The following is a 71,426-nucleotide window of genomic DNA, read 5'->3' as shown; positions in this document are numbered from 1 at the left end:
TTATGGCAGTGAAACCATTCGGCTTGATATTCTAATGGTGGAGACATGGAATTACGCATTTCTCAAAATCCATAGAACTGCACAAGACGAAGAGTGAAACCTGGTGTAAACTATGGACCTTGGTTAAGAGTAATGTATTTATATTGGTTCATCAATTGTAGCAAAGTATCACACTAAGACAAGACATAATTGAGGGAGCCCTGGCAGCACAGTGGTTAAGTGCTCGGCTGCTAACCGAAAGGTCAGCGGTTCGAACCCACCAGCTGCTCCGCAGGAGAAAGATGTGGCACTCTGCTTCCGTAAAGATTACCCACAGCCTTGGAAACCCTCTGGGGCAGTTCTACTCTGTCCTTTAGGGTTGCCACGAGCCGGAATCAATTTGGCAGCAACGGGTTATATTGATTCATCCATTGTAACAAATGTACCATGCTAAGACAAAATATAATACGTGAAACACTGTGCAGGTTTGGGAGGGGGTGTACATGGGAACTCTATTTTCTACTCGATTTTTCTGTAACCCCAAAACTTCTCTGAAAATAAAGTCTATAAATTTTAAAAAATTACTGTCATTACACAAAATATATTTTATGAAAAGGGGGTGATGGATCTGGCATGGTTGAGAATCCCAGCATCAGGGAGATTCAGAAGTGGGGAAAATCTCTCACATCCCCATCCTCAGGCCGACTCGCTGCACAATTTATACAGTGGCCACAAGAGGCCAGCAGCAGCCTATTTTAAGTAGGACGTCTGGGAAGTCGTGGTTTGTTGGGTGTTAATAAAAATTAAAAAATTTTTTTTTTTTTTTTTTTTTTAAATAGCCCCATTATATTCAGCAGTAGAGCTGGGATTTGGGCCGTGGTCTCTTTGGCTTCTGATTTCACTTTGTTGGTTCCTCTGGGTTTCTCTTTGGCTTCTGATTTCACCTTGTTGGTTCCTCAACACTACGAGTTGAATCGTATTCAAATATCTTTTTTTAAAGTGTGCCCTGTCTCCAGTAGGGCAGCAGCCATAGCTCCAGGTCTGTTATTCTCAGGCTTGTTTGATTGCCAGGGCTGATATGGAGTAGCTGGAGACGGCACCAAAGAGTTGTGGTTCTCTAGGTGCCCTTCGAAGGCCTCCCAGGCTTGGAGTACCCAATATATTGGCCTTCCACCTTGCCTGTGTTAACAACTCCCTAGAAGCCTGGACAACTTTCCAAGACTTCTGGTGTCTTATCATTAAATATACCCCTGCAACCCAACCTCATTAATCCCTCGAGAATGCCCCTTCTTGTTTTCCCAAGGACCCTGCTTACTTTAAAGTAACGGATGGTAGATGTTTCACCTAAAATTTATTTTTCCCAAGACCTATATCTCTCGGATTTTGTGTATTCCATGTGATTGGTTCTTCTGTACTACTGTATAATCTTCAAAAAACCCACTTTACAGTCTTGCTTTTATCACAAGATTGTGAGTGGCATATGAACAAAAAATCACTTTGCAATACTTGAAGCAGTTTCTCTAGAACTAACTGCCCATTTGCAAACGTCTCTCCCTTTCTCTCTCACTCTTAACGAATAGTTGATCTCTTTAATTGCCGAAGTCTTATTGTTTTTAACACCTGGAATCCCACCGTCCACCGTTACGGAGCAAGGCACAATTCCATTAGGCAGTCTTTCCGTGGCAAATTCCACGCAGCAGGAGGGAAGAGGGGAAGGAGAAGAGTACTCTCCTCTCTTCAGTGCAATTCTCAGAACTGCACATACTACTTCACTCACGTTCTGTTGGCCAGAATGAGTCACATGACCACACCAGCTGCAAAGAAGGATGGGAAATGTAGCCATGGGCCAAGCTAAAAATCTGAGCTGGTAACTAAGGAACAAGAGAACATACCTCCAAAAAAAACCAAACCCGTTGCCGCTGAGTCTATTTGGGGTCATAGCGACCCTATAGGACAGAGTAGAACAGCCCCATAGGGTTTCCAAGGAATGGCTGGTGGATTTGAACTGCTGACCTTTTGGTTAGCAGTCAAATGCTTAACCACTGCACTACCAGGGCCCCTGTGACCCAAATTATGTTACAAGGCAGAGGTCCACAGGGGACCTTGAAACTTAGGCCCAGGGTGTTGGGCTGTACCTGTTTACATCCCTCTGCCCTAGGTCCTGGAGTCATGTGACTCCAACTGTGGGCGGGGGGGGAGGCGGGCAGCTGTAGAGCCTAGCCACGGCGTCTGAGTGTTGATTACTGTTACTGCAGTAACAGTGGGCATTTTGTAGCTAAGCTCATCATCAGCTCAGAAAGGAGACTCATCAGTGGTTAGAAAGCAGGGTTTGTCTGCTCGTTGTCAAGGACAGGCATAGACTCAGAGGCCAACAATTGCTTGACACTGTGAAAAGCATCCTCAAGATAAAGAGTCCAGGGCCACAGACTGCCTTTTCTCAGGAAGCAGTGAATTGGCTGGTGACAGCCTGCGTGTTTTTTTTTTTTTTTTTTAACTTTTAAAAACATTATTATTATTATTATTTTACTGTAGAGTAACATGCATATAGAAAAGTACACAAATCAGAAATGTACAGCTCAATAATTTTCACAAAAGTGAACACACCCAAACAGCCAGCACCCAGATGACGAAACAGAACATTACCAGAACCCCAGAGCTTCTTCATGCCCCTTCCAGTTACACTGCCCCGCCTCCCTCCCACACAAGGGAAATAAATGACTGGCCTCCAGCTAGTATTTTTAAATCTTCCCAGGTGATTCCAAAGTACAGTCAATGTTGAGAATCACTGCATTTATAACAATGGTTCTCACACTTGGCTGTACATTTGAATCAACTGAGAATGACTGCCTTTTGAGGTAGACGATATGATGACTAAGATACCTAAAATGGCAGTATAACTCAGTGGAGAAACTTGGGAGCCAGATAGACCTGTCACTTACTAGCTGTTGTGACTTTGAACGTGTTCCTCTCCAAGCCTCAACTGTGAAAGGTGAATATTATCACATACCCTACAGAGGTGAGGCTGAGAGATGGAGTATGCAATCTCCAGGCACATGTATGGCAGTTATTATTATAATTTTTAGTAAAAGCAAACAGGCTCCAGAAGATAAAGCCCTCGCTCTCTTTAAATAGAAGGATCCAACTTGGGGATAGTAGATATAGGTTGTATTGATAAGCTAGGGTCTTCTAGAAAGCACTGGAAAATTCCAGGGGCAGCCTAGACACGAAGTCAAAGCTGAGGAATGGCGGCTACTGGCTAGGACAGCTGCAATAGCACAAGGGTCTGGAGCTGTAGATGAACTTGGGCAGACCCAGCTTTGGTAAAGCCAATCCTTCTCCTTCAGCAAGAACCGCAAGAAGCTGACTAGCTTTGCCTTTGGCTCTGAGAGCTGCTTATGGAGAAGGAAGCAACCTTGGCCAATCACACATTATATGTCAGGCACTGTACTAAACATTCAACCTAGTGAAGTGAGCACTGTCAACCATTTAAGAGCTGAGGCGCATGAGGCCTAGAGGCTGCAGCACCCACCTTACTCACTGACCCCTGGTGGTCTTCATGAGGCTGGGACCTGCTCTCTGTTGGGCTGCATACACTAATGACCTGGGGACACCTGGTTTGGCTGAATGCTCATCTTCATATGACTTTTTAAGCTGCTGACTACTTTACCTTTTTTGTACTTAATTACAAAACAAAAGAGATACTATACATTGTAGAATATACAGAAAATACAGATAAACAAAAGGAAAAATCAGTTGTCATCCCAGCCTACAGAGATGAGAACTATCAATGTTTTGGCACATTTTGTTCATATATATCAATCTGTGTACATGTGTTGTGTTTACACGTAAAATTTACCAAAAAGGAGTCATACTGTACATCCTATGAGATAATCTGCTTTTCTTCAGTGAACAATATATGGTAGCAATCTTTCTATGTCCTTAAATGTTCTTCTACAACAGTGGTTCTCTGTCCCAGCTCTGCATTAGAGTCCCCTGGGAAACGTAAAAAATATTGACACCTGGGTCCCACCTCCAGAGTCATATTTAATTGATCTGGGGTGGGGCTGGGCTTTGGAGTTTTTTTTGAAACTCTCTAGGTGGTCCCAATGTGCAGCCAAGGTTGAGAGTCACTGTGCTACAGTATCATTTTTCAATAGTAACCTTGCACTCCTTTTGCTGAAGGGACGCACTGTACTTTGATCAATCCCCTTTTCGTGGATATTTAGGTTGGTTCCAGTTTTTCATTATTATAAACCAGGGTTTGGCAAACTTTTTCTGTAAACAGCTGGATAGTAGCATATATTTTAGGCTTTGTGGGCCATAAGGTCTCTGTTGCAACTATTTAACTCTGCCACTACAGTGCAAAAGTAGCCACAGACAATGCACAAATGAATGGGCGTGGCTGTGTTCCAATAAAACTTTATTTACAAAAAACAGGTGGTGGCCAGATTTGACCAGTGGGCCACAGTTTGTGGATCCCTTGTTATAAACAATATTACAGTATGTCTCTCGGAAGCTAAATCTTCTAGTATGAAATGATTATTTTCTTGGGACAGTGGTTTTATACTGTTTTTGTTTGTTTTTTTTAGCAGTAGGATCCTTTTTCAAATGAAACTTTATATAGAACTCATACAAACAACAGGTAATAGGTGCATTTAGTTAGCTAGATACATTTTTTTAGAAAGTCAATTAAGGGTTGTAGATAATTGCTGTAGTTTTTTTTTTTTTGGGGGGGGGCCAGCCTCAGCACCTGTGACATTCAAATCAAAGCTTTGCAGAACCAACAAAGCATCTCCATGGAACCCTAATATCCCACAAGAAACACAGTTTGAAAACCATTGCAATATGATAAAATCCTGGAAATGGAATTGCTGGGGCAAAGGGTCTGAACCTTTTAACGGCAGGTTATGTACACTGTCAAATAGCCCTGCAGAAAGAGAGAAAAAAGAGAGACACGTTTCTAGCATTCAAATGAATGTGAACATCTTCCTGTCGTCTAGGTGGACTTGGACACAGGTTCCTGGTGTGGTATGAACTATTTCTCTCATTTGTTTCTTCCCTGACAACAACTGGTGGGAGGCCCTCCAAGATTCTCACGTTACACACGTTCAACATAGTTTTCAACATCGATAATTAAGATCCTTTTATTCTTGGTTCAAGAACTTTGGCAAGGAGGCTTGTGGAATGGTATCAGCTGAATTAGATAGGACACTTGTGTGTAAGTGACAAAAAGTCAGCTCAAGGTAGCTTAAGCCATAAAGGGGGATTTAATGGTTTATGTCCTCAAACCATAGGAGGGTTCAAGGTTCTAAGACGTGGGACTTTCTATCTCTTTTGGTTTGGCTTCTCCCCATGTGGGGCTTCATTCTTTCCCATTGCAGATGAATTTCTTCATATATTGGGTAACATGATAGGCCTTACAGCCTTGTCATTGGACAGAAAAGAAGATCTTCTTCACCAGCTCCACTTGGAAATTCCCAGAGAAGATTTCAAATTGGCCCATCTTGGATCGTGTTTCAGTTGGTAATTTACTTTTTTTTTTTTTTTAACAAACTAGCCGAAGACTTAGTGGCTTAAAACGACCACCATTTAATTATTTCTCAAGATTCTGTGGGTTGTTTGAGCTTAGCTCCAGAATTCTGCTGGTCTTGTCTGGAGTCATTCATGTGATTGGGTCTGGGATGTCCAAGATGGTTTTACTCAAATGTTTGGCACTTTGGCTGGGATGGCTGGAGGCTGGAACCTTGGTCTTTCCATGGACTCTCTCTGAATAGCTAGCTTGGGCTTCTTTTTCTGGTTGCTAGATCCTAGAAGTCAGTGTTTCAAGAGAACAAGCCCAATGTACAAACACTTATCAAGACTCTGCTTGCATTACACTTGTTTTTGTCCCACTGGCCAAAGAAAGTCACATGGCTAAGCCTAGACTCAGTGTGTAAGGGACTAGACAAGGGTGTGAATACCTGAAGGCATGGTTCGTTGGTGAGCACCAAATAACAGTCTATATCACAGGTCACATGCCCATCCCTGGGCCAGTCACTAGGGTCAGGCAGAGAGGCACTAAGATCATCCCAGCCCTGATCACGTGTCCCCTTATATCACCTGCTGGGGGGGGGGTATGGGTGCCATGACTGGCAGCTCCCACCATAACTGATTGGAATCGGGGAGGACTCCTCCCACAAAAGAAGGCAGACGGTGTTTAGGACTGACAAAATAATAAATACCCACTTCCTTGGGGCAAGATGTCCTTACAATTCTGAATACAACTTAGCTGGAGTCAATTCCCACCTTCTGCCCACGGCCCCCACTGGAACCTGTTCAATGGAGGCAGTCCCCAGCCAGTTGTCCTGACCTTCTCAATGTCCTGACCTACTGGCTACTTCCAGCTTTCATGGACTCTGACACAGGTGACAGGAGTCACTACATGTCCTGCCCTTCACTATGACGAAGTCTGAATAGCACTCCTGCTCAAAAGGCCCTTCACCTTATAGAATTTGCACTCTGAACCCTGAATACGCCAGCAGAGTATGGAATAATTTTCTGACTCCAGCAGGTTTGGCATAGCTACACTGTTAGGGAAGCCAAGTGATAAGTGTCCAAGTGTTCGTTACCTATGTTCTGTTGACACTGTGGCAAGAGTCCCTCCCTTGGTACCCACAACATCCTATGTCTTCCTCTATCTGCATTTTTCATATTGGCTTGTAATGATTTTGTTTCTCTATGAGTCTCCCTCACTAGACTGAACTCCTTGAGGGCAGGGATAGTCTTTCACCACTATTTCCCATCACTTAGCAGTGGGCCTGGCACATAGTAGGTGCTCGGTATATATTCAGCGAATGGGTGAACTAGCGGATCTAAACCTCTATCTCCAGCTCCGGTCTTCCTCTTCTAAGTTCCCAATAGACCTCCTGCCTTCCTGACATTCCCATGGGCATGTCCCATGGACACCCCAGACTCTTTGTACCCAACCCTGAGCTCCTCTTCTTCACCCTAGATTTTCTACTACTCTCACATTCCCAATCCCAATGAAGCCAAAGGGTTGGGTGCCATCCCTCATGTCCAAGCAGTCCCTGGGTTGACCGCACTTCTGCCAGAATTTCCAATCTTCCCCATCTCCTCCTCCTGCCTTTCTTAGATCCTCATCGCTACCTTTCGCCTGGCCAATTGTAGTAGCTCCCGAACTGGCCTCATGGATGCCAGTCCAGTCTACCATCCACAAGGGTGATCATTTTCCTTTATTTAAAAAAAAAAAAAATTATTTTTCTTCTGATTATAAAAGTTATACACATTCACTATCAAATTTTTGGAAAATACAGAAACAAGTTTTAAAAACCCAAACCAAACCAGCTACCGTTGATTTGATTCCAACTTATGGAAACCCCATGTGTACAGAGAAGAAATGTACTCCATAGGATTTTCAAGGCTGTGACCATTCAGAAGCAGATGGTTAGGCCCTTCTTCCAAGGTACCTCTGGGTGGGTTTTAGCAGCCAATGTTTCAGTTAAGCACTTAACTGTTTGCATCACCCAGAAAAAAAAAAAAACAAAACCCAGGGACTCCTTTAAACACCCAAGCCCAAGCCTGTTACTGTGGAGTTGATTCCGACTCATAGTGCCCCTATAGGACAGAGTAGAACTGCTCCATAGAGTTTCCAAGGAGAACCTGGTGGATTCAAACCGCTGACCCTTTGGTTAGCAGCAGCTGTAGCACTTAACCACTATGCCACCAGAGTTTCCTTTAAACACCCAGAGGAATGTAAATGCCAGATTGATCCTGCATCTCCCCTCCCACCACCCCAGCTTGGATAAAGTCCTGTGTATGCTGGTACCTGCCAACCTCTTTAGCCTTCTCTTCCAACACTCCTCCTTGCTGCCCCCCCAGCCCTGGTTCCCCACCACTATGGGCTAGAGATCAAGCCATTGCAGGTGCTGTTTCCTCCATGGGGCTGCCCTTCTTGTTCTTCCCACCTGAGCTCTCCTACTCACCTTTTCAGCCTCAGCTCTCCCTGTCATTGTTCCCCCTGCACATCATATGCACCTGAACATGACCAGACTCACTGTGCCCAGGACAGTGGGAACCGGAAGCAGACCCACGTGGGATACAATCAGGTTCTACCATTTGGCCATAAAGCAGCACTGATGTTACTTCTTGCCTCTCCACAGTCTCAAATATTCCCCACAGCGTCTCAGCTAAACAGGGAACCACCACACCTGAGTGCCGTCATTACGGGTTGGCATCTTGCTACAGTCCCCCGATGTGATGACTGGCAGTGAGGCTGGTGCACAAATGGGCAACACAGAAGGATCTTTCTCTTCCTTCTTCCTTCCTCCAGGCTTGTTCTTTCTACTCGGGAAGCCAGATGCTTTGGAGTTTAATTATATGCTGCAGTTGGAAGCACAGAATGTCAGGGCTGGAAAGGAAAGACCTTATTATAAATAATAGCTACCAGCATTTATTGAGCACTTATTCTGTGCCAGGCAGTGTGCCAGGCCCGCTTCCAAGCATTACCTCATTTAACCTTCCCAACAATTCTAGGCGGCGGCAGATGCCATTAGTATCCCTGTTCTAGGGGGAAGGAAACTGAGGGAGAGTTAGATCACAAGGCATTTCCCAAACTGTGCTGAGTGGTACATAGTGGCATAAAATATTAGTCGATGTTTAGAAAAAGAGGATTCCATTGTCAAAGGGTGCATGCTACATCCTGGATGTTGTTGTTGGTAGGTGCTGTCAATTCTAACTCATGGCACCAGGTCTTTTCTCCCATGGAGCTGATGGGCGGATTCAAACTGATAACCTTTTGGTTAGCAGCCAGCGCTTAACTGTTGCGCCCAGGGCTCCTTACATCCTGTATACTCCCTGGGAAATTCACACTGAGTATCAACATACTGAAGCCCTGAGAAGTCTTATATTAAAGAAACCTGTTTAAGTCAGTGTCTTCCCTTCCACGGCAGACCTGACAGAACTACTGATCCAGGGAGCACAGTCTGGGGAATGCAGATATTAACAAACCCCATTTTACAGATGAGGTAATGGAGGCCCGGGTGGTGCTTCAGGGGCAAACCAAGCCAGGCCCTGGCCCCATGCTCTCTGCACCCCCAAAGGAACCACACAGCAGAGGTAGTCAAATTATGGCCTACCTGGCCCCCTCCTCCTTGTTTGTGTAAATAAAGTTTTATTGAAGACTATCTGATCCAGCTCCCTTGATTTACAGATGAGGCAATCAAGGCCCAGGGAAGATGGCTGAGTTGTCCAAGGTCACTCAGCCAATTAGGGGCACAGGCAGAAATAGATCCCAGATTTCCCCGATCCAGGCATTTTTGGCAGCACACATTAGACAGGTGGCAGGGGTTGGGGTATGCAGCTTCGTGATTCCTGTCTCTGTTCTCCATTGTGGGGCTCCTGACATAGGCATGGCCCCCTTCTACTTCTGCAGACACGCCCAAGGCATTTCTACTGCTTTGGGTAAACCACTTGGGCCTGAACTGCCTGGGGCCTCCCTCTGCCCTACAGCCCGTGTGGGTAGACAGAGCAGAGGCCAGCTCCGTGGTCTCAGTTAGGGAGCAAAGGCTGAACAGGGCAATCAGCGTTTAATTCTGTACCAGATGCAGTAAAACATCATTATCTCCCCATCGGCCAATTTGAAACGTGAGCTCATTTGGACAGGAACTGGGCAGAAATAACCTTTGCCCGTTCCAGGAACAGTTTGCCAAACCAATGAATAGTGTAAACAGGATCCTAGGGGGGCTCTTTGAAACCACTTCAGAGAATAAATTATGTTCAAGGGCTCTTGGGGCTCCCTGAAGTATGCTGACATACAAGCCATCTATTTATATTTTCCAGGGCTGGGGGTACTGTTGAATATACAAATAAAATCACTCTTGTCATTCCATTCAAGTGGTTCAGGGCCCAAGAACACTTTATTAACCTGGTGTGAAATGTGAAAAATTTTAAATATCTGCAGATTTAAACTTTTTAGTTCAGATAGGCCCAACCCCCAAGCGGTACTAATCAGGGAGGATTATTACACTCTGAATGGGGTGGTGGGGTGCTCTTACAGACCCTGCCTGGCCAAGGCATGCCAGAGAGCTAAAGTTCCTCTAGAAACAGCTGCAGGGCATGAACGGTGGCCTCTGGGTGGAGGCACTTCCTGGGGCAGCCAGACTGCCCAGATGGCCCTTCCAGAGCCGGGAGATACAGACTGTCGCTGAGGTAGAGGGTAAAAATAGTCTCGTGTGTGTGGGTGGCAGCTGGGCCTGGAGGAACCGGCTTCCTTGTCACTAGAGCAGGAGAAGGCAGCCCGGTCTACAGGTACCTCCGGAGGTGCCTAAGCCCCTCACAAACCCTCAGCGCCAGGCCTTTTCCTAACAACGTAGCACCCCTGTCCCTTGCCATGTGCAGGAAAGAGCTTAGATTTTGTTGCCAGGCAGCTAATGGCTTGAATCCTGGCTCTGTTAATTACCAGCTCTGTGTCTCTGGGCAAGATATGTCTCCTTCCTGAGCCTCCTTTTTCTCACCTGTCAAATGGCGCTAGTGAGTTCTCTCTACAAGGCTTGCTGTGAAGATTATAACAATGATTGCTAACAGGTCTTCCTCTGCAAACTCACTCTTTGGTCCCTCTCCTTTCCACCAGTGGCTCACCTTTAAGAACATTCCTCGAGAGTGGTTCTGGGGGAAGCCAGCTGCCATGTTGTGAGGACACTGAGGCAGGCCTGTTGACAGGGCCACATGGCAAGGAACTGAGGTCTCCTGCTAATAGCTAACCTGGAACTGAGGCCTCCAGACAACAGCCATGTGAGGGAGTCATCTTGGAAGCCAGTCCTCCACCCCCAGTGAAGCCTTCAGATGACTGCAGCCCTGGCCAACACCTTGACTGCAACCTCATGAGATAGCCTGAGCCAAAACCACCAAGCTAAGCTGCTCCCAAATTCCTGACCCTCAGAAACTGTGTGAGATAATGTTTGTTTGAAGTTTGTTAAAATTGGGAGTAATTTGTTATGCAGCAATAGGTAACTAATATACTTACCTTTCAGGTTATCCCAGGAATTAAGAGTTAATGCATATCACAATATAGTTCTTAGAGTTTATGTTCTACTTTCCAGTATGGCGAATGGTGTCTGGGATCTTAAAAGCTTATGAGCCGCCATCTAAGACACAACTATTGGTGTCTATTTGTCTGGAACAATAGAGAAAGAAGGAAACTCAAGAATCAGAGAAGGAACCGGAAACTACAGGACTCATTGTCTCCATTAACCACTGCTTTCCCTACCTCGAGTCCAGAAGAACTAGATGGTGCTTGGACAACTTCCACTACCAAACATTCTGAGGGGCAGGGACACAATAGATGGATCCCGACAGAAAGGGAGAAAAATGTGAAACAAAACTTCAAATTCTTAAAGACTCCAGGCTTACTGGACCTATTGAGGCTGGAGAAGTCCCCGAGTCTATGGCCCTGAGTTACTCTTCAAACTTTGAATTGAAACTATCCCCTGATGTTACCTTTAAACTAAGTAATGGCCTAGCTAAAAAAGTAAAGATTGTCATCCTTGAGTATTGCATTCTTTAAAAAAAAAAAAATCTATATAAGACCAAATGGACAACAGCTATTTTAAAGCATAGATGAGACGGTTAGGGGGCAGAGAGTTTAAGTTAATGGGAGTAAACCAATAGAACAGAAATAATAAGAATGTTGACACAATGTGAATGTAACCAATGTCACTGCTCATTATGTCTAGAAACTGCTGAATGGGAATGAGTTTTGCTGTGCATGTTTTTCACCAAAAATAAGATATTAATTTAAAAAAGAGTTTATACACATCGAACAGCAACCAGACTTGCTGGAAACAGTGGTCCAGATGGGGCAGAGGAGACAAAACCCGGCAGGAGTGCCAACGTGGGTCCAGGCCATGCAGGGCCCCTACTCCTGACCTCTGGAAAGGAGTTCAAGTTCCCTCTGACCTTCCTCCCCCAAAAGTCAAAGACTTTCTCTTTTACCCAGGCATCTGGAGAAACCAGCTCAGGGATGACAGAAAACATGACGGAAGTAATTTAGAGGCAGCACTGGAACAGGTCAGATCAGGGTTCAAATTCTGGCTCTGATGATTAACTAGCTGACTGGTCTTGAGTAAGTCAGCTAATTGCTCCGAACCTCTGCGACAATCAGGCCCAAACACAAGGGCTGGTGTAAGAATTCAGTGAAGGAATGTATCTGATGCACCGAACCAACCACCTACCTCTTCACAACCTCTTGCAGCAGGTCCCTGTACCTCACCCTTACTCACCCCTTCTTCTTCCCAGCAGACGGCCTGACTTCACCTGGATGGAGTCAAGGGCATGGGCTCCAAGTTCAGGGTGAATCAAACGTCAAGAGTTGGTCTCAGGAGAAAGATGAGCAAATGACACAACCAAGCATTTCTCTAAAGAAATCAAAATGGCTAAAGGCAGAGGACAAAATGTCCAGACTGGCTACCCATGGTCTCACTGTTCTATCCTGGCTTTGAGCAATGGGCAGGGCAGGGAGGCCCCTGCCCAGAACACTCTGAGCGCCCTGGTGGCAAGCCAGCTTTCCTGGAATGGGGCAGGCAAGTCGGGCCTTTTCCCAGTCTGTTTTGTGTATGCATGCCTCCATTTCTTCATCTTTAAATTGATAATTGCTTACCAGGACAACACACACACATGAATTAATGTTCATCTAATGAGTATGTTGTGATACACAGGGTTTTCATTGGCTAATTTTTGGAAGTAGGTCACCAGGCCTTTCTTCCTAGTCTTAGTCTGGAAGCTCTGCCGAAACCTTTCCACCATGGGTGACCCTGTTGGTATTTGAAATACCAGCGACATAGCATCTAGCATCATAGCAACATGAAAGCCACGACAGCACAACAAACTGACAGGCTATGGACTCAAACATACTAGTGATCATGAAGATGGCACAGGACCAGGCAACATTTTGTTGTTAAACATAAGGTTGCCATGAATTGGAGCCAACTCAATGGCAACTATCAACAAGTGTGTGCAAATGGGAGTGGGGGGGATTGAAGATACTTGTAAGTTGGGAGCATCTCAGTCCCCTCACTCTGATTTGCCAAGCCCCTGTCCATTCACTTGTCTCCTCCTTCACCACCAACATTGAAATCCAAGCCTCCAGCCAGCATCTTTTGCCTGTACCACTGTGAGACCTCCTAAGGGCTTTCCTTCCTTTTCCAGAAGTCATCAAGTAATGCAAGTTAACACAAGGGTGAACCTCCTCCCCACCCCCACCCCCCACCCCCCACCCCCCGCCAAACTCCAGCAAAGATTTTTAAAATAATGACAATAATGAGGCTGCGGGGGGGGGGACCCCTCCCCCATATGCATCAGCAGAAGTGTACACTGGAACATCTGTGGAAGAAATTTTGGGAAGATGTACTTTTTAGTACTGTAGGTCCATTTTTCCAATACATAATCTAAACAAAAAATTACAATTTCTGCACAAAGATTTAGTTACAGGGCTTCTTATGGGCAATATTTTTGATGCTAAATAAATAAAATCACTACCACCACCACCAACTCTCCAACATCCAAAAACAGGGACCTTAGTCAAATAAATGGTGATAGCCCATACCTTGAAACACCATCCCTTCACACAAAATGATAAAGTAGACCAGTGTTTCTCAGAGTGTCCCCAGACCAGCAGCATTAGTTATCGCCTGGGAATCTGTTAGAAATGGACATTCGTGGGCCCAGCCCAGACTACTGATTTAGAAACCCTCGGTGGGGCCCAGCAATCTGGGTTTTAACAAGCCCTCCAGGTGATTATGATCCATGCTGTCTAAGAAGGCTTACAAGGGTTTCAATAAAGAGCAGAGATTTAAGGCAGACTTTTTTTTTCCAGAAGAACCTAACTGCTAAGAACACCAAAGTGCAGGGTGGGCGCCTAGGGGGAGATTTTCCAGTCCGGAAAGAACCGCGGCTGACCCGAGGGACAGGGTTCTATCCCTGATCTCCTGGCCCCTTGCAGCCCTCGGACCAGGGGTAGGCTGCGCTCCCCAAGGGGGCCTCCGCCCCCAGGGACACGGTGGGGCACGGCGGGGCGGGGCCGTTGCTAGGGGAGGGGCGGCCGGGAGAACGCGGAGCGCAGCCGGCAACCGCTGCGCGCGCTCAGCTTTCCGGCACCAGATCCCGCGCCGCCTGTTGCTTGCTCCTCCGGGCCGCCGCTTCCCGCCTAGTGCCCAGGGGTAGGCGGCCCGAGGGGGTTCCTGGGCGCAGCCAGCCTCCGCCTTCCTCTCCTCCCCGCGCACGAGCCGACGGGGCCGCCCGGAGCGTCCTCCTCGTGCGCCCGGGACCGCGCGCCGAGACCCGGGCCATGAACGCGACCTTCCTGAACCACAGCGGCCTGGAGGCGGCGGGCGGCGTGGGCGGCGGCGGGGCCGCCCTGGGGAACCGCAGCCACGGACTAGGCACGTGGCTGGGCTGCTGCCCCGGGGGCGTGCCACTGGCCACCAGCGACGGGGTCCCTGCCGGCCTGGCGCCCGACGAGCGCAGCCTGTGGGTGTCACGCGTGGCGCAGATCGCTGTGCTCTGCGTGCTGTCGCTCACCGTGGTCTTCGGCGTCTTCTTCCTGGGCTGCAACCTGCTCATCAAGTCGGAGAGCATGATCAACTTTCTGATGCAGGAGCGCCGGCCCTCCAAGGACGTGGGCGTCGCCATCCTCGGGCTGTACTGAGCACCATCCGGGCCCCCTCGCCAGTGTGGCTGGAAGGAGAAGAATGGAGAACAGGACCCTCGACCCCATCCCGGCCTCTGGCGCCGCCTCCAGGCAGGCAGCGCGAGGGGCAACGACGCGCCTCGGAGCGCTGGGACTCGTGGCGGCGCTGGAAGGGACTTCCACGCCCGGCTCGGTCCTGTGTGCGCTTCAGCGTTAGGGGGTAGGAGGGTGGCGGAGGGGGTTACTTAACGGTTTGTTAGAGAAGTTCGGGGCAGGGAGGGAGTGGGTGTGGGATGTAATTTGGGGCCGAGGTCGCCCGCGTGGGGGTTATAAATGTGTTGGTGCCTGTGGTGTGGGGGCGGGTTACAAGCAGGATGGGAGAGAGTTGAAGATTCCGAGCCGTTGAGCTTGTTGCCCTAGTTTTACGTTTCAAAAGAAATATTAAATAAAGCTGTAGCCGTCGGGCTTCCAGAGGGCTTCCCAGCCTCGTTTCTGTGGCGGGTGTGGGTGTTGGGTGGTGGGTGTCTGGGCGGGGTGATTGGGCGAGTGGGCGTGCGCCCTAGCGGCGAGCATTTTGAACCCGTCCGGGAAAATCCAGATCTCGCCTGGAGTCGCCGGGCTCCTGGCGGGCAGACGTCGTGGGCGGTCGGAGCCCCAAAGGGAGGGAAAAGCTGTCGTTTTCTTCGCCGACAGACTACCGCGGAGGCAGGTCCTGCAGGGCGGTCAGACAGCTGGAGGGATGAATTAAATCACTGGGAAATTGAAGTCAATTCCCGTGAAAGGAAGGGGAAAAACATCAGTGAGTTGAGCCAAAAAAGGGAAGACAGTGCAACTAATACATAAGGACAGTGAACAAATAAAATTAAATTTGCGGGCGAGGGGGGAAGGGAAAGGACTAGATCTAGTTTAAAATTACATTATAGGGCAAAGGCCCCATCGACGGGCTTGTCTTCGCACCAGCCTTGTGGCAGGTAGATGAGTAGACTCAAGAAGCCCCCGGCTGGTCCTGAGGGAGCGGTGTAAGTGTAAGCTCGCTCAGGCGCCTTTGTAGTAGAAAGGATCCGGGATGTTCAAACTGGAGAAAATGGCCTCCAAATGAAGCTGCCTTCAAGGGACTTGGAACCTCCCACTATGAGATGCCTCCTGTTGCCCAGAACCGGGGGCTCCAAGGACCGCCCTTAGAGAGTGTTACTGGCAGTGAGAACCTTGGCACTCTGCCACAGGAGTAGGGGGTGGGATCAGCTGTGTGCCAGTGTGAGGGGGGGCACCCAGGAGAGAGGGCTGGGCCTTGAGGCCTATGCATGCCCCCTTAGCCCTAATGCCAACTGCACTCAGGTGCCCTGGCTCTTGGAAGGTTTGAGGGATAGCTCTAATGGATTTCCCCCTCTCTTCTCCTCCTTACCATGGTGGAAGTGAAGAAGAATAGAAGAACATGGCTGAAGCCTTAACTGGCTTTGAGAAGAGAAGTGAAGGGAAACACATCTCCCATCTTTGGCACTAGTTCTATAGGGGGAGAGGGGGAGGAGAGAGCTCAACAAAAGCATAGACGGTCACTGACTATGGAGGATCCGGAATCTTCCTGGCTCCCAAGCCCTCCTGTGCTACCAGAACCATTACCATCAGGATGCGCCCCTTCCCACCTCTGTCCTATCTCAGACTTGGGAGCTGTTGTCCATTTGGACAGGACAGACCAGCAAAGGCCAGGGGGTCAGGGACTCCTTGTAAAGAGTCTGTGGGGCAAAACCTCCAATGTGGAGAATGTTCTTTCCATGGTTTCGTGTGACTTGAAGGCAGCTCCGGCCTGATTCTGGGAGAGCAGGCTTTAGTGATTTAGGCAACCTGGATATTTGGCTTCCTGTAGAGCAGCTGTCTCAAAACTGGGCCGATCCAACAGCCTCAAGAACACCAGTCAGACAGCAGCGGACATTCATGTAGAACTCAAATGACGGGCAAACGGGGATTTCCGGAGGAACAGCAGCTTAGATTCTGTTTCCTGGCTGGCTGGGTTACAGGGAACAGCACCGGCGCTTAGCTCTGATACGATGGGTCTGCTACTAATTGTGACCGGGGCAAGGGGAGGGTTACACAAGAGCTAAGTTTCTTGACTTGTTGCTGAAAAAGGAAAGCCTTAGTGGGGAAGCTTTGCCAGATTTGCTCACTGTTTAAATAGAAAAAAGACAGTGAAGACATGTCTGGGTACTTACATGTATGTCCTAGGTGCTCTACCCCCAACTCGTACACCTAGGTATACAAATACGCACACACGGGCACACATTCCCAGGCATACATGCGTGGGTACATGTTCACCCCTGCAAGTGAATGCAAAGTCAGGCTCCAGCCTCAAGGCTGGAGGAAGACAGCATGTGAGCGGGGTCCTGGGATCAGGTGGAAGGCAAGAGATCACATTTGTAACCCATCTTAGCTCTCCCTGGAGCTCTGAAGTCCTGCAGTCTGTTTACTGAGTTGCCTTATATAAATCCAGGGGGTGGGGTGAGAGCACTGAATTACATAAGAGCAGATAAGGCACAGCACTGGGGGAAGGGTGAGACTGGATCAGATTCCTGAACTTGGAGCATCTGGGTGGAAGATGGAGAAGGGGCCTGATTCTCAGGAGCCCTGCTCCCCCACCAACCTCCAGGCAGCTAGAACTCTTCCTACACGGCCCACCCAAGATGTAGGGCCAAATCACAGAGGGTCCTGGGTTCCAAAGAGAGAAGGTCTGAGACCTTGGTCTTTGAAATCTGGGCTGCTCTGCTTCCTAGCTGTATGACTTTGGGAAAGTAACTCAACCCCTCTGTGCCCCAGTTTCCTCATCTACAAAAATAGGAGCAATAGGACCCATAGCTCACATGAGATACGTGTAAAGTGACCAGCGCAGCATCTGGCATGCAGTAGACATGCGATGAAAGTGTTATGGTTACTGTTGTTTTTGTTTGCTGTATGAACCCTTTCCCAGTAAAATACTGTATATTTGTTCTCTGAAATGAGATCCTTAGAAAAATAGTAATTCATACATGCAAAGCATTTTGTTGTTTTCAATGGACTTTCATAAGCAAGCCCCCCCCCCCGCAAAAAAAACAAACCCATTGCTGTGCCGTCAATTCCGACTCATAGCAACCCTACAGGACACAGTAGAACTGCCCACGTAGAGCTTCCAAGGAATGCCTGGTGGGTTTGAACTGTCGATCTTTTCGGTTAGCAGCCGTAGCACTCAACCACTACACCAAGCAGGGTGGTGAATTAAGTGAATAAATATTTTAATGTATAAATACATCTCTGCCAGGAGATGTTCAAGGTCAGCAAAGGATGCAGTGAAGGTTCAGTCTGTGCTGGGTCAGCACAAAATGTAAGTAAATGGTCTTAGGTACATGGTAAATTGTCAAAGATGTGGCGAAATTTACGCGAAATTATGCACTACAGATTAGTAAGTAAACACAATTAAGCCCGTGCGTACCTTGTTTACAGCTAACCTGCCTCTGAACCTGCTGCTTCTCAGAGGTGACAGAGATGTGGGCAGGGGAGGGTGGGAAGGACCAGCGTCCACTGAGTTCATGTATGAGCCAAACGCTTTACAAACATGATCTTGTTATTTAATCATCACATGATCTTTATATGTTGAGGATTATCCCCATTTTACAGACAAGGAAATGGAAGCTTACACAGCCAGGAATGGCAGGTTTAGGATTTGATCCTGGTGTGTTGAACTTCACAGCCTGTGTCTTGTGCTCCACCTGACTGCCCATCACTAGGGTAGCTGGGGCCAGGGATGGGGTTGAGGGATGCAGAGTAAGAAAGAGCTGGCACTGGGAGTGGGCAAGGTGACCAGCTCGTCTCTCACAGTGGGCGAGGAGGTGGGGCTGGGGCTGAGCTGCCGTTACTCACACGTCCTTATAAACTTAGCTCCTCAGGGCAGGCCTGGAAATCCCCGCAGAGGGGCCCCCACCTCGCTGGCTCCCAACTATTCACCATCAAGGCTCTTTTATTATTTTCTCTCCCATGAATTATTCACTTTGTAAGGCATTGATCTACCATGTTCACTCCTCTTGGTAGAGAAAAATGGAATTTTTTGCCATCTACAATGGCTCCTCAGCACTTGGGCCATCCGGAAAGAGCCTCTTCACAGCTCGAAGCAGGAAAGCCTGAAGGTTCTGTGGGTATTTAGGGTCTCTGGGCATGGGCGAGTAGCTCTGGGCTCTCTGTGGGGTGTCCCATGGAGCCCTCTCATTGTGAAATAGGGGAAACTGAGACCCAGCAAGAGGGGGTGATGGACCCAACACTTGACCCAGTGACTACCTCCTTTCTAGCCATTCTCATTCCGTGGTCCACTGGCCTCTCTCCTACTGTAACCAGTCAGCCTCCCTGCCCTACTCTGAGTGGGCCTCACGGGAGGAAAAACAGGGGTTGTGCTTTGGCACCAGGACCAGGGAAGGAGTGAGATCAATTTTGAGTCTTGAGCAACTTCCAGCAGGGTAACCAGAGTGGTCCCTCATGGGAGCAGGGGGCAGGAAGCCTCAGACCACAGGAAGACTTTGGGCACTTGGCAAAGAGGGGAGAGAAAGATCCGAATCAGGAAGAGGGACCCAGAGAGGTGGAAGGCCAGAGGAAGGCCGGCATCACCTTCTCCTGGGAGGCCCCTGGCCGATGGGGTCCTCCGCCATGGCACAGTTTCACCCTGCACCGTGGTGCCCGGTACCAGGATGATGAAGTAGGCCTGTGGCAGCCGCGGTGAGGGCAGGTGTTGGCAATGATGTATCAGACCAAGGCTCCTCTTAAAACAATGATTTTCAGTGTTGGCAGCTCATTAGAATTACCTGGAGGAGTTTTTGAAGATTGTAATGGCTGGGTTGCACCCCAGACCAATTAAATCAGAATCTCTGGGGATGGAAACAGGCTTCAGAGTTAGAACTCCCTCCCCAGGTTCAGGGACTGCCAGGTGGTGCTAATTATAAGAGAGAGCCCCTGGTATTTCAGTCTTATGCAGTTCCAGGCTTTCTGTCTGTGTCCTGAAAACCCTTGTGATCATCTGCGTGGGAGTGCTCGGGTAGGAGGCAGGCAGAGGGAATGGAGCGAGTTCACATTTTAAGATTACACAGAACCAGCTATGTATCCAAGAGCGAGGTAATTAATTCTCTGAGCCTCACTTTTCTCATCCGTAAAATGGAGAACATAAAGCCCACCTGTTGTGCTGGCTGAGAAGATTCAGTGAGCCAATGATGGATGAGCTTGGCACAGAGCTCTGTGAACGGTAGGTATTGAGTGACAGGTTGCTAGTGTTATGATGATGCTCATTTCTCCCCAGCAGTGCCCACCGGGAGGGATGTCTGGGTGAAGGTTTCAGGATGGGAGGGTGGGAATGAGTCACATGTGTGCTGGGATGGGTTGAGGAGAGGGAAGGGGAGGCAGCCCTGAGAGCCGGGTGTGGGGGCCACTTTTTCCTAATGATTCAGAAAGAGGAGGGATGTTTTGTGTGGAAAGCTATAGGAAGAGGCTGCAGAAGACTCTCCACCCCCAAGCTGGGCCTCCTCCTGGGGCCCTGATTCCATAAGGGTATCGCCATCTTCCTAGCTCCCCAGCGGAAGACCTCACACCATGTCAGACTCTGTCCACTCCTTCACCAAGTCTGGCAGATTCCATATTCACAATGTCTGACCTCTTCTGTGTCCCTCTCTTCTTTAAGTCCTTGAGATTATTTTTTGGACTGTGCTAGAGCCCCTTAACTGGTCTCTGGGCACCTACCTGTCTTTTCCCTGATCCCTCCTTCACTGCTACCAAGGCAATTTGCCTAGAACACAGATGGCATCATGCTACTCCCCTCCTCGGTAACCTGCAATGGGTCTCTATTGTCTACAGAACTGTCCAAATGCTTGATCAGGCATTCAAGACCTTTTAGGGGCTATCCTAAACCTCTTTGCCAGCCTGTTTCCAGTATTTCTCTCTATGCTTCTGTGATCCAGCCCCCATGCTGTTCCCTGAAAATACTACAGAGTTCCACACCTCCATGTCTTCACTTCCGCTGCTCTCCTTCCACCAAATGCTCCTCCTCCCCTCCTCTGTCCTTTGAAAACTACTCATCCTCTAAGGTCAAGTTCAAGTGTAACCTCATTCAGAAAACAGAATTGTAATTGATTCTACTGTCATATTCCCACCACACAATCTTCATATGTCTGTATGAAAACAGCTAATGTTTACATGGAACCCTTCTATGTGTTAGGCTCTGTTCATGTATTAACTTTTCTAAAAGGTGGTTTCTATTATACTTATTTCACAGATGCCCAGCAAGGTTAAGAGACTTGCCTGAGGTTGCACAGCCAGTAAGTGGTGCAGCTGGGATCCAAGCCCAGGCAGACTAGTTTCTGAGCTCACGCTCCTAACCACCAGGCTATACAGTCTCTGTAGGTATCATATGCCTTTCTCTGCATCGTGCTGTGGTTACTAACGTCCATGTCTGTCTCCACCATTACACTACCATTGAGGACCAGAACTGTGTCTTCCTTGTGTTTTTGTCCTCTCTACCACCCAGCATGATGCTTCATTCAATGCAGGAATTCCACACACCTTTGTGGAACTGAAGACACAGTTCCTGCTTTCAAGGGGCTTCCCACACAGGAGGGGAGAAAAAGACATTTAATCAAATAAACAAAACACAAGGAAGAGGGTAAGCATTCCCTTCAGTCAGATGCAAATAGAATCCCCTGGGAATTATTCCCCTCTGAGGTGCTAACAAGCATACTGGCCATTTAGAGAGGCTCTTCCATGTGCCAGGGATGGTGTGAAGCACTTTTCATATTTTATCTCATAATTCTTTCAGATTTTTCTCATAACTGGTAGTTCATAATTCCTGCAGGGCAGATATTATTGTCATCTCCACTTAACAAACCAAGGCTCAAAGAGCTTAGGTCACTCATCCAAAACCATGGTTATTAATTGATGGAACCACAGTTCAAATTCAAGTCTGTCTGATTTCAGAAGGTATTTGGAAGGTGAGCAGCTGCTACAGTTCATGCTTACAATTAAAATTTTGAAATCAAACCATGCCTTGCTTTTTCTGTCTCATTGTTTGGGATGGTGGAGGAACTTTTTGTGAGTACTTGTCACTTTTCTTTGTTGCAGAACAATGGTGAACCCCCAGTCATGAAATACTACTCACACTAGTGTTGATGAAGATGAAAGAAATGATCTACCATCATCACTAGACAAACTGTAAGTTGACTGGTAAGTTTTCATTTACAAACACTGAATGAGAGAGAAAGAGATAGGTCAAGATAGTGAACTAGATACCCAATCCAGCCAGCTCTACATTATAATAAACATCAGGATAGATATGCAAAAAAATTCACAGCATTTCTGGAAAACAGAAGAGGTGCCCTCAGTGGACCAGAAACCGTGAGGCTTTCCTGCAAAATGATGGCAGATGAAGTCATGTTGAAGGGGGTATTCACAGCCCAAAGATCAGGGAAGCAAGGTCTGCCACAGAAAATGAGAACAGCTCCAAGGGACCCAAAGCTGGGTGCAGTGGACAAAGGGAACAGGAGGGGCACTTGTTGGGTGCCATAAAGGTTGTAGCCACAACGGTTGGCTTCCTCTCTTCTTGACCCAGCACATCTTGCCAGTAGAAGCAACTCTGAGGCCCTTCCATAGGCAGGACACTAGGGAGGATACAGAAATGGAGACATTAGTTGTGCTCATGATGAGCTTAGGATGCACAGGACTGCAGAGATAAGGAAAGGTTTGCAATGGCAGTGAGAAGGCAGAGCTGCCCCAAAGACCACTCTGGATCATTTCTTTGTGCCCTGGGCCCTGATCCTGCCTCACTATGCCCCTGACCACCCAAAACCCAAACCAAACCCATTGCCATGAAGTCGATTCCAACTCATAGTGACCCTATAGGACAGAGTAGAACTGCCCTGTAGAGTTTTCAAGGAGCGCCTGGTGGATTCAAACTGCCAACCTTTTGGTTAACAGCCATAGCTCTTAACCACTATGCCACCAGGGTTTCCCTCCTGACCACAGGCTTGGTTAATGAGATACTCTGCTTCTAAGAACGTGATTTTATATTAATTTTTCTGGGATGTACATATAAGCAGCCACATGAGTACTTACCAAAAGGGTGGAAAAGCTCCAATGAATTGCCATGGAGATGAAACCTGGAACAAAGCTTCCATGGTAACTAAGTTGTTTCTGAAAGACCGTATCACCTTGGGGAAGTAGGAAGCTCCTGCTAAGGACTTGCAGTTAGAGGCCAAATCACAAACCTTCCCATCAGGGCCAGGTGCTCTTTGCAGTCTCTTTTCCTCTTCTTCTCTTGCCATCCCCAAGGACTGTGGGGCTTTTATTCTGGAGACCTTGACTCAAGCTTTGACTTAGCCACTAATAAGCCATGGGGACCAGGTATCTGAGGGGCCTCAAGAGGTGTGATAAAGTAGGCAACCAGCCAGCCTCTCTGCCTCTGCACTGACTCACTCTGTGACCTTGGACAAGTCACTTCTTGTCTTTGACTCTGGGTTTCCTCCTGTTCAAATGAAGAGACAAGATTAGAGAGTCTCTAGGGTCATTGCACTTTTTTATTTGGTCTCAGGTGACAATAGGCCGTCAGAGCTGTCCGTGGTGCTGAACACTTGCTGTTGCACTTCTGGGCCATGTCCTGTTCCCAGAACTGGAGACTGCTGGACTTGGGTCACTTCCATGAGTAGTCTGGGTCTGTTTGCAGCTAGAGAGGAGAGTCCAGAGGGTTGTGGAGTTCAGAGAGCACTGGGGCAGGAATCTGGAGCTGTCTTCCTAGCCTGACTTTTGTCATTTGCTCATAGTGGGTTTTGATGAAGGCACACCTCCTCTGTGGACCTCTGTTTTCCCATGTGTGAGACTGAGGTGGGGGTAAGATGATCCCTAACACTTGATGGGCCCAGGAGAGTCCTGGAAGTTTGCCTGGCAGTAAAGTCTCAGCCAGTCGCCACCTGCCCTGAAACTTAGGCTTCTCCGGTGGGGACTGTGGGTGGTGAACAAGGCACATTTGTTTGTCAGGAAATGTGTTCTTCTGTCTGGAAGAAAAACCAGGCAGTGAGCAGATGTAACATTTACATTTTCTCAAATGACAACTGAGCACTGTAGATGATTAGGGCTTGCTATGAAATGTGTCAAAACTATCATAAAACCCCCAACTTATATCATCTGCCTACTTATCTGATCATCTTTTCAGAATCTGCTTCACTCCTCAGTGGCACAGGATGAAAAAGACAAGGAAGGAAAAGTTTAAAGGGAGTTCACACTAGGAGGGACACAGACATTGAGATTCACTCTGAAACATCTTGTATTTTTCACCCCTCAACTCCCTGACTGGGCTACACAATGAGATGGCTGGGAATGTGGAGTCCATGATCAAGAAGCCCTAGATTCAGGGCCTGTTTCTGCTTCTTATTAGCTGTATGAAATTCTTTGCAAAACTGTTTCTTCATTTGAACATGGGGGTTAATGACATATACCTCTTAGCAATGTTGAAAGGATTAAATAGTATCATTTATGAAAATAATTAGCAAACACACTATCTGGCACACTTTGAAAGTGATTGATTTGGTTATTTATAGCTACATAACAAACTACCCGTAAACTTTCTGGTTTAAAACAGTAACGATTTTCTTATCTTTCATGATTCTGTGGGTTGCCTGGGCTCATTGGGCAGTTCTTCTGCATGTGATGTTGGCTGGAGCTGCAGCCATCTATGAGTTGACTGGTGGGAGTGTCCAAGATGGATTACTCACAAGTCTGGTACCTTCGTGGGACAGCTGGAAGGCTGTGCTCAGCTGGGACAACTGGATTTCTTTCCTCTTTTGGTAGTCTCCTCTGCGTGGCTTCTCCACCTGATCTCAGGCAGGGCAGCTGGACTTAATACATGACAGCTTTCTTCCCAAAAGTACAAAAGCAGAAGTTTCCAGGACTTATGAGGCCTAGTCCTAGAATTGGCATATTTTCTTTTCTGTCAAATCACACTTTTTAAAGCAAGTCACAGGGCTGGTCTGCATTCATGGTGGGAGGAAACTACCCAAGGGCATGAATATTGAGGCATAGTTCATTGGTGGGGTGGGGGGACATCTTTGGAAACCAACTACTATATTGATCAATAAATGGTTTTTATTATTGGAATTCCAAGTATGTTCTACTCCCTTATCCCCTTTTTTAGAAATACCATCTCTGTTGAGTGGTTGAGTTTGCACAGAGGTACTGAACAAATATTTGTTGACTAAATAAATTAACTTGGAGTCATTGTGGTCACCACCCTAGCTATAGTACCCTAGGATAGCAGGTGTGTTTCTATTTCTTCCAGACCAACTCCTCGCGTGGCTTCTCCACCTGATCTCAGGCAGGGCAGCTGGACTTAATACATGACAGCTTTCTTCCCAAAAGTACAAAAGCAGAAGTTTCCAGGCCTTATGAGGCCTAGTCCTAGAATTGGCATATTTTCTTTTTTGTCAAATCACATTTCTGTCAAATCACTCAGGCCCAGGACAGGACTCTGCATGCAGTAGGTGTCAAATAAAGGCTGCACATTTTGAGGGGCATTAATATTTATACACCAGTTTTCTTTTGGTTAATATTTTCTTGGTGTGCCTTTTCTTCAATCCTTTCCTTCCAAGTTTTCTGTTTTTGTATTTTAGGTACATATGTAGTTATATTTTTAAAATAATATTTTTACTGGAGAGTTTCATCTGTTTTCATTTATTGTGATCACTGATGTATGTGGATTTATGTCTGCCACCTTAGTGGTTTGTCTTTATCACTTTTTATTTATTTGCTTCTTTCATGCTTTCTACTTTTTTTGGAAGTTGTGCATTTTATATCTGTTCTTTTAGTGATTACCCTTCAATTTTTAACTATACTTTTGACGAGAAAATCTGAAATTAATCAATAACTCTATCATCATCCTGCATAAAACAAGGACTAAAATTTGTAAACTCTGATTACCTCTTCCATCTACCAAGTTGTTTTTACCTAGTATTTTATTCCACTTGTGTTTTTTTAACTCTCTCAAATTAGTCATTATATCTTTATTTTTAATTGTAAATTTACATACAGTAAAATTCACTGTTTTTGGCGTACAGTTCTATGAATTTCGACAAATGCTTAGAGTCGTGTAATCACAAACACAGGCAAGATACAGAACAGTTCTATCACCTCAAAAAACCTCCCTTGTGCTGTCAGTTTGAAGTCAAACCCTCCCTTCCACCCTGAACCCCTAAGACCACTGATTTGTTCCCTATCCCTACAGTTTTTCTTTTCCAGAATGTCAAATAAATGGAATCAGACAATATGATTTTTCGAGCTGGCTTCTTTCACTTAGCTCAGTGCCTTTGCGGTTCATCCACGTGTATTGTTGCTGCATGTATCAGTAGTTTATTCCTTTTTTTGCTAAGAAATATTGGACTATATGGCTATATCACAGATTTTTTAAATTTAAATTTCATTTTTATCTATCTCCAGCGGAAGGCCATTTGTATTGTATCTAGTGATTGGCGATCATAAATATTCGTGTACAGTATTGTGTGTGTTTATACATAAGTTTCCATTTCTCTTGGGCAAATATTTAGAATTGGGATTGCTGGGTCATATAGAAAATATGTGTTAGCTCAATGAGAAACTGTCCAACTGTTTTCCACAGAGGCTGTTCCATTTTGCATTCCCATCAGCGCTGTATGAGTGTTTCAGTTGTTCCATACCCTCACCAGCACACTTGGTATTGTTAGTTTTGTTTGACTATGTTTTATTTTCTAGCCTTTCTACTAGGTGTGTAGTGGTATCTCTTGCATAGTTTTAATTTGCATTTCCCTAATAAATGATGATACTGAGCATCTTTTAATGTGCTTGTTTGCCATCCATATGTCTTCTTTGGTGAAGTGTCAAGATATTTTGCTTGTTTTTAAAATGGGATTGTTTTCTTATTGTTGAATTTTGAAAGTTCTTTATATATTTTAAATGCAAGTCTTTTGGCAGATATGTGATGTGTGAATATTATGTCCCAATCTATGGCAGTGAGGTCTGCCTGAGGGCCCAGCCAACCTTCCTCAGATGGGCTGTCTTTTGTATCTCTCTCTCTCTTCCTGCTCAGTACAGCATGTAGGACTTCAAACTGGTTTGTTCCAGTTCAAGTCCCTGCTGAGAATCTGCATTTCTAACAAGCTCCCTGCTGAGAATTTGCATTTTCACCCCAGATATACTGAATCAGAATCTAAGTTTTAATGAGATCCCCAGGTGATTCTTATGTATAACTTTCTGAGAACTTGTTAGAAATGCAAATTCTCAGTAGGGATTTGAACTGGGATGGACCAGTCTGAAGCCCTGCCAAAAAGGGAGGGAAAGAAGTCAATGGCAGGGGTGGAAAGAACGGCTTCTGAGAACTTCCAGCCCAGGGATGGGAGGACTTTCCATAGTTAGGAAGGCTGAAAGGGAAGGAAAGAGTTTTGGGGTAGAGAGTAGGATGGCAAAGGAGAGAGCCTGGAATAGGAAAAGTGCCCAAGAAATGCTCTAGCTCAATCTTTTCTAACCTCAGTTCGGGGTAAGGGAGTTGCTATCCATGGGAGTTGGTGGGAAAATTTTACTTTAAAAAGCTATTTAATTGCACGTTGCTAAGTGAAAAATGGCTAAAAGCCCATATACTATATGACTCCAAGTATATGACATCCTGAAAAAAGCAAAAGTACAGAGATTGTTTAATGTGTTAAAAAACAAAGATATCACCTTGAAGATTAAGGTGCACCTGACACAAGCCATGGTGTTTTCAATTGCCTCATATGCATGTGAAAGCTGGACAATGAATAAAGAAGACTGAAGAAGAATTGACGCTGTCGAATTATGATGTTCGCCAAGAATATTGAATATACCATGGACTACCAGAAGAACAAACAAATCTGTCTTGGAAGAAGTAGAGCCAGGATGCTTCTTAGAAGCAAGGATGGTGAGACTACATCTCACATATTTTGGACATGCTATCAGGAGGGACCCATCCCTGGAGAAGGACATCGTGCTTGGTAAAGTAGAGGGTCAGCAAAAAAGAGGAAGACCCTCAATGAGATGGATTGACACAGTGGCTGCAACAATGGGCTCAAGCATAACAATGATTGTAAGGATGGCGCAGGACTAGGCAGTGTTTCGTTCTGTTGTACATAGGGTCGCTATGAGTCAGAACCAACTCGACAGCACCTAACAACAACAACAACAGAGACAGTAAAAAGATCAGTGGTTGCCAGGGGCTCAGGGGGAGGAGGAGGAAAGAATAGGTGGAGTACACTGTAATGGTAGACACATGAGGCTAAGCCTTTGTCAAAACCCACAGAACTGCGCAAGGCAAAGAGTCCACCCTATAGACTTCAATTAATAATAATATGTCAATACTGGTTCATCAGTTATAACAGATGTGCCACAATAATGAAGATATTAATCATAGAGGAAACTGTAAACCTAAAACTGCTTTTAAAAATAAAGTCTATTAATTAAAAAAAAAAAGTTAAAAAATAGCAATTGATTGTGCTGGGTGACCTCTACCCTGTAAAGCAAGGGACAAACGCTTGGCTAAAAGGTTTATAAAACTCATAATAAGCTCCCAAGAGTGGGTTTCTTCCAAATGCAGGTGAGACCCTGTAGAACACTTTTCTTTGGTCCAGGGACAGAGTCAAAAATGCCTTTTTTCTTAGTCTGCAAAAGAAAAACTACAGACTGCTCCTTTCTCCAGAGTTTTTAATGCAGCCTGAGCTGCAGAACCTGAAAAAAATGCCAGTGGCTCTTAGGCATTAACAGGCAAAGAGACATGAACTTGGAAGCGGGGTGGGCGTTTAGGCTTTTGAAAAAGGACAGCGAAATAGTTTTCCTTTTGAGCCAAATATCTTAAAAAAAAAAAAGTTGGAGTTTGCCCACTTTGCTGGGGGGACCTGCCTCTGAGGTGGCTCTATCAGGCAGTCTGTCCATCTGTCTGCTGATAGGAAGCAGATGAAGCTTTGCTGCTAAGCTGCTCTACTGCCCCCCGCCCCACTCATGCCACCATGCCACCACCTTCCCTGGTCCCTCTCCTTGTCCATCCCCTGGGTCCTCACATGAATTTCTGACACTGACTCTCATTTCTCCTAGAAAATGTCCCTGCCTGTTGAGGAGCCTTAGGTACAGGTCATTTTGTCAAGCTGTCCTGCGTGGCCACCCAGAGACCTCTTGTCTTTGCGTGGGACTTCACTTTGGTCAAGGAGTTTCTGGTGGCACAAATGATTAAGTGTTGGGCTACTAACCCAAAAGTTGATGGTTCAAACCCACCCAGTGTGCCTTGGAAGAAAGGCCTGGCAACCTGCTTCTGAAAGGTCACAGCCATGAAAACCCTATGGAGCACAGTTCTACTCTGACACACGCCATGATTCGGAATTATTATTACTCTTTATTTTGGTCAAAGCAACTTCCCATTCCTTTTGCCAGCTCACTCAGCTTTGTAATAGTTCTTCCAGGCAGGCTGTGCATTTCACTCTGGGGGAAACTGAGGGCTCAAACGATAAGTCTGAGTGGGAGAGAAGGCTAGACTTTAGTTCTCCCAACCCATGGAGAGATGTTTACGGATTGGACTCTGTCTACAGGCTGACTAGGACTTCCCAGATGCTTGGAATTCCCAGGAAGTTGGGTCTATCCTCCTTCCCCATGCCAAGACCTCCAAAGACCAGGAGGACTCTCCGATACCAAAAGTGGGTGGTGGGAGGGTGAACACCCCAGTGGCCCAGCCCTTACCCCTGAGTCTAGCACATTTCCCTGGAGAGTTCCACACCCAGGCCTCAGAGTAGCTCATCTTTAAGGTTTCTTCCACCTCCAGCTTCCCACAGCTCTTGACTTAGCCAGCCTCTGAGACAACTTGGTTCCTGCCGTCAGCACTTCCTTCAACTTTAAGAATAAAAGGAAGTCATCATCTGAGCTTCCACACACTTCTCCCACCCCCAGAGTCTTCTTTGCTGGCTCCTGTTGTTGCGACTGTCAGGAGTGGATTTTTTGGGTAATTGTTGCCATGGAGACCCTGTCTTGAGTTATTGTGCAAATGTGTCCCATTTTTCGCCTTATTTGGTGTGTGATATGGATGCCTGTTAAAGGCAGAAGTTGAAGCCTCTTTACCATTCTCCTTTGTCCTCCAAGGTAGTCTTCCTGGGCAAAAGCTTCTTGGCAGCCTGCTCCCCAGGCCAGTCTCCTCTGAGGCCCCCTGGCCAGTCACTGCCAATGGAAAGAAAGTCCTGGACAGCTGAGGACAAGGAGACCTGCTTTCCACTGGTTATGGGTGGGATGGCCAAGAGTCAATGACATTTGGCAACAACTGACCCCCAAGCAGCAGCCCAGACTCCTGGTGCCATCAGCCCCTTGATGGAGCACTGAGCCAGAGCTCCCAGGAGCTTCCTCCAAGATGCAAAGCCCATCTAAAGGGTGAGGGGCACTCACTCAGATCCCCAGTTCTGCTCTGCCTCCAGAACCACCACCACACACATTGATCCCTGTGGCAGAATCCTGGGTTAGTGCATTGCCCCTTCCCCCTCAACCCTCATCCTCCCATGTGCATCAGTTGTCTTTAGCACTATTTTTGTATGTCTCTCTCCTGTCCAAGATCTGGTGCATCTCCCCATTGCTTTTTATACCAAAGATAGGCTTAACCTGCACTCAAGGGCTTCCATCACATCCAGTCTCTCACCCCCTTCCCTCTCCTCTCTGTTCTCTGGAGTTCTGATTCAGCTCTCTGCAGGCAGCTCACCCATCTCACACATGCTGGCCTTAATCAGGATATCTTTCCTTCCTAACTGGGTTTCCAGGACCCTTTTGGGAAACTGTCATCTCCTTCAAGGCCTTACATTAGCATCCTATTGCAACAACTGCTTATTATGTAGCTGCTGTTGAAAGGCTTTAGGCTTGGAACAGAGAGGATACAAAGCCAGGATCAGCATGTTGAGTAGAGCAGGACTGTGGTGTCCTGTTCTGCCAACCCTGCCAGCTACACAGGCTGCTCCAGGGGTTCCCATCTAAGAGGAGCCCTAAGAAAGTAAACCAATGGCTGCACCCTTGACATTCTCTGACAAGCTGCCCAGTAATGGGATCCATCATTAGATGACAGTCAAGGAAGAAAAGAAATAAGAAAAGCTTGTAGGACAAAATTCTGGCCTCATGTGGGAGGGACTTTCTGGTTACTTGTCTGTGCAGGAGGGGATAGGATCTGAGTTAGGATACTGCAAAAGTTGTTGAATAATTAGTCTTGTTAGTTGCTGTTGAGGTAGCTCTGACTTATGGTGACCTTATGTGCCATCTTCTTGATGTCTGAGTCCATCGTTGTGGCTCTTGCGTCAAGCCATCTCAGTGAGGGTTTCACTTGTTTTTGCTGACAACATGAGGTTCTTTTCTAGCAATTTATCTGTCCTGATGACATGTCCAAAGTGAGCGAGCTGAAGTCTCACCATTCTTGTTTCTAAAGAGCATTCTGGCTGTATTTCTTCTAAGACCGATTTGTTTGTTCTTTTGGCAGTACATGAGCTAATCGTATGGACTGTTGATTAGCTTTTCACTGAAATGTTAAGAGGGACCCTTTTGCTAAATGCTCACTATTTCCTCTCCTCCTCCAACTCCCCGGCAATACAGGGTTAGAGTTCAGACCGTAGTTTCTTGTCTAGCTGATAAGGCTGCATGAGACACTGAGAGAACATTCTAGATTTTACAGTTCCTAGTCTGATGTGGGGAGAGGCAGTATCTCCAATTCCCAATTGAATGGGGGAGATAGAGCCCTTGCCCTCAGGAGGTTGCTTGTCTGAGGTGAAGACACAGCCCCTGTCCTAGGGAGATCTCCATCAATTGCTGGGAGAGGAGAAACCAGGGGATGCTCTCAGTCATTTGAGGAGGGTAGTGAGACACACGCAACTATACTCAAATGACACATTTAACCAAGTATCGTTGGACCAAAGTGTTAACAAAGGCAAGTAATCACAATGGTAGGAAGGATGATGAAGTTAAGACTTGGTCTGGAAGGCTACCTGGAGGAGGTGAGTGCTGAATGAATGGTTTGGTGAGAGAAGGGATTCCAAGCCATGCATGGCCTGGCCTGAGGTGTCCATAGAGAATTGACGAGTTTGTTCCTTAATAAGTCTAGCCCAGGAATCAAGTCCTTACAAAATCTTGTTTGACTCTAATTGATATAATTCTTTGGGCTCAAAGACTTCTTGAATTAGTATTTACTGCATGTCAGCTTTGCATCCAGCATCTTATTATATGGGGTAACTGGAATAAAAAATATGGGGTAACTTGGGATGCAGAGAACAAAAACGTGGTTTTTGTCCTGTGGAGGGTTTTATTCAGGACTCTTTCACTGCAAGAGACAGAAACCCAATGCAAACCTGCTTAAGTAGAAAAGGAATTAATTGGTTCCCCAAATTGTGAAGTCTTGAGGTTGATCCTGGCTTCAGGCATGGCTCAATCAAGGGGCTTAACTGATGTTGTCATGGCGTGCACTTTCTCCCTCTCTCACCATCTCTTGACATGCTTCCTCTGGAGGGGTTCAGGTAGCTTCTGCATGCAGCTGGAAAAAGCGCATCCATGTTAAGATGTCTTGATCTCACAGAAGAAGTCATCAGGATTATGTCTAAAGGGGCATGCCAGCTGAATCTCTTCTTTTTGAAACCCTTTCCGAGAAGTCCCTCCCAGCAACTTCTACCCACATCTCATTGGCCAGAACCTGGTGACACAAACCACTCCTAGTTACAAGAAAGTGAAAAGGCAAGTCTTTTTAAGTGGGCTTCCTGATAGATCGATGAAATTGGGACTGTGTTAGTAAGACCAAGGGGAGAATGGATATTGGGCAGCTTAATGGCAGTGTCTACAACCATCCCAGGGAAGATTCTGATTGGCTCTGCACGGTCATGTGGTCACCCCGACCCACTCACTATGGCCTACTGGTAGAGTTCTCTCATTGACTGGGTCTGATTCAGGTGCTTACCCCTGTTGGAAGAGGCAGCCCTAGCTGAATCCCACAAAATGGGTTTTCCACAGGAAGGAAAGATTGTATTACCAGCACAAGGGGGTAAGGGCTTATACCCTAAAGGAGGGGGTGCTGAACAGATAAGCAACAAATGTCTATTACAAGAATTTCTCAGTATAAGGAGAAAACATACCAAAAAATAGCTCCAGGAATCTCCCCCTCTCCCTGATGCAATATATATAAATTCATGTTGCAGGAACCAAATATAGCCATGCTGAGAGGATGCTGAGAAAAATGGTTTAGAAAGGAAGACTTCCTGGTGGGAGTGAACTTGGAGCTGGGTTGCGAAGGCAGCGATGGCTAGAAAGAAGGAGCAGGGAGGCAAAAGCCCAGAGGCGAAAAGCAACGCGTAGAGGTAGCAGGGCTGGCTGGCAGAGTGAGGGAAGATGAGGACACTTCAGCCCTGAGTTTTTCTCACCCTAGGGCCGTGGAGGCTGTTTTTCCTCCCCCAGTGTACAGGCCCCAGGCAGCTAGGGGTTTCTTTTCCCCTTGGGTCAGCAGCTGGTTTTGGGGTGATCTTTATTAGCATCATCGGCGGAGGTGGGGGGCTGGGTATAGAAGAATGGGGCAGATCCCCAGAGGAGAGGTGGGAGGTGGCTTGATCTTGTCCCTCCCAGGAGCCTCCATCTGTCAGCTCCTCAGTTCATCTTCAAACCTGGGATCTGGAGCCTGGGGCTGGTGTGATGGCAGGCAGGCAAGGAGCCCAGACTCAGCCAGCAGGTTGGGAATCTTTAAGGAGGAAAATGATGGGTAAGGTGCTTACTGTTGCCATGGAAACTGACTCTAGGTGGATGAGACATGGTCAAATGGTTAAACCATGGGGAGAATGCCACCCACCATCATGCTTCACTGTGGGTGGGAAGCAGGCACCTCTAGAACCCGTTGTTCCAGCCACACTCCTGGGCCCTATGCATCTCTGTCTGCCTTCTGGTAGGGACATCACAACCTGGCAATGTGTGTGTGGTATATGTCAGTGTCTGAAGGGTCTGGGGAGATTCGCAAAACCAAAAGAGCCTTTGACATGGCTCCTGTCACCCCACGTTTGCTGTGCCTAGCAGGGATATAGCACAGTGCCAGGCCATGGGCCTGTAGCTGGGGTGAGGGCCACGGACTAGGGCTTAGGATGGTGGCATGGTGCGAATGCAGGGGGCAACAGGGTGAAATGACAGGAGCATTGGATTGGAAGGAGGTGCCCTGACTGATTCCAGATCTGTCCTCATCAACCAGCTGTTTGACCCTTGGCAAGTCACTCTTCCCCAGAAGGTTGGCTCTGCTTTTCCTCCACTCTGTAATTGGGGACCTGACAACTTTGATCTCAGCACCCCCATGTTAGCCCACTGACCTACCCCACCTGGGCTCACCTCAGGTTACTGTGCGGGGCTCCAGGCAGGCATTTGCCATCGGGGCCACCTTGCCCCTGAGCTCAGGGGTCTCTAAGCACAGAAGGACGTTCCTGAAGCTCCTGACTGCCCCCAGTTGCCCTCGCATGCTCCCAGAGATGGGCTTAATGAGCTGCCTGTTGCAATTACTCTTCCATTTCCAATAGGTGCTATTTTAATTGGGTTTTTCCTGGGACAAGAGGGCAGAAAAAAGCAATTTGCAGAGTTGGTTTCTGGCTCCTGGTGATGAGTACACACGGATTCAGTTCCCTCTCCCTTCTTCACTTCCTGGCTTTCTCTTCCCCCTCCCCCCTCTTCCATCCCCTCCTGCCCTTTCACGCCTCTCTTCTGCCTCCATCCCTGCCTCCTCAGCCAGCCCTGTGCTTCTCACCCTACAAGGGGCCACCTCCTCCATAAACGCAGACATTGATTTCTCTTTCCTGCCTTCCCAGCCCTGGTCTCAGTCCATACCCTGAGTGGCCAGCATTTAGGACAACTTTGTGAGGTTTAGTAAGCTGTTTGGTTCTCTTCCCATCTGAGATCCTCCACCCACCCCCGGCACATTGCCTTTTTGCTTCTACCTGCCCTCTGAGAAAACTGCCCTTAAAACTGGTCTCTTCTCTCCGGAGCACTGGCATGGTCACCTGAGGTGCTTTAACTACAGGACTGAAGCTCCAATGATGGGTACCAGGCCTGGGCAGAGGGTGGTCCTAGTGGAGGGGGGAGGACAGAAGGGGAGGAAGTCAGAGCAGAAGCCTGCAGAGAGGCTGATAGTGGGAGGGACAGAGGAGAGGAGCAGGCCATAGAGAGGCATGGGAGGGAAGGGAGGCCATCAGTGAGCCTCGGCCCCTGACCCTGCTCTAGGGGAAGAGCACAGCATTGATGCCAATTTATTACTCCATTCTTCTTCATTGTGGCCACCCCCACCCCCATCTTTCTGAACAAGAAGCTGCACATGCTCCACAGCCTGGGACAGCCTGGGCAACGCTGCTCCCCTGCCTGAGGAGGAAACTGAGGCATGAATATCAGAGGAGGAGCAGGGCTCAGGAGAGGAAAGGCCTTAAGCAGCAGACAGGTCACTCAGGTGGGCAATGTTAAGCTGAGTGAAGATTCTAGGCGTCTGGCCTTAGACAACAAAGGAGGAGCCTGTTGACTAGGTGGTCAGTCTATCCGAAAAATAAGAATTATAATATCAGAATGAAGAAAAAGACAGAATTACAATTTTTTTAAAGGCAGTATCTTTAAAATGGAGCCCTGGTGGCACAGTGGTTAAGAGCTTGGCTGCTAAGCAAACGGCTGGCAGTTCAAATCCACCAGCTGCTTGTTGGAAACCCTATGGGGCAGTTCTGCTCTGTCCTATAGAGTCGCTAGTAGTTGGAAGATTGGGTTTGATCTTTTAAATATTCAAGGATCCCAGGAATAGTAACCTGGCTGGCAAGACTCCAGGTGGATCCTATAGGAACAGCTTCAATAGTGGCACCGTTTGTGATGAACCAGCCACTACGCATCCCTGGACAATCAATTGCAATAAAATTACTAAGTAGCCACTGCCTGGGGTCATTAGGAGACCAGCTTTGGAGGTGAAAAGACTGGAGTTATTATTCCACCTCCTGTAGACTCAGTTTCCTCATCTGTCAGCTGGGTATAATATCTCCTTCCAGGATTTATACAGACTGAACGTAATTCAAGTAACAACAAAACCCAAAAAACCAAACCCATGGCCACTGAGTCAATGCCGACTTATAGCGACCCTATAGGCCAGAGTAGAACCGCCCCATAGAGTTGCCAAGGAGCGCCTGGTGGATTTGAACTGCTGACCTTTTTGGTTAGCAGCCACAGCACTTAATCACTACGCTGCCAGGGTTTCCCGAATCAGAACAACAACATCATTATTTTCATTATTGCTGATATGTTGGCCCAGGGCCATACCCCCACCCTTTTGTTAGGTAGCGTCTAGTTGATTTTTGACTCACAGGGACCCCGGACAACAGCAGAACTGCCCCATAGGGTTTTCTAGGCTATAATCTTTATGAGAACAGATCTCCAGGTCTTTCTCCTATGGAGTTGCTGCGTGGGTTTAGAAATGCCAGTCTTTCGGTTAGCAACCTTTTGGTTAGTTGTTTTACCAGCAAAATTCGACTTGATCCTAAACTGTAGCCATTTGCAGTTATCCAATGTGGTGTGGACACTTGCTTGCCCACGCAGCCTCTGCTCTGCCCCCTTTCCTGCCTTGCTGCCTCCTTTTATGCAGGTGTCTCAGCTCTCCCCTATGCCTCCATGAGCCTCAGGGCAGCTGCTCGCCCACCCTCTGGTCAGTGATTGGCTCAGGAATGGGTATGTGGCCCTTTTCTGGCCAATGAGGCATGGGGAGGGTTTTCTGGGGCCTTCTGGGAAATGCTGCTTCACTCTCAGCATAGAAGCCTGGAAAGAGGTGGGATGGGCTGTGCCCTGAAATCACTGCCACTGTCTCTCCTCCCTCCAGCCTGAGATGAGGCTGACATGGAGAATGGCAGCAGAGAGAGAGGGAAAGAGCCCCGAAACAACCAGCCCTGCAACCTGTCCCACCTCCACAGCTGATTCCTTCTGATTTGAACCCCTGCTGAGAATTTGCATTTCTAACAAGTTCCCTGTTGAGAATTTGCATTTCCGCCCCAGATATACTGAATCAGAATCCGCAGTTTAACAAAATCCCCAGGTGATTCTTATGTATAACCTCCTAGGAACTTGTTAGAAATGCAAATTCCCTCCTCTTCCTGCAATCCACCCCAAAACCCAACCGGTTAAGAGCTGAGCTTGTACTCTTCCACTTCAAACCAACTCCCCTCCCTGACTTCCCCAGAAAAACGTCAGTACCACTCACCTGGCCTGCCAACTCGTTCTGTACCCAGCTCAGGTCCTCCCCCCTAGGATACCCTCCCTGATCACACCCACCCCCATTGGATGAGCTCTCTTCCCTCCGAATGCAGACTCTGGTTTCTGGCCCACTTGGTTGGCACCTAACTGATGCCTCATGATGTGTTTTTTACTCTTTATGTTAAGAGGTTACAATACTGGGCCTGAGTTATTTTTTTCCCTTAATGACTATCCCAGGCCTCCTACGTCTTTAATTATGTGCTGTTCCTCCCAAATGAGGGGCCTTAGAAAATTTATTCCAGGGTGTCTTCTCATCGAAGGAGGTGGCCATGGCCCCCCTTCTGGAATTCTGCTCTGGGGGCCACCTTTTGGGGCCGCCTTCTAGGGCCTCCCAGAGCCACTGGGCTGTGGTAAGAAAGGCTGCCCTTTGCCACGGGGAAAAGGAGCAGGGAGAAAGAAATGGCCTGGAAGAAATCACCATGGAAATGGGATTTACACCCACCCGATGCATGTAACAAGATTTGGACAATACCTGGGAGTGCTCAGGGTTTTATCTTCTGACTTTCACAGCAAACCGGTGACGTCAGTGGGAGAGATGATGATTCTCCCCTGTTCACAGAGCTCCCCACTCCTCCCCTCCTGCATGTGCCCTGTACACAGGAGACCTAGAGCAGCATGCCAGAAGGTGCTGGGAGGTAGGCAGAGCCTGGTAGACCTGGGTTGGAGAATGTGGAGCCCGTTGCCGAGGCTGGGAAGGGAAAGGAGGAGGTGGTCATCTCTCACGGGCTACTGCTTGCCGGGGATTCAGCCCCATTTTAGACTTCTTGGGCCTTTGGGCAGCAACCACCTCCTGGGTGTGTTCTGTGCTGGTGCGAGCCAGGCAGGTGATGGCATCAATGAAAGGTCAACTCAGGGTGACCCCGCATGTGCAGAGTAGAACTGTGCTCCACTGGATTTTCAAGACAGCGACCTTTCGGAAGCAGATTACCAAGCCTGTCTCCCAAGGTGCCTCTGAGTGGGTTCAAACTGCTAACCTTACAGCTAGTGGTCAAACGCTTGACTATTTGCACCACCAGGGCTCCTAAAGGCTGATTCCAAACCCCACATACATAAGAATCACCTGGGGATCTTGATAAACTGTAGATTCAGGGATTCAAACCGGAATGAACTTGTTGGGAGCCCTGCTTTGCCCCCTGGTTGCTTCACATGAGATCTTGTCTTTCCAACACATAGTCATAACAACCCATCACATCCATGAGGCATGGAGAGCAGTGGTTTGCAGACCTGACTACACATGAGAATCGCCTGGGAAGTTAAAATGAAAAAAATCCTAAAACCCAGGCCACTCTCTAGACCAAGTAGCTGAGAATCTGGAGGGTGGGACCCAGAACCAAGATTTTCAAAGTTCCCCAGATGATTCCAACAAGCAGCTAAAGGTTGAGAATCACTGAGACCCTCTGGAGTCTGCCATAAACACTAGGTCACTGGGGCTTCATGTCCGCCCTGGGAAAGGATGTGGGACAGGTGCTACTCTGTGTAAGAGGAGAAAGCTCAGAGAGGTGCCTACCAGGTAGCTGGCAGTAACGGCGCTGAACTTGAAGCCAGTCTGCAGTCTGGGTTCAGGGCTTCTCTGGCTGCCTCACACCTCTGTACGTTGTGAGCTCTGGGGAGGCAGGGTTGTCTTCAACTCCTTCTGTCTGTCTGAAACATCCAGTGAGGTGCTGGGCATGTTGGCACTGAACGACTGAACCAATTAAACGTGAATGTCTTGCCTCATGCTGCCACCCGCTCTTTCTGAGGTCGGCCGGGCCTCCCTGCTGGGCCTGGTCAAGCCCGCACTAGCTCCTCAGTAGGAGCTCCCATGTAGCAGGCGCCTGGGGAGAGCCCGGTAAGAGCCACATTAAGGGATCGCCAGGTCAGGTCAGCCTGGGAAGCCACAGGCACAGAGCAGAACTCTGGGGACGGACCAGCCAAAGACGTGGTTATGTCTCCCCCTAGTGGTAAGGCCTGGCTACAGCTCTCATTTTCCATTTCCGGGGGCTCCTCCCCTGCCCCCTCCATCTCTCTCTCAATTCGGAAAATACAAGAGGATCTGCCACCTAAGGTCTGAATTGTCTGCAACAATTGCCTTAGAGCTCTGTACCCGGTCCCAAGCAGGCTGCAGTCCCGCGCACCTTTTGATGACCGCCCCCAAGTGATGCATCCCTTATCAGGAACAGGCAGCCAACTGGTGCAGGCGTTAGGTCTGGCTATGGAGCCTGCCAGACAACGCGCCAGCTCTTCCATGACTCCCTGTGGGGCCTTGGGAAAGTCACTAAAGCTCAACCTACCTCAAAGAGGCTTTGTGAAGATTAGCAGGATGACCCAGGTATATAACCGTGCCTGGCTTCCAGTGAGGGTCACAGGCAAGCGCACAGCCGTCAGTATTAAAGGTCTGGGACGACCTTCCCCTGAGCAAATGGCACAGCCGTCAGTATTAAAGGTCTGGGACGACCTTCCCCTGAGCAAATGGCAGCTCTGCTCCACTGCACCTCACCCTACCCCCCACCCCCATTTAGACAGTATTGGATCATGCTTTTCTCTTCGCTTCAGCTGCTGGGGCTCAAAGCCAAACTAGGGATTTCCCAGAGCCGTTCACTAGGGCCTTATGATTTGCACTTCTTTTTCTTGGTATTGACACTCTACCCATTGGTTCTTGGTCCTGGCATCTTTATAGTTCACTGTTTTAGTTATTTCCTGCAAATCAAAAAACTCAAACCTGTTGCCCTCAAATTGATTCCGACTCACGGCAACCCCATGTGTTACAAATTAGAACTGAGCTCCATAGGTTTCTCTTGGCTGTAGTCTTTATGCAAGCAGATCACTCCACACCTCTGTGGTGCCACTGGGTGGGTTCAAATCTCCAACCTTTTGGTTAGAAGCCGAGCACAAACTGCTTCTGATACCCAGGGGCCTTCTTTTTTTTTCTGTACACCTCAAATCTTTTCTGGAGTAAGGTACGATACAAACAGTAAGACTTGACTTTGGACTGGACAAGTTTTGTTCCTCACATATATAGCTGAGCTAGTTTAGCATATACTTTCAAATGCTATTTATTATCTTTGATTAAAACAAAAGCTATCTGCGTTGGAGAAAGTGGTTCCAAACTACACACATCACCTTAAATACACCTTAGAGACTTTAAAAACCCACATCACCCATATTCCAGGGCACCTCTGGACATTCTGATTCAGGAGGTCTGGGGTAGGCCCCAGGAACCTGTAATAACAAAGTTCCCCAACTGCCTGTGAAGCAGCAGTCCCCCTGGCCCTGGCCCTCCTGAGAATCTCTTGCCTGGAAAGTAAACAAGGGGCATTTGTTGTAACAATGTATGTCAAGTGCCTTTACAAAGTATTAATTTTCTAAATAAAATAAATCTCATCTTTATTCAACTGATGTGCTTAAAAAGTAACGGGTGTAAATCGAAATTTGCCAATCAAACCCAGTTAAATTCATTAGGGCATACAATTAAGGAAAAAACCCATCAGGGAAGTGTTCCATAAAATCAAGACTCTCCAATTTACCTGGTCTTTTCTTAAAGTGGTCATACCTGAAGTAAACTGGTGTGGAATAAAAAATATTCCCAAGTTCTTCTTGACAACCCACGTGTTTTAAACCACAACGGGCACCCAATCCTTGTCAAGGCCACAAGAGGCTGTTTATCGGAGTTTCTTGCACCAACTGGACCTAAGAAGTCACTTCTGACTCCACTAGAGGGCGCTCCTTCCCTGGCCCCAGACACTGCCCTAAGCAGACTCAGGGCAAGGAACCAGTTTTGGGGGCGTGGGGGGCACTGAAGGAGAAAGCTGTCACGTGATGCCATGTAGCCTCAGTGGCCCTGTGTTTCTGGACACACTGCCTGCCATTCCCCTGCCCCAGGCAGTAAAGACCCACAAACTGCCGCCACAACTTTTATTACCAAGTACAGAAACCTGGCCCTGAAGATGCAGCATGGAGGTGAGCCTTTCTTCTGGTTCCTCAAGGCTGGCAGGCGTTATAAAAGTGAAGGTGGGGTACACTGGTGTAGGCGGCACAAGTGGCCCATCAGCCAAGGGAAGACGGTGGCACGTGGTTTCTGCCTCCCAAGGTTCAAGTCCGGATGATGGAGCTGCTCCTTGCACACATTCCTCCAAGGTGTGCTGTCTGGTGGGATCCTCACGTGCCCAGGGATAGGACAGCCAAGTCTGTGCAGCTCAGACTTTCAGTCTATGGAGTGCTAAGTGCCGGAAAGGCAGAGGGGCTGGGCTGGGCAAGATGGGAATTCCGAACCCGGCACCCCCAGTCAGATCTAGGTCTGAAGATGCCTCAACCACTCTGTCCACCCTCCAAGCTACGATGTTCACCCTGGTGGGGCCCTCGATCCCTTTATGAAGGAGCTGGATTCCCCTTTCCTTGGAAACCTAAGGTCCCTGTTTAGGCCAGAGGGCTGGGAGCAACCGAAATCCCATGTAACTCAAAGTATGAAATCAGTACCCAGGAAACTCATGTTAAAAATCTGTGACAATTACAAGAAATTCACCACAGGCGGAGCTATGCCACAGATGTACCTAAAGAGACCAATGTCACTACAGAAACAGATGGGAGGTAAAACATTGGAGGTGCAACTGAACGCCTACAGTAAAGAAGGGAAATAAGAACAGAGTTCAAGAGACAAGAAACAAAGACAGGAAGCGGGGGTCAAGACAAATAAAGGCAGGGTTAATACTGACTAGGCTTCCAGTTCTTCTGGGGGAACTCTGAGCAATACTTTAGGTCTTGCCATGAGGTTACCTATCCTAGAAGCGCAGGTTGGCAGGGCCTGTGACGGATGAAAAAATATGCTAACCAGTCTTCTCGGTACTCTTTGCGACTAATCACATTAGATGGAATTCACGAGACTGGCTTTACAGTAAATTCCACAACACAGGGCCTTAATCCATGGCTGATCAGAGAAGGTAAAGGTCCTGGTCCCTGAAAACAGCCTCACAAGGACATACACACCAGGGATGGTCTCCGGGGTGCCATCTGCCCATACTGGCTGAGCAGAATAGGGGCTTGGCTGGCAGTCGCTAATATGTTTCAAGGAAGTGAAGACAGCCCAAGAACGCTAAAACTAGAGATGAGACTGGAATCTCGGCAAATCACCAACCTTTGCTCACAGTCACCTTCTACGGGGCCAAAGGACCCCCCGAGCCTGGACATGGGTGCCAGGCTGTACACACTGAAGCTCATCAGCCAGCTATTCTATTAATAACTGGAAAAAAGCAGTGACCAGGGTCTTAAGCCTCAAGACAGAACACTCTCAGGGAATAACACTGGCCTCATTTTAGAAAGGAAAACACCCAACAAGTGTAATGTGGAAAATCTCACTTGTTATCAGCAACAGCTTCACTGTCTTTGTTTCTCCTAGGTAGCTGCTTCCAGGGAAGGATGACAAGTACCAACAGTAAGTTGTTTGCATGTCATTTTTTTCGGGGGCAATGGGAAGGAAAGAAGGGAAATGGCCAGGAGTAAGAGCATGTCAATTGATCTACTGTAATGGGTGCAGGAAAACAAGGCCTCTTTCCTCTACTTCACTTCCACTCCAGGCTATCCACTGGGTCCCAGAAAAGGTCAGATAATGGGAGAATGTGGACAGTGTGCACCTGCTATGTGGACAAAACCACTGAAGTCATTCTTATCCTCTCCTTTCCTTCTTCATCCCTTCCCCTTACATTACTTCCTCCCCCAGTGAGAGAGAGCATGAGAGAGAGAGGAACAGGTATTCCTAAGCACTGTGCTCCCTCTCTGCGATGTCACAGAACACAGAGCATGTTTAAACTTCCACTAGGTTACAGGTCACAGTTCCTCCCAAATGGTCTTCACAGTTACGATGGGCATACTTTTCAGAAGGCAACCTCTTGGACCCTCTCTCTTTCTTGCATGCACGCATTCACACACTCATGCACTCTCTCACGCAGTGGGAACGGTGATCAGCCGCTGAGCTGGGCTGGCTCACGTCAGGTAGTGCACCACAAGGAACATGACCACACAGGTGAGCAGCATGCCGCCGATCATGAAGTACTTGTCCTGGAAAGCCCGCTTCTCGATGAGCCTCATCACCGTGTTGGACAAGCCCAGCATGTTGGCAATGTCTAGGATCTTCTTCTGAGTCCCCTGTGGCAGACGAGAAGAGGAGGAGAACCAAGGTCAGCTCGTTTTGCCAAGGGCAGGTGAATGTCATGAGATGGGGCTGTACCAACAGGTGTTCTCTTGGTCATGCCCAAAGCATATAAAAGGCAACATCAAGCAGAAACAGACCCACTCTCATGGGGCCAATTTATTTGTGATCAAAGTGCCTGAGCAATCCAAGAGGGACAGAAAAGTCTATTCCACAAATGGTGCTGTAACAACTGCCTTTATAATGACATAGCACAAGTATTACATATATATACTACATACCTATACATATGCATGTGTGTGGAAAAATAAACCTTGAGTCATATTGTATGCAAAAGTTAGAGATGGCTCATAGAATCAAACGTAAAAGTTAAAAGTTTAATAAAATTTCTAGAAGAAAACATAGGAGACTATCCAAAAACTGGACACCACCCAGGTGCCCGTCAACAGGTGCATAGATAAACAAATTATGGTGTGCCTGCACAACTGGAATACTCCTTGGGAAAAAAAAAAGGACAGAATCATCAACACATAACCAAGCAAGTAACAATGAGTGAACCTTAAACACCAGAGGCAAAAGCCAGACACAAAAGAGTAGTATGACCCCATTTATACAAAGTTCAATAACAAGCAAAACTAATTTCAGGTGAAATATATATCAGAACGGTGTTTGCTTGAGTGTGCGTGCACGTGCGTGTGTGTGGTAGACTGGCTGGGAAAGGGATGGTGGATCTTTCAGGGGAGATGAGAATGTTCAATATATTGACAGGAAGGTGGGTTACAAAGGTGTACGCGCTTGTCAAAATTCACTAAGCTGTACAAATAAGATCTGTGCACTTTATATGTTACACCTCAATTAAAAAAATTTAAATTAGAATCTTTTATATTAAAATAAAGATAACACCTAAAAACTTTCTCTCTACTCCCTAGCTCCAATTATCCTTGATATCAACTGTTCACTTTGAAGCATGAACAGTTCTTCGGGGATTCTACTGAGTACCATGTGTGGGTCAATGGCGCATTTTACGAGAGGGTTTGTAGTGGCAAAGACAGAAACACAACCGACAGACACCAACACAATGACCTAACACCCCTTTAAATGTCACCACCCATCACCAAAACAAAAGGCTGTTTTGCTCCTAAACCAACAGCCCAAACCATCGAGCCTGCCCTCCCTTCCTGCTGTCTAATTTTTATTAAGCGCATTCAATTTCTCATGAAGTAACAAAAAGAAAAGAATGCTGGAATCGAATCCAAGTTACTTGCTTGAACACAAATCACCAACTGCCCTTGTACAGGTAGCACCTAACCGAATGCCCCACCAGCCATTTCTTTACTGAATATACATTAAGGAGCAACCAGGAGTAGAGGCCAGAGAAGTGAGAACATGAAGCATCATGGACAGAAACTAAACTCCTGTTCTGCCCAGACAATGATTCAACAAGCCTCTTTGGGAAAGATCTCCCACAAGTCAAACTTTATAGCTGCCACAGAAGGCTAGAGAAATGTTTTTTCCAATGCTGACAGTAAAAATTATATTCTCCCTAAAGATTCTGCTTAGCTCTGAAAACGCTGATTCTTTCATCACTGTATGAAGTCCAAGGCCCAAGCTTCTAGGAGCATCTGAAAATTACCAAAAATTAAAAAAAAAAAAAAGTTTTCATTTTCAACCATAAGTTGGGCCAAATCAGGCTACTTCAGCCCAGCTCCCTCATGTTCGCCCTTATTTTCCTTTCAAATGGTTCAGGCAGAAAATATTCTGACAAAGGAGGGGTGGGGAGAATCAAGAGACAAAACACAGGTAGGAGGAGGTATGCTAAGACACCTGAATTAGAAACCTCAACTTTCCACCCTCAACCACCTGGAGGAGCTTCCCGGCATGTGCCCTTGGTAACGGCACAGGTGGCAGAGGTTGCTGGGACTTGTCGGTGATGCCAGACTTCGGCACGGAGCTGGCATCTGCTCTAACAGTGAGCTCTACCCCCACTGGGTCTACATTGAATGTGACATGGGAGACTTGTCCTAAAAGGATTCTACTGTTTTTCTCACACATGAGAAGAAGGCCAGTAGTTTTCTAAAGAAAGGGCCAACCGATTAATCAACATCTATCATTTCAATCACTGTGGGCGGCTGCTCTGAGAGGGTGGCACCCACGTGGCTGTGGGAGACCACATTCGCAGGCCGCCTGATGCACTGTGACTGTCAGCGGAGGCCCGTACCCCCTCACGGCTCGCCTGACCCTCTCCCTGGTAAAGATGGCAGAGACTGCTCAGAAATGTCCCGAAGTCCCGCGGAGCTGACAGGCTCACCACAGTCCAATAAAAACTAAGATAAAGCTCACACTTCCGAGTGACTGTTTCTCACAGCTCAGTGGCTGGGAGTGCTTCGTTCACAAGGGACCACACCCTGATAACAGGCACAGCCCACACCCCATTATCCATCAGGGCTGATACAGGAAAAGGGCTGAGGCTGAAACATCGTAACTGACATCAGAGGCTGTGTAATGTTTCTGTAAACCACTCCCAGGGGGTCTGAGTCTCAGCAGTGCCAATGGGCGGGGCTTCTAGGAATCCCTGTGTCAGTGGAGAGTCCCTGGGGAACTCCGTGGGCTTCAGGACCTCTGCTGCTAGTCAACCAGGGCGGCCCCTAGGCACCACCCCCAGGGATTATTACTGAAGTAAAAAAAGGTCTGTTCTGAGGCGGTCCACAGTAGGGGCCCTGAGAAAAAACCACCTTAGAGTGAGGCACCAAAGCACAACCCTATTTTTGCTCTTATGAAACTCGATTTTATAGCCTTTCTCAGTCTATTACTGGCTCGCCTCATCCTAGGAGCAAATTCCATGGTAAGTTCAGTAAATGGAAAAAGACCTGATACCAAGAGAGGCCATATGCTGGTTCATTTCAGCACAAGAAATACTACTGGCAAAGGGGATTTGGTTACTTTTGGGTTCATAATAACCCAACTCCACCAAGAAGGACCTCAAACTCCAGGGCTCTGGCTTGCCACCACATCACATGGGTTACATGATCAAAATGGAAACACTGATACAAGCTGCTGGAGGAGGCCAAGATAAGAGGCCTTCTCCCTGTCTCCCACCAGGGACCCCACCTTCAAGGTCAGCCTCTGGGCCCTCAGTCCCTCCAGAATACTGTGGCCGCCTCCAATGAGGTCATCCATGCCGTGGTGGGCTTTGTGGAGGGAGGAGTTAAACTGCAGAGATTCATCCATTGGTATGGTGGTGTCAGAGTCCTGTGAAAAAAACGCAGGGGCTTGATTAACTTCGCTTGCTGGTTACCTCCTGAGGTCCCTCCTGACTACTTAAAGTCAAGCCAGTAAAACAGCCACAGGGAAGAGTGCAAGAATCACAGGAACCTAAGAGAAGAAAACGCAAAGATCTGGAATGGCCGTTTGCACAGAGGAAGAGGGAGTTTTCAGACTTGTCACTCCCTAAATAAACCCCGCTGCACAAGGCTGGTTAACTCCTGCCTCTGTATCATCGCCCCCACTTAGGAAAAAACTCTCCGTTCTCTTAAGACCTCATCTGGCTCTGTCCAAAGGCTTCTCTGACTATTCACTAATCTAGTTTGTTCCAAATGTTCCTTTACTTGGCCTTCCCTCATACAGTATTAAGTGTTGGTTTTTGTTCCTTAGCCACTTCATCTCCAGCTTCTCTCTCCAGTTGGATGGAGATTGACCAAGGGTAGAAGGAAGGGACGGTGTCTCCCTGGAAGCCTTAATACTGATTAGATGGGACTATGCTCCCAAGCAAGGAGCCCTGATAGCACAGTAGGTAAGTGCTTGGCTGCTACCTGAAAGGCTGGCAGTTTGAACCCACCAGCTGTTCTGTAGGAAAAGCTGTGGCGGTCTGCTTCCGTAAAGATTTACAGCCTGGGAGGCCCTATGGGGCAGTTCTACCCTGTCCTTCAGGGTCCGGATGAGTCGGAATTGACTTGATGGCAATGGGTTATGTTCTCGAGCAGGTAAGAACAGTTTGCTAAATCAATGAAGGGGGAAAGAACTACTATGGATCAAGGACTCTCCACTTTACATGCTCATCACCCTAAGCTGCCGTAATCGTCATACCAGCCCTATAAGGTATTTGTACTATTTTTATTCTCACTTTACAGATGAAGAAACTGAAGCCCAGAGAGGGGAAGTAACTTATTCAAGCTCACACAGCTGGTGAGGAAGTCGGGTGGGGCATGAACCCTGGTACTGAGCCTGCACCCTTAACCACACTGGAGAGAGAAACACCCGCCCTAATCCTGGCGGCTCTCATTTCACACTGAAAATGGACTGTATGCAGAAACAGGTTACTGCATCACCAGTTATGATACTGTTCTCTTCTCCTGTCCAGCCCCCTGACCATCGCATACTGTTCTGCTAGGCACAGCCATTTAAACCACTTCCGGCCCAGTTTCAATTATCACAAAGAGGTTAAACCACCTTTTCTCTGCTGCTCAAGTTCGGAGTGGTTTTTATTCCTTGCTGACAAGGAGCTTCTCACAGGTATGCTGCAGGTCTTTTACTTTTTTCATAGGCTTTACTCTTATCACTTTAAACAGCACTCTGCATACCGCTAATACTCCGTGGGTCAGATGGCCCAGCGTTCAAATGAAGCCACTAGAGACACCTCTGCGTTTCTCTGACTGGCATTTACTGCATGCCTTTTATATACAAATCTTTCTTACCCTTCCACCTGAAAGGGTGTGGCTGATGGGCCGCTCTGGGAGAAATGTTACACCTCCAGACAGCAGAGCAGCCAGGAGGAAGTTCATTAGGCAAGTCCACGTTTACTAAGGGCCCACTGTCTGCACAGAATCACACCAAGCTGGTGAGAAACAAAATAATCCACAGTGAGGATCGCTGGCCTAAAAAAGACCTGAATACAACATCCTGACTATCAACAGCCCCTAGAGTGTCTCTTAGTGTGTCTTACACTCCATTACATTTTTTAAATTGTTAATCATTGTTACGTGATCGCTTACACTGGAGAAACAAAAGCTGCCGAGACACATTCTGAAATACTCAGGGAAATTTACTGCCAAACACAGAAGGCACCATGAGCCTTAAACATCTGCAAAGCGAGGACTGGTGTGAATTCTAAAGGCAGCCTTAGAAAGCTAACATGACTTTAGAAAACGAACCCTTCTGTAAAAAAAAAAAAAAAGATGAAATGCAAAAAACAAAACAAAACCAACCCTCATTTTGTGCACTATATTACGCAGGACACAGAAAAAGGCCAGTGTGTTTACAGCCGAGTGCAGGAAACGACCCTATTGAGACTTGAGGGCAGGGACAAGGGTGTTCTAAGAAACCAAACGCCCTAACCAACAGCTGCCCCCAAAGAGGCTTGAGTCCAGCAGTCCATCTAAAACTAAACATCTGTTAACAAATTCCTCCAAATTGCTGCTCAGACTAGGGGCAAAAACTTTTTAATGCCTCTGACACTGGAACCCTCCCCCCACCCCTCACACACACACAGAGCACAAAGGCGACTGCCCGAAGGCAGCTTTGAAATGCCGCCTTCCCCACAAGTGGTCTATGGTCTAATCACCTGTCTCTATCTGATCAGAAAAACGTTTCCACGATGTGAACTTCCACCTTTGCATCAGACCAGTCACACCAGGTAATTTTCACCTCTGCCCATTCCCCTAATTGAACTGCTTCCTCTTCAGGTTTCTGTGCAAGAAAAAGAGATTCCCTGTCAAGGTCTAGCCTCTGTGGTTGCACAAAGTCCACTGTTATTTCCAGTTGGTCTTGTCCTCATCCGTCAGCTCCAGACACCCCAAGAGGACGGAGCCCAGGGACCTGCGCTCCAGCCCCAGCCAGGTGTCCGAATGCCTGCCGCCCCCACCCCAAGATGCCTGGCTTACATTAGTGGTGAAGGTTCGAGACAGAAGCTCCTCTCGCTGCCTCTCCTGCTCCTCCCTTGCATAGCGCTGGTGCTGGAAGTTTCTGAGAGCAGTCTGCAGGTGCTGTACATCATACTTCAACTGGTCAACTCGACTGGAATTGATGGAGAGAGAGATTAAATTCCCAGAAACCCAGTGCAGCACAATTGGAGGTGGCCAGGCTTGGTATTTAGGAAAGAAGACGTTTCCTCACTTCTCTCTACGCCAGCAAGTGCTATCCCCCCCGCAAAATCTGATTCTGATCAACGATGCTAAAAGTAAAGACAGCCTGTGGTTAAAGTAGGGCTGTAGCTCACAGAGATTCCAGCAGCTTCACTTAAGTATCTGCTGGTCTCTGATTCCCAGTGCACGACAGGGAACAGGTGACAGGAAGCAGGCTCGCTGACCTCTTCCTGACCTTCTAAGGATTATATCGCTCTCCTAAAAAAAAGCCCAAGGGCACCTTTGGAGTAAAGTTTCAGCAAACTTTTGGAAGCATGGGCTGGGAGCATAGATGGTGAGGGTGGTTTCATTTTAATTTCATGGAGTATATCAAGCGCTAGATCAGTATTTCATTATAAATAGGCTGAATGAAGTGATGAAGGGCAAGATTTCATTTCAACCCAGGAACGCAGTGAGAACCACAGAGCAGAGAACTCCCTGGCACAGGCCTGGCACAAGTGGCTATGGGTTTGGTCAGCTGAACAGTACTGGAGGCAAAATTCCAAGTGACACAAAAAAGGGAAGGAGACACACAGCTTCTGAGCCCCAAATCTCACAGGCTTTTTGAGGGAATATCACTCAGACAGAATTGTGCCCTTTATCAGGACTTTATCTTTGTGTAGTCTCAAGTCTTTCAGCGTATAAGTGGATTTTCAGAATATTGCATAGCCCTCCCTGGGAGAAAAGCCCGTCTTGATGAGCCTGGGGTATCAGAGCACTCACAGTTTGGCATTCTGCCTTTTGTTAGGGGGTTCCTTGCTGGACAAAATCTCCAGACGTTCTAGATGGCTGAATATCTGGTCTATTCTTGCTTGGATTTCGTTTTCTACTACTGCATAAAAGAGAAAACAGAATAATTGCTGGCAAAGAGACAGTGAACTTATATTAGAATGACAAATCAAGTATGTCCTTCTTTCCATACCCAATAAGCTCAAAAACATATATTTCAAAAGGAGAAAAATGTACATATTAATGGATCGTGGAAAAAAAATTCAAGGTATGCTAAGTGACCCTGTAAATGTTGTTTCCAAAAAAAAAAAAAAAAAAAAAATCTGTATGTCTGTTAATGCCATGTGGATGTTGTTAGGTGCTGTTGAGTCGGTTCCAACTCCTAGCAGCCCTATGTGCAGCAGAGTGAGACGCTGCCCAGCCCTGCGCCATCCTCACAATTGTTGCTGTGTTTGAGCCCACTGTTGCAGCCACTGTGTCAGTCCATCTCCTTGAGGGTCTTCCTCTTTTAATGCCATAGCAACACCAATTTTTAAAAAAGCTGATGGCTACTCTGTAGAAATAAATTTCCTGCCTTTAGAAAAGCAAAATGAGTATTTAAAGGTCACCCAAATTAATATTTTGAGCTAAATGCAGTATTTTCTGATACAGAATGAGATCTTTTTTCCTTTGAGACTGCTCTCAGATATGGATTATAAACACCTGGTGAAAAGACTGCCAACTGAGTTCCCTATGGTAATGAGGTTAAAAAAATCATAGAAGGAAGGAGATTAGTATGTGCAACACACAGAGATGACTTCCCTTAAGGCTTTCATAAGAATGGGTGGGCTAAGCAGCATTTGAGTCCCCAAAATAGACCGAATATCAATAGGAAAGGCCCAGGAAAGAATCCACAGAGGTGAAGATATGATAAACCCAGTCATTTTCCTTATCCCTTTTGATAAGACAGTCAACATAACCCCTTTTCCATTCCTAATCGTGAAACAATGGGGTCATTGGGAAGGCAAACAAAGTCTGTGGACAGAAAGTGAACTGGGCACAGAAGGCGTCCAGACTGCTTCTCGCCTGCGAAGAAGTGACAGCAGCGGGGACACTGCCCCTTCCTCGGGCTTCACGCCTACAGCTAACACACAGTTTAGATTAGAGCAAGGTGGGGCCCAGAACCAAGAGACGAGATGTTCTTGAAGCTGCAGAAGGGAGGCGCGAGGAAACAGAAGTGGGCAGGAGACAAGTGAGAAGGTGGCTCCTGGAGCCTTTGGGCAGCCGGCAGCGTCCAAAGGTCTTACTCTGATAAAGGACCTTTTCTAACAGAATTAAAGACTAAAAAGGCACTTGTCTCAAAAGAGACCATGGTGTGGGAACTAAACTAATTAATATTGCTGTTCATTTCTGAATAATCCTCCTAAAGAGCCACCCTTCTCAACTCAGAAGAAACAACTGTTTCTAGTTCAACATCTGAATCTTTAAGGAGTACATTCCTCCAAGGACTCCGTAATTAGATTAAGACAGATGGAAGAAAGAACTTCCATTCCCAAGGGACCGTGTCAGGTTGAATGGAGGGGTAATGGGGGATAAGACTTGTGGGATTCCAGAGGGCACAATCAGGGAAATCAGCGACTTTGCCACGGGGTGTTTCTGTCCACCCTCACCACAAAACCCATTCCCGCTGAATCATTAAGCCCCGAGGCCGCAAGGCAGGCAGGAAACCCAGCCCATTAGCACCGTGTCATCAGAGAAAGGACTCTGGTGGCGCAGTTAATTACTCACAGTGCAGAGACTGCTTGTCTGCCGTCTCCAGGCGTCCCATGTGAGACTGGATCTCGTGGACCTGCCTATGGGAGGGAGGAAATGAGTGAGACAGGAGTAATCAACAGAGCTTCAGTCAGGAAAGACAGTTTTTCTGATGCCAACATTGGACGGATTTAAATTGACAGCATCGCTGAACTGTAAAATTTGTAGGTGGCACTTTAGGCCAAGCGTTTGGGCATGGTTTCTAATATTTTAACATTAATTGTAGTAATGCTGATAGGCAGCATGTATTGAGGGCTTACCACATATGAAACATTCTGCTAAGTCAGTTAAGTCTATGAGGAAGATACCATTATCATCCTCATTTTACAGTCGAGACAACTGATGCCCAGAACATTTATATAACTTGTTCAAGGTCACACAGCAAGTCATAGGCCTGGATCTGCACAGCCAACCCCGCTCTGTTCTATGACCCAGTGTGCTGAGTACTGGTCTGACCAAGGGAGAGTCAAAGGGCAAGGGAGAGATGATCTTTGTTCTCGAGATACAGTGTAATTAGGAATGACGGGCCAGAGAGACACAAAGTCCCAAGAAGATTTAAGAGAAAAACAACACATGTAAGTGCAAAAATGTAAGCTGAAGAGCTGTGTACAACGGTGCCCAGCGAAAGCAAGAGAATGGCTGTGAACGAGTAAGGGTGGGGGGAGGAAGATCTGTGGGTGGGGGAGTTCTGATTTGGTGAAGATATGAAGAAAATGATATGGAGAAGGGCGTGCAAGGTGTGTCATGTGGATCACAGCAGGCTGGCCTGCCTAAAAGAGAGTCAGGCCAGAGGGGAGAGGGCGTGGAGGCAACTAGTTGGCGGAAACCGCTCAGAAGAAGGCCCTGAAAGACAGGGATCTCCTGTTCTGTAAACTCTTTCCCTGGCAATTGGCATCTCGTTTTAGAAATGCAACACTACACCCCGGACATCTGGTGCGGTCCAAGACATCAGGCCCCAAAGTTGGCTCTCCAAATATCTGGACTTGACACAGAAGAGGGAGAATTGGGATTTTCTCTGTTCCTGCTGCTCAAGGGAGACCTCAAGCCAATAGGTAGAAGTTTCACGATGACAGATTTCAGCTTAACAGAAGAAAAAGCAAAAAACAATTATGAAAGGTCTCAAGAAAAAAGAAAAAAAGCTCCTGCTTTTTTTAACATAGGGTTTTTTAAACACAGGGTATATGGACTATATTGGGCTTTATAGGGGGTCTTCCCAACCATGAGTTGTTGAAAGACGGTGGTGGTCCCTTTTCATCCTTAAATTCTACGAGGCCAGCCAGAAGAGATGATGCCAACACCCACAGAACCCTAGTAACACTCTTCTGCTGGCTTGGCTACACAATTTCTTAAGCTAAAAAGGATAAACTTCAAGAAGTTGCAGGGAAACATTACTGACTTTTCCCATCCAATTTCAATTTGCTTTGAATGAACTAGAGAAGATATAGCCAATAAAGTGATTCCAATCTCTCCATTTCATGCCTGAGAGGAAATCAAGCCAAAACAACAAAGCAAGTATGAATGGCATGGTGGGAACAGTTAACATGCCAAGTGGAAAAGCTGTTCTAAACTGAACTGGAATTCAGGCCACACACTCAAAGCCAATAAGGAGCAGGTGATACACAAGTATGACTTGAGAGTGTGGACATTAGAAAATGCAAGTCCTAGCTCATCCAGTATGGGGTCTGCGGTGCATTTGGGTGACTACAGAACCATCCAGAGACTTAGCAGGCAAGGGTCGCTGTCCCAATTTTGCTGTTTTAAAGGGATTTTACAGAAGATCGAGAAAGAATTTAAAAATTAAACTGCTTTTTAAAAGTCCATGAAACTGGCCCCGGATAAGTCAAGCACAAAGTCAAGAACAAAGTAGGAGGCTACACTCTACCTGATTTTAGAGCCTTTTATACCGCCACAGTACTCAAAACAACCTGGTACTGGTACAACAACAAATACATAGACCGATGGAACAGAATTGAGAATCCAGACATAAATCCATCCACACATGACCAGTTGATATTTGACAAAGGCCCAAAGTCAGTTAAATGGGGGAAAGACAGTCTCTTTAACAAATGGTGCTGGCATAACTGGATATCCATCTGCAAAAAAATGAAACAAGACCCATACCTCATACCATGCACAAAAACTAACTCAAAATGGATCAAAGCCCTAAATATAATACCTAAAATGATAAAGATCATGGAAAAAAAAGTAGGGACAATGCCCTAATACATGGCATAAACAGTATGCAAAACATTACTAACAATGCAGAAGAGAAACTAGATAAGTGGGAGCTCCTAAAAATCAAACACCTATGCTCATCCAAAGACTTTACCAAAAGAGTAAAAAGATTACCCACAGACTGGGAAAAAGTTTTTAACTATTACATTTCTGATCAGTGTATGATCTCTAAAATCTACACGATGCTGCAAAAACTCAACTACAAAAAGACAAATAATCCATTTAAAAAATGGGCAAGGGATATGAACAGGCACTTCACTAAAGACATTCAGGTAGCTAACAGATACATGAGGAAATGCTCACGATCATTAGCCATTAGAGAAATGGAGATCAAAACTACAATGAGATTTCATCTCACTCCAACGAGGCTGGCATTAATCCAAAAAACACAAAATAATAAATGTTGGAGAGGTTGTGGAGAGACTGGAACACTTCTACACTGCTGGTGGGAATGTCAAATGGTACAATCACTTTGGAAATCGATTTGGCACTTCCTTAAAAAGACAGAAATAGAACTACCATACGATCCAGTAATCCCACTCCTTGGAATATATTCTAGGGAAATAAGAGCCTTTACACGAACAGATATATGCACACCCATGTTCACTGCAGCATTGTTTACGAAAGCAAAAAGATGGAAAAAAAAAAGTCTATGAAACTACCCTCTGCCGTCCTACACCTCCCCACTCCGGCAATTTTTTATCCCTTCCCCTCCCCATGCTGCCTCTGACCACCACGAGCAGTAGGACAGAGCGGAATCAGGGTTTTGGAGTTAAAGACTGGGTTGAAGTTCTAGTTCATCTATGTACTAGATGAGGGACATTAACAAGCCATTTAACTCACTGGTGCTTTTGTCTCCTCAACTGTAAAATAGTGGCACTGATGACAGCAATTACTTAAAGGGTCTTAGATCCAAATGCAGTATGAAATGCTGTGTAATCTCTACAGCATCATACCAAAGTTCATTTGTTGTTTTTACTTTACTTAAAAATAGTGGGAACCATCTGGCCCTTTTTACATCATCCACTTTGCCTGTTCATATTTAGCCTTTACCTCATCAGAGAGCACAATCTAAAAAGGAAAAACTGGTCTTGAGATAAGGAAATAGTTCTCAAACTCAACTGTTCATCAAAGTCACCTGGAAAGCTTGTTAAAACAGGGGTTCCTGTGTCCCAGGACTATTGAATTAGAATTCCTAGGGATAATGTCCAGGATGCCAGACCAATCCTGGACTACAGCAGAGGACAAATGTGGGCACCTTCACTACCACCGAGATCTCAGAAGTAGAAGCCTGGCAATTAGTTTTCTATAAAAGTCAACCTAATGCAGTATTATTTACACATAAAATGTTTATTGTTTTTCATCTTTTTGTCTTCCCATTACTATTCAGGTAGTTCACGAGTTTCCAAGATCTAGAACTTTAAAATGCTGATCTAATTCCAATGTACTTTCAGGCACATGGCAAGAGATAACCATAAATTGGGTTCAAAGTTCCAGCAAAATCAATATAATCAGTTACTGTTGTGTCAATTCAGCTACAATCAATTTCTGGAATTGCAAAACTTAGTTGCTGGTGCTCACAGCACTTTGTATGTCCTTTTAAAGATACTCAATGGCTAGTATTAAGAACGGAAAGGGGCCCTATAGTTCTATGAACCCTTAGCTATCATTTTACACATGAGGAAAACAAGGCAAAGATTTCTAGAACCAGATCTACTCCTGGTCCAGCACTTGAAGGGAAAGGCTGATTAGGTATACTGCAGCATGAAAGAAGGTAAACTTCTTGAGGGCAGGGCTGTACTGCCAGCACTGAGAATGGTGCCTGACACAGTAAAACCAGTAGCCATCAAGTTGATTCCATGGCAACCTCATGTGTGTCAGAATAGCTCCATCTAGTTTTCAATGGCTGATTTTCTGGAAGTAGATTGCTAGACCTTTCTTCCAAGTTGCCTCTGGGTGGACTCAAACTCCAAACTTTCAGGTAGCAGCTGAGTACATTAACTGCTTGTACCACCCAGGGACTCCTGACACACAGTAGGAACACAATAACTACTCATTGAATGAGGGACTGAATAGTGGCGGGCCTCACAGTAGTGGGTGAAACCGGTTTTTGTAAGTAAAGTTTTATTGGAACACAGACACATCCATTCATTTACTATACTGTCTATGGCTGGTTTTGTACTAAACTGCAGAGTTGAATAACTGCCACAGAGGCTGTATGGTCCACAAAGCTTAAAATATTTACTATCCGGCCCTTTAAAGAAAACTTTGACGAACCTTGATGTAGAGTCAGAATGAGGGTGGGTTGCTGGGGGCCTGCAGAGGTAAGTGGTTCATTTACACTCTACAGTCTTGGGACCAGTTTGCACAGAACTGAGCTACCCACATTTCCCTGTGAACAGCTACCACCTGCAGCTAAGATTCTCTAAACAAAACTATTCTTGAAAAGAAAACGGATCACAGCCTCCTTAGAAATCCTTTAACCAAAGTAACTAACTAGATGAGACTCTACATCACAGATTAACTGCAAGGCACTACTGAGCCCACCATGCCTTGCTAGTGTAAAAGATTTGCCCTTAGTGACATGAGTACAAATTTGGTTCATTTTTTCTCCATTTGACTCACAGGTCTAGCTTTTCAAGTCCCTTCTTATAATTTTTATACGAGAATTGGGTCCCTAGTGGAAGAGCAAATTTCGTTATTTTTATACTATTACAAAATAGGCTCTGTATTTTCAAACTAAACACTTCATCACCAAAGTAAAAACAAAGAAACACATAAACTGAGAAAAAGAAAGATAAGAGGAACGTCGTCCTTTTATCCCTAAAGCTCCAACGTATTTGGTTCTCAGGCTGTGAATTCATTAGAGGGGTTGGGTGTCTATTTTACTTCATTTCCAGGCCCTGGGACTGTGATTTTAAGTGTTTTCAGCCGAACAAAACTGTAGCATAAATTTGAAAGTTGTTAAAACACGGCTCCTATTACCATGCCCAACTACATATTTCAACGAGTTCCAAAAATGCAGGACAATATGAATAAAGGCCACTACCAAGGAAGTTATGAGAAGCTAAACCAAAACTCGATTTCCTTAAAGTCGACCCATAACCACATGTTAACAGCAAATAATACTGAATGCTACTCGTACAGCAATTTCTTTGTGCCATAAAAAGATGGTCTTTAGGGTAAAACGAATCAGCATAAAAGGAAAAAATCACGGTGTGGCAGCAATAAGTTTGGGGCTGATCCTGAGTGGGGACTGAATCATTTGGAACCGTGAGCTATAATGAAACTTTCTCTGACCTCAGCCCAGTGATGGATTCTTCTAAATTGCTTAAGGAAATCCTGCTTGTACTGCTCATTTACCCTCCACCCCATCCTGTCACACTTTAGTAATTTTTTCGAACGTGTCTTGACTCCCCAATTAAACAGTAAAGTCCTATGGGCAAGGGCCGTGTCTCCTACTTCTCGTGTCTCCCAAGCTCTACCAACCAGAGCACCTAGGTGGTAGGTGCTGAACACAGTATTGAGCCCTGGTGGTGCAGTGGTTAAGAGCTCGGCTGCTAGCCAAAAGGTCGGCAGTTTGAATCCACCAGGCGCTCCTTGGAAACCCTATGGGGCAGTTCCGCTGTGTCGCTATACTGTCGCTCTAAGTCGGAATCGATTCGACGGCAACGGGTTTGGTTTTTGCTTTTGGACACAGTATTATAACCAGTAAGTGCGATTTTCCCTCCACTCAGTCTACCCAACAGGTAATCAAGGACTCGCAGGCTCGGGTGGCGACCCCAGGAGCCACCCAGCCCCACGACTCTAGGCCGCAGGCTGGACCCTCTGTCCGCCGCTAACCTGGGCATCGAGCCAAAGATTGAGCCGCCCCCGGCGAAGGGACTCGGCATCCACACTAGCGGATGCCCCAGGTCTCAGCCCCGAGGGCCGGCGTCGCTCAGCCTGGCCTCGGCCCCGCCCGTGCCCCACCGCGGCCCTCACTTGTGCGTTTGTTGGTACAGCGGCTCCATGGCGCCAGCCGCGCCGGCTCCAGCTCAGGATTCCCCAGAACACGTCTTCACAGCCCCCTTCCGGCTTCCGGCTACCGGCTTCCGGCTTCCGGTCGCAGGGCCCGCCCACCCCTGCGGGCCGGGACTGCCCGCATGCGCGCCTGATTGGCGATGGGAACGACACCAGAGAAGAGGGACGAAAAAAAGGCTAGGAGAGGAAGAATAAGTGTGGTCGGAGGCCTGGTCTCACATGGGAAACAGGAGGTGTAGGTTTGGGGGAAAGATTGGCTTCAGGATTGAGTCAGACATTGGCAAGGACAGCCGCGGGATACTGACGTGAGGTCCTCAGAGTCAGTTTGAAGGCAAGCAGGGGAAATCTCCGCTTCCCCGCAAGTTAGGAGAGGAAAAGTCCGTGGTGGGCTTTTGCGGTTGTTAATTGCGGGTCTGGAGATTTTGCTTTTCACTGAAATCCCTGGCACAGACTTTTCCGGTCTCAGGTTAGCCCGTTCACTTGCCTGTCTACCCTCTCCATGTATCCACCCAGTAAGCCCACATCGAATGAGTAGTGTCTTGTGTGCTGTGGGGGAAACCAGTTCCTCCGGCCCTCAGAGCCCTCAGAGGTTGCCGTCTATATGCTAAAACCATTCCACGATGTAGAAAGCCGAAAGAAGTCCACAGAGATTGAGCCAAACTGGGGTCGGGTTGAGTGGGTGTCTCAGGCTTCATGAAGGAGGTAGCATTTCAACTAGAACTTGAAGGATTTGGACGTTTTTGCTCCTCCACATAGACCTAGCCCGTTTCCACCCTCCCAGGCTTATCTGCAGTCCTTCCCAAGGGAGGAGATGTTCCTCTTCCTTTGACAAGTAGATGCTTCCATTTTCCTGTATCCTGGATCCCACCCAGTTTTGTGTCCCAAGAGACTGTCCACCCGTGTACATTTCTTTCCCTAACATTAATTTTTCCATTTATTCTAATATTTATTGAGCACGTACTATGTACTAGGCACAGACACTAGGGGTAAGGTAGCAGTGCTGTTATTCACAATGCCACGGCTCTTCAGAACCTGTTTGCACTGAACTATGTACATCTTGCCTCTCCAGTTCTTAATGTCATTTAATGCTAGTTATATCATTAGTCACGATGCTGCTTCATCCTTCATGCTGCCCATAGATACTGGCTCCCGGTGACTCAAAGATTGTTACTATGTTTCATTGATGATGACACTAATGGCAAGTCTTACCTAGAGGATCCAGGAAAATGTAAATAATATTTCAGAATTTTATAGTGTAAATGTACAATGTATCTTCCAACCATGTCTTCTCCTGAATTCTTTAAGCCTTGATACAGTGTTCCTGGAAAGTTATCTCTTTCAGTATTGACTACAACCTTACCTTCCACATACAACCAGATGACACAGGATAGGGAGTGGATAGGTAAGGGGCCTGTGGATGGTGCAAGAAGAAAAGTCCCGTTCGTGCAAGGAACATCTGACCCTCACCTGGAACAGTTGTAAAGCCATTTGGCATTATAATGCTCTAGAATAGAGAAGATAGGCATGCTACTCCTAATATGTGGTGTGAAGCCCATGGAGGAGGTCTAGTGGCCACCCTGTTGTGAGGCGGGGGGCATACAGATTAAAGAATGCCACCACTCCCACTATTCTGGCATGCTGTAGACTGGAGGCAGCACTGCAGTTAGAACACAGGCTGATGAAAGCCATGGCGTAGACCCACACAAGAAGCTCAACCCTGAAGGTCAGTGGTGGGCTATCAGTAGCCCAGAGTTCTGAACTCATCCTGTATCCATTGTGAATGAGAGTGACCCAAAATCAGCAGGCAGTACCATTTTGATGGCCATAAAGGAAATGCTGTGTTGGTCAGCAGAAGGCTTCCTAGGTTGCCCTGAACAACCCCCTAGACATGAGTCTTAAAGCTCTCCAGGGCATCTGGTCAACTCTGCACATGGGGTAGAGGATCAGAGAGTACTCTGAAGTGGAGAAACAGACTGGCCACTGAAGGAGGACTTAGAAGATCTCAAGGATAACACTCTATAGTGTGGGACCTCCCTGAGGCCCTTGCCTAGGTCTGAGGGCAATACTGTATGGTAGATTAAAGATGTACTCATATACTTTGCTATGGCTCCCACTGAGAGGTGAAGTCTAGTTCTATTTCCTTTGAATCAGAACTGAACTTAGTGACTTGCTTGACTAATAGAATGTGGCAGAAGTGAAATTTTGGGACTTTTCGGCTTCCACCCAACCTCCTGGAACACTCACTCTGGGAGCCCTGATTTTGACTACCCTGAGACCATCCTGCTGGAGAGGACACATGTAGGCGCTCTGGTCAACTGTCCCAGTTGAGCCCAGTCTTCCAGCCATTCTCACCAAGGCAGCAGATGTGAATGAAGCCATTTTGTAGTCCCCATACTAGTCTGTCTACCAACTGAATTTAACCAACTGACCTCTGTAAACACCACATGGAACAGAAGAATCACTCAACTGAACCCATGTCTGAATTCCTGTCCCAGTAAGTCAAGAGGTATAACAAAATGACTGATGTTTTAAGCCAATGAATTTTGGGGTCATTTGTTATGCAGTAATAGATACCCAGCCTCAAGGAATTTGCTGTCTATTTGAGGAGACAGAGCACAGGGCTTATGAAAAGGTAACAGTGCAAGACAATGTGCAGATATGTAATAAGTCATAAAAACAATTAAGTTCTATCAGAATGTAGGGAAGGAGGAGATCCCATTGAATTAGAATGATGAAGGAAGACTTTCCAGAAGATATGAGATTTCAGCTGGGCCTTGAGCTACAAGAAGGATCTCAAGCAGAGAGGTAAAGTTGAGATGGTGTAGGGAGACCCAGAAGGCAGTCTGCGTGATTCCTTTTGGCTAGAGCAGAGGGTTTCTGCAGTAGAGGAAGATGGTAAGTCAGAATCATTCTGTGGACAGGAAAAGTGGTTTTCCTCCCTCCTGTAGGCAGTGAGGACCGTCTGGAGGGCTTTGAGCCTTGGGTAAAGGGATGAAGTAGTGAAACACGACTGAAACAGGAAAATCAGTATGATGACTTCATGATTTCTCCTCTTATTTTAATTTCAAGAGGTGCCCCACAGTTCTAGAATTTCAGGATTCAAGAAACCAGCCCATAGTCTGTTCCCTTTGCAGTGTGATAAACTTGGAATATCACTCTGAAGGCTTTTCTCTCTAACCTAAAGTCTTTTTGGTCTGACCAGCTTGATGAAATGTAACCCTTATCTCTGAAACCACATTAATTCATTGTGTCACTCTGGTTATCCCAATCAGATCGAATAGAATAATTCTCTTAGCCCTTCTAGCAAAGTCAGTGCCTCTTACACTCCCCCTTCCCTGGTTGCTGTCCCCCCTCCTGCCCCATGTACCTTCTGATTGTTTCCTCCTGAACCCCCTTGCCTCTATTGTCTATCCCACCTGTACCAGTGCTCACACATGCCTTGTACAACTGGTACCAGCTGTGAACATGTCTCACCTCCCCTACTAAACCGCAACAGCCTGTCAAGAGGCCCTCATCATTTCTCAACGACAAACCTGCTATCAGGTCTGCTTGCTTCCTCTCCCTCCCCTTTCTAATCATCTTTAATATTGCCCGGAAGATCTTTCTAAAGCACAAACTTGACGTCATTTGATACCTCCCTTGTACTTACAGAACACAGTAACAAATCTTTATCTGGCCTCATCCCTGGCCATTTTCCCTGCGTGTCTTCTGGCCTTTGCATACACTGTTCCCTCTGCCTCAAACAGGCCGGATCAACTCCCACTCATTCTTCAAGTCTCCGCGCTGGTTCCACCTCCCTGAGGGAGCATCTGCAACACTCAGGCTGGGCTGGATCTCCTCCACTACGCTCCCTGGGTGCCTGCCTTTCAGCACTAGTCCCAGGTATCCCAATTCTGTGACCCCCGTCTGCTTCCCCCACCAGACGGTGAGCCAGCAGATGTGTCCTTCATCCCTACATTTCCCCAGCATCCAGCTCAGTGCCTGGTACAATATCGGTGCTTGTAATATATCTGTCACCTTGAAATGGACTCCATTTAATCAGCTCACTATCTTAAATATTCTACCTGCTTGGCATTTTGGAAGTACAGAATTATTTGAAAGTTGGAAATTATAAACTGCCAGTGGCAGGGAGGCCATTCTTGCTGACCGTCATCATTTGAAATCAGTACAGAGCGTTAAATAAAAGACTTTCACAACCGTTTTCTCATTCTATGCTTGCAACCACCAGGTGGGAGGCAGGACAGGCATCACTATCCCGGTTTTCTAGGCAAGGACATTGACTTCAGGGAAATTAATGTGCTTGACCAAGCTGACTGAGCTCATTAGTGGTGGAGGGGGACTAGGACCAGCCTGCAGCCTCACACCTTCATGTAGCTGCTATATCATCCTGCCTTTTCTGCCCAAAGAGGGCCTTGCCACCATGCAGGGGTGGCCGTTACACAGATAAATAGGACAGCCCTGAATTGCTTCTGCATTGGGCAGCAACAACAACCCTAGTCACACACCCCCAAAGCCTAAGAAGCATAATCTCACTGCGTCTCGGCTTGTTCCCTTTCAGTGTAAAGCTGAGCAGACAGAAAGGTTGGCATTTCTGAATTCAGAGGCTGCAGTGAGCTGAGAAAAACAAGCACCTATGGTCCTTCTAGGACCCACCAGGTGAAGCGATATTGCCCCGGGTGCTAACGGAGATGGGAAGGGGTCTCCAAGGAAGCTGCCCACCACGGAGAGTCCATCAGCCAATTGTCTCATGTAGCCATAACAGCCAGGAGCAAGGCAGGGGAAGAGGGTTTTGTGCAAGGAAAGCCAGTGTATTGTAAACAGGATAAAAGGGTCTGGAAAGCCCCAATTATCACTGAGTAATGTGTCCCCAGGTCATCGGGGAGCTGGACCCCCTCCAACAGCCCTAAGCAAGGGAAAGAGAATTCCTGATTAACCCCATCACCTGTGAGCAGGGCCAGGGCAAAGGTCTGGCTTTTTCGCTTGCTAAGTGATTCCCATGGGCCTTAGGCACTTGCAGGTCTCAGCACAGTGTCTAGAAAGCCCTGGGCCAGGCTGGAGAAATGCCCTCTGAACCTCCAGCTCTTTGGGGCCACATGAAGCAGGGTGTGTGGGGGGAGTATCTGTGGGAAGAGTGGAGGTCTGAGGAAGGTAGAGGTGGTGTGACACGGGGTAGTGCAGGGGGAGGGTGGTGGTCTCCTGGTCATCTCAATCCTGAGGGAGAAGGAAGCTGTGTGTCAGCACGTTGCGCAATTGTTTGGCTTAGTTTAGCTTTGAGGGACTGACTGGGGTGTCAATCTCTCTGGGCTCTTAACAATAATCCTCTCGTTCATTCCTTACAGCCCCCTTGGGTACAGGTATCTTACTTTACAGATGAGAAAACTGAGGCCCACAGAGGTTAGGTAAAGTACCCAAAGTGGCTGGCTGAGACCTGAGCTCAGCTCACTGGCCCCCACCCTGGGCTTGGAAGCTTCAGAAGGATCAGATGGACCAGATCAGTAAGTGTGAAGACCTCTGAGAGACGCTTGAACCAGGCGAGCTCTGCTTTCCTGTGAATGTACTTCACCTCTCCAGGGCACCTTCCTTGGCTAAACTCTGTCTTCTTCTTTTGGGCCCCTATTTTCCTGGACCTTTGAGCCATGGGGTCATAGCAAGAGTTTAGGATTTGGATTCAGAGAAACCAAGTTTGAATCTCCAGCTTGGTCCCTTTGGACAAACCATTGAATTCCTACGAGCCTCAATTTCTTTATCTGTAAGATGGGAACGATAATACTGGCTCTACTTATTTCACTGAGTTGAAGGAAGATTAAATAAGAAGGGGGAGTAAAAGGGATTTTTATACCACAAAGTGTGTCAGTTTTTGTCATGCACCTGGATTGTTACAGGACCCCTTAACTGTTTCTTGCCTCCAGCTCTCCCCCTTCCCCCCACCCTCTGCGCTTGCCTGTCCAGGTGTATTGCCTTCAGATTCATCCGCCTAAAATACTCCCCCATGTATGTCAGTGTCCGGCTCAGAAACCATCAGTGGCTCACTGCTACTGCTTCTTTGGCCTGGAACTCCACCTTCCCTGGACTGGCGCACTTCCCATGCCCAAATCTGGACCCTCCGCTTCCCTGCCCAACCGTGGGCTTGAGGCATGATCCTAATCGCGGCATTCTGGCATGCTGTGTGTTATACCTTTGGTCCTTTGCTGGCTCCTTGAAGTGATCTGTCCCCTCTTCTAAGCCAGCTCAGGTCCCTACTCCTCCTCCATCAGCCTTCCTGACCCACCAGCCTATTGCAGTCCCTCCACCCTCTTGTCATCATCTTTCTCTGGCCGTTAGCCTTCACCTCCCTCCCACCACCCAGGAGTGTTGGCTTTCCATATATAGTAAGTTCCCAGGTTAGATCATAAGCATCTTGAGGACAAGGATCCGCTTGTGTCTTTTAACGAGTGTGCTGGACTAATCCAGGCTAAAGAGGCAGTGAGTTAAGACGATGAATGTCCTTAGGAATAAACCCATTTACATGTTGGGACAAGATGGCTTACCCCACTGTATGCTAGCGACTTGAATGGTGGTACTTTGAGAATTTGGCATACGTATGTAGAGCTCAATATGTATTGATGAACTGACTTGAGTTGTGGCAGCCCAGTGTGGAAAGGGAAGGTTGTTTTTGCCAGGTGGCAACTTTGTGGACTTGGCAGAGTGTCAGCCTAGCAGTTTTCCAGTCTACAACCCCAATAGGGCTTGCCCTGAGCACATAGTGGCCCCTGTGTCATCCCATTCATTTCTGCCATTCACTGAGTCACTGGGGTTTCAAGTGTGGGAAGTGAGAGAGGGGTGTTGAGTAGTTACCTTCCATGTCCTTGAAAACCAATGGACTGTAAACCCTCCGTCAGTCTGCTCATTTCCTCACAGGGAAACTGAGGTCCAGACAGGGCACGTGACTTTCCCACTACACACAGAGTTTAGAGTCCACCTGGGGTTGGAAACTGCATGTCCTGAGTTTAGTCTAGTGTTCATCTCCCTTCCTTACACTGCCTCTTGGTGACACACGTGGCAGCAGAGGAGTTGCTGAAGACAGAGGAATTCCAGAACCGCAGGCCTGGGAACCAGAACTGAGGAATCATCCCTCCATTCAGATTACCTTCAACCACCCAGGAAGTAGAGCGGCCAAACCCAGACTGAAATGACTCCAAGTAGGAATCTCTATACCCCTCTCCAAGGTCCCCAAAACTGCTGTGCCTTGGTGCATCCTATCCTGCTGAAATGAAAGTGCCGTCCTCAGAGCCCAAGGCACGTTGTCTAAAGCTGCACCATCCAATATGGTAGCCGCTAGCCACATACGGTGAACGCAAATTGAGATGTGATGTCAGTGTAAAAAAAACTGGCTTTCAAAATCTTAGTATGAAAAGATGTAAAATAGCTCATTAATGCTTTTTATGCTGATTTATATCAAAACAGTAAAATTCTCAGTATACTGGGTTAAGTTAAAATATTGTTAAAATTGATTTCACCTGTATCTTTTTCCTATTTTCTAATGTGACTGCAGTCATGCACAGCTTAACATCCATGATAACGTTCTGTGAAATAGGACTTCATGTGATTTGGACGGTGTGTGAACACCGTATTGTATATGGCAGTCCCCGGGTTACCAACATCCAACTTGTGTTCAACCCATAGTTATAAACCAACCCCCGTAAAGCCTATTATATTAAAACATTAGAGGTACATACAATGGTTCATAATAACAAATGGGCACCTAGCAGCGTAATTGCTTTGCATACAGGAGACATGAGATACACATGAAACTGTTGTGTTCGTTATGTCTGCTACCTCCCATTCTCCGATGGAGATTTCTGAATTTATAAGACCATGGACGTATGTGCAGTCAGATATTGCCCGAACGAATGTTATACCGCATGTGGCTGTACTAGAAAATTAAAATTAAATATGTGGCTTATGTGTTGTATATATTTCTATTGGATGGTGCTGGTTTTCTCTATGAGACTGCAGACCCCTTGAGGGCAGAGACCTGCCTTGGATGGTGCCTCCCCACCCAACTCACCCCCTCCCAGCCCCAACAGCCTAGGGCCTGTACACACTGATGCATAAATTGGGTTCCCCTTCTCCAGACAACAGCCCCTCCGTATGCACTCCTCTAAGGCCCGTTAGATCCAAACAGCCTCAGAGTGGAGTATGAAGGTAATCAAGGCAGGCTCTCTGTTGAAGCCAAATCACGCTTGAGGACCAGGGCTAGGGTTTGGCCTAGGGCATCACTCTTAGGGTGGTGCAGGTACTGACCCTACGCATCCCACTTGCCTCACCCTAGTCCTGGACCTGTCAGGCTCCAATACGGTGGCTCCATTGGGACCCCAGGTAGCAGCCACATCTCCAAAGAGGTCCTCAGTTGAACTCACAGCAGTCCTGGGTGGTCCTAATAGCACCCACCCCCATGGGCGAAACCCCCACTCAACACCCACCCAGTAGCCTGTGCCCTTTCCTCTCCCATACTCAGTCCCAAATAAGCCAACTCCAACCCCGAGTTCTCCAAGGCCAGGCAGCCAGGGCCGCCTCTTCCTTTGCCTTACTTTCAGGGCCTCCAGGAGACAAGCTGCATTAATGGTGATAATTTTGCAACTTTGAAAGGGAAGCACCGGGGAGCCTGAGGCATGGGGGAGAAGAGTCCTCTGAGGAGAGGGCCAGACGGCAGGCATCCCTCAGAGGCCTCCATCCCGCTGCAGGCCATGGGGCCAACGTGTCCCAACACTGACAGGCTTCCTTGCACAAGCCAGACCTCACAGAGTGAAGGGGGCACATGAGGAGGCGGCACTCAGAGGCTCGACAGCAGGGTCCGGGGCTCATCCATCAAGAACCGTCAAACAGCAGGGCCATAGGCCTGCCCCAACATTTGGCTTTTTAAAGGGGCCCTCTGTAGCTCCTCCACCCCCAAACCCTTAGCCTCCTGGAGTCAGGCACATTCCACTGGTGGGGGATTAGGGGGTCGGCAACCCAGGCTGGGGAGGCCCCCACCGTGCTCACCCTAAGAGCCAGGACTGAGCTCTCCCACCCCCACCCCACTGGAACTGTGGTTAAGGGGCCCAGGGCAAAATAGAAATTGGTGGGGCTTCTTTGTCTGCTGTTGCTTTTAAGAAAATAGCACACAGTTTGAGAGGCAATCTAGATTATCTTTTTTTTCAATCAAGGGGGCTGAGTTGGAGTGGGGGTCTGCAAGGCCTTGTTTATGCCAAGTGCTGGGACTGGGGAGTGGGAGGGTCTCTCAGACCAGCAGCTCAGCCTGCCGAACCCAACACCTGCACCTGGCCTACCCTCCTGCAGCACTGAGGCCAGGGTCAGCCTCCCTCAGGTGCCCTGAGTGCTCACTGCCATGGCCAACACCTCCCTGCCAGGTGGGCCAAGGTCATGGGCTTCCCTTATCCCCATCCCTCCAAGGGGAGCCCGACTGGAGGCCTGCAGGCCTGAGGGTGGCAGGGCCAAGAAGAATCCCAAGTCTTTGCAGTTTCTCACGGAGCCTTGGCAGTTTCTCATCGAGGAATCCAAAATACCTGTGCTGGAATTCAGGCTCAGCCCCCTTGCTGCCTGTGTAAACTTAGCTGGCTGCTTGAGTCCTCTGAGCCCTTGTTTCCTTAATGGACAAATGTTCCTAGTATACCTCTGGTCTACTGGAAAGCCACCTGCTCTTACGGTCATAGATCTGGGTTCGGCCAGTGGCTTGAGCAAGTTATTTGACTTCTCTGACTTTCAGTTTCCTTATAAGATTTTTGGGAGGATTAAATGAATCACATATTTGAAAGCAACATATAGTCATTGCTATCATCAGATGGAATTCATCCCTCTGTCTCCTGCCCTCTCTCTTGCCTTGGTATCTTCACAACATAGTCTTGAGCACCCTAATCGCCCTACCCGCAGGGTAGCAGTGCCATAGTGACATGCTGGCCCACTGAACATGACACTGCCTGGCACATACAGGGTACCAAGTAATGCTTTTGCGTGTGTGCCTTTGGGAGGCAGAATTGCATATTAGTCAAGAGTATCAACTCTTTAGCCTGGATTCAAATCCTAGTTCTGCTACTTACTGGCTGGGCAACTGTAGGCAAGGTGGTTAATCTCTCTGTATCTCAACACTCTCATTTGTAAAATGGGCATAATAATGACACCTTCCTCATAGGTTTGTTGTAAGGTTTAAACAAGTCAATATGTATAAAGGGCGCAGGATACATGCTATAGGAGTGTTTTGTTAAATGAAACATATTCACCACCTTCCCCACCCAGAGGTGCTTAAACATCTGTCCGCTGGCCTCAGTTAAGGCCTTTTACAGGCCCTGTCCTGTTAGCTCACGGAAGTCCTTTCCAACTTGGGTCTGCTTTCTTACAGGACAGGCAAGGGAGCCAAGCTCCAGAAGAGGCTGGGGTGAACGCCTTGGCTTGGCCTTTGCTCCTTGCCTCCCACCCCACACCCATTAGCACTGGTCAGAAGCCAGGGCCCACAGCTCCTTCCCAGGGCTGGCTCTCAGGGCACGGGGGCTGGGCTGGGCTGGAGGAGCTGCTCCTCACTGCTCCGGAAGGGGACGACAGGCAGAGAACACATTTGTAACCACCCAGCGGTCAGCACAAAGGTGGCTGCAGGAGGAGCTTCCTCTCCAGGAGGAAGGGAGAAGGTCGGCAGTCCACATCCGGCCCTGCCCGTTCCTCCCAGATGCTGTGGAAAGATGTCCTGGCCACTTCATCAGTGCTGGGCGGGGTCTTTCCTTCACAATGGGGCAGGTCCCTTGGAAGACCCTGGTTTGCAGGGCTGGGCACACACTCAGAGCATACACAAGACCCCTCCCCTGTGACACTCACGCACAGGGTCCGGGGCTGCAGGATGAAGCAACCAACAATTGACTTGGCTGTTTACTGAACACTCCACTGAGTTGTCCCTGGGTGGCAGGCCCCACTGGCTGGATGCATAGTGGGCTGTAGGGAGTCATGGCTTAGCCGTCAGAGTCCATTGCCCAGGAGGTCAAGGTCACAGGCCAATCCTGTGAGAAGGCATGGATTTCCCGCTCTTCCATAGCCACAGACACCACCTTGCACCAGCGTTTGCTCTCTCAGACATGTGCAACATTTACAAAAGGGACCAGAAAGGGACCAGCTTATGACTCAGCAAAAGAATACACTGTCTTCTTACTGCTGCCCATTCTTGTTGGGGGTGGGTTATTCCAAGCATCGTCTTCACAGGGGACCTGGGGTGCTGTCATGTGGACTCTAAGGTCGTTTCACTGGGTCTACTGTGGTTCCCCCTTATCTGATGGACAAAATGAGGCTCTGGACAGGTGGAGACTGGCTCCAAGATCCCAGCTGAGCAGAGCTGATCCTTCATGGTGGGGGGCGGGGAGGGGCAGCTCCTGTTCTCTACGTTGGGAGGTAGAAGTCCAGAGAGGGGCTCCCAAAGAGACAGGAGTTCCTCTTCACCAAGAGAGATGCAGAACTGTACAGGAAACCCTGAGCAAGGGAACTGCTTTTGAGATCTTTGGAGGAAAGGTCCTGGTTTTCCTGTTAGCTGCAGGCAGGACTCAGGCCTGTGTTTGTGTGACGGTTTCATGTGAGTCTTTTGAGTTGGGGACTTTATGCCTCTGACCTGGATTGAGGATAATATGAGACCTGTAAGTGTGTGTCTGCACATCACCTAACCAGAGCAGACGCTGGGGGCGATTGCCAGGAGAGATGGTGAGCTTCTCCATCCAGCCAGCCATCTCTTGGGCCCTCATGGTAGACCAGGCTTGGCATTGGGTGCTGGAGATCCAGAGAGGAGGAGGATGTGATTTTTACCTTCAAGGAATTCATTTTCCATTATCCATCAATTAGGATACAAATTGTAGGAACCTTACCTAAAATGGCTGACGTAAGAAAGAAAACTTATTACCTCATATAACAAGAAGGCCAGAGGTAGGGAGGCTCCCAGATTGGTCAATTCAGGCTCTTAGTGATAACACAGAGAACCCAGAGTTTTCCTGTCTTTCTGCTTGACCACCCTGCAAGTGCCTGCAATGTCACCTCGTAGTCTCAAGGTGCCTGCCATGCATCTTGATGTTGCAGACCAATACCATAAAAAGACAAGAATAAGAGGAAGAATTTCTTCTTTGTGCCCTTTTTTAAGAGATAGGATGCCTTTCCTATAAGCTCCCAGCAGAACTTCTCTCAACTCTCATTTTCTAACATTGGTTACCTGTCCCTGCCTCAATTACTCTCTGTAAAGGGAAAAGAAATGACCACACTTGGCTTTGGTGAATCAGGATTTAACCCTGAGCTGGGAGTGGAGATCCCTTCCCTAAGGGAAGATGGCTATCTAATCAAAACTGGTGTTCTCTTTATCAAGAAGAAGGGGAAACTGGTTATTGGGTTGACAACCGACAGAGTCTGTTACTGAGGCAGCCAGCTAGCCAGACGAGTAACCCAAGTGTCGTGTATTTCTTCCCCCACCCCAGAAGCAGCCAGGTAAACCTGCCTCTGGCTTTCTTAGCCCCATGCTCTTGGCCTGTTTATTTTTCCTTCTAGACTGACTGCTTGACCACAAACTGCTCCTTGTTTGTTGTTAAAATGTGGTCAAGTGAAAACTTCCTGCCATAGCCCGTCCTCTCTCTCCCTCTCTTTCTCTCTATCTTACTTACACACACACACACACACACACACACACACACACTATTTGCTGATCTCCCTCTCTTTCTCTCTATCTTACTTACACACACACACACACACACACACACTATTTGCTGATCTAGGTTTCCACTGAATTCCTCTGAAGCCCACTTCTATTATTTAGGGCAATTGTTTATTCTTTTGCTCTGTCCGCCAGGTACCCTCATCCATTTCTGACAAGGTTTGCATGTGCAGGCATCTGTGAGCCTGCATTTCTTCATGAACAAGTCACAGCCAAAGACTGGGCTTGACCCACACCTAAACCTGTGTGCCACATGTGGCCTGACCAGAAGGAAGATGCTTAGCAGAACAGAGTTCAGGGAAGGAGACTGCTTACCTGACTGGGTCCTTACTAGGCACCAGAAGGCATCTCACCTGTTAAAAACCATGCTCTGCCTAGCCTGGCTATAGTCCACAGCAGCTGGACATTATACAGGGGACTAAGGGTTTTGCTGCAAATGACTCAACCCTCACTCAATTGCCTTAAGCATAGACACCAAAATTAGGTATATTCCTTGGGATTTTACTGTTACCTTCTGGCTTCCCTTCCATAATAAGTCCAGAGAAACTTCCCGTGGCAGCTGTATTAGTTTCCTAGGACTGCTGTAACAAAGTACCACAAAGTAAGTGGCTTTCAACAACGGAGAGTTCTGGAGACCAGGAATCTGAATCCAGGGTATTGGCAGGACCATGTTTCCTCCAAAAACTCTAGGGAAAGATGCTTGTCTCTCTCAGCTTCATTAAAAAAAAACAAAAACCCGTTGCTGTCAAGTCAATT

General features: G+C 47.3%; 2 protein-coding genes across 3 annotated transcripts; one reads left to right on the top strand and one right to left on the bottom strand.

Annotated features, from left to right (window-relative positions):
- Positions 1-14,317: 14,317 nt before the first annotated feature.
- On the top strand, positions 14,318-14,750 carry RPRML (reprimo like). Its single transcript, XM_003414300.2, has one exon. It carries the CDS (start codon positions 14,318-14,320, stop codon positions 14,675-14,677), a length of 360 nt encoding a protein of 119 aa, XP_003414348.1. The 3' UTR covers positions 14,678-14,750.
- A 27,617-nt stretch (positions 14,751-42,367) lies between these two features.
- On the bottom strand, positions 42,368-58,032 carry GOSR2 (golgi SNAP receptor complex member 2). Of its 2 annotated transcripts, XM_003414301.4 has the most exons (6): positions 57,932-58,032; positions 51,689-51,753; positions 49,916-50,024; positions 48,953-49,085; positions 46,185-46,325; positions 42,368-43,072 (listed from the first exon to the last, which is right to left on the bottom strand). In XM_003414301.4, the coding sequence occupies exons 1-6, from the start codon at positions 57,958-57,960 to the stop codon at positions 42,911-42,913; spliced, it is 639 nt and encodes a 212-aa protein (XP_003414349.1). In that variant the 5' UTR covers positions 57,961-58,032; the 3' UTR covers positions 42,368-42,910. The 2 variants fall into 2 exon arrangements, with proteins under 2 accessions (XP_003414349.1, XP_023409540.1); XM_023553772.2 differs by lacking the exon at positions 46,185-46,325.
- Positions 58,033-71,426: the final 13,394 nt, after the last annotated feature.

The sequence above is a fragment of the Loxodonta africana genome, chromosome 18 (genome assembly GCF_030014295.1).
Source record: "Loxodonta africana isolate mLoxAfr1 chromosome 18, mLoxAfr1.hap2, whole genome shotgun sequence".
NCBI classification, from domain to species: domain Eukaryota; kingdom Metazoa; phylum Chordata; class Mammalia; order Proboscidea; family Elephantidae; genus Loxodonta; species Loxodonta africana.
The sequence above is the reverse complement of the archived record's forward strand: the minus strand, read 5'-3'. Positions and strand labels throughout refer to the sequence as shown.

Excerpts from the sequence above, each read along its gene's own strand:
- GOSR2 (XM_003414301.4), bottom strand. The coding sequence starts at position 57,960 with ATGGAGCCGCTGTACCAACAAACGCACAA. Across the intron at positions 46,326-48,952 it reads CTCGAACCTTCACCACTAAT|GACTCTGACACCACCATACC; the intron begins GTAAGCCAGGCA and ends TTTTTTTCACAG. Across the intron at positions 43,073-46,184 it reads CCCAGAGGCTGACCTTGAAG|GGGACTCAGAAGAAGATCCT; the intron begins GTGGGGTCCCTG and ends CGTCTGCCACAG.
- RPRML (XM_003414300.2), top strand. The coding sequence starts at position 14,318 with ATGAACGCGACCTTCCTGAACCACAGCGGCCTGGAGGCGGCGGGCGGC.